Source organism: Bactrocera oleae, chromosome 6 (genome assembly GCF_042242935.1).
Source record: "Bactrocera oleae isolate idBacOlea1 chromosome 6, idBacOlea1, whole genome shotgun sequence".
In the NCBI taxonomy this organism is placed as follows: Eukaryota; Metazoa; Arthropoda; class Insecta; order Diptera; family Tephritidae; genus Bactrocera; species Bactrocera oleae.
The window spans coordinates 34,968,986-35,041,074 of record NC_091540.1 but is presented as its reverse complement, the minus strand read 5'-3'; the positions used below and the strand labels follow the sequence as shown (position 1 = coordinate 35,041,074).

Sequence of the window (72,089 nt, the reverse complement as noted above, 5' to 3'; positions counted from 1 at the left end):
AATCTCGATAAAAGTGTGTTCACGTGCCGCTAAGAATCCTAAGGTTGTTGAAAAACAGAGTCAAACCACTGTCACGCCCACAAAAAGTGATACTCAACTAACTAATTAAAATTCAGAAGCTCACGTCTCATCACCAGTAATGGTGCATTCGACGAATGTATGGTCTTGCGTTGTCAAGCATCTCTTTTGCGACCTCTACTCGAAGTCACTTTTGCAGACTCAGATCTTTTGATCCGGGCCTAGAATTGGCAGGCTTCATAAACAAAACTTAAAAAAAATTTTTGTCGATCCGTAAGAAATGTAAGAGATTATCTGATATCTCTCTGATGCCCCCACGACGATTTTCCAGCACTGTTTCTTTAACTTTTTCGATGCTATCGTCATGTTCGTGATAAAGTAGACTTCTTAAATCACTTCCTCAACATTTTCAACGAATTAAAAAGGTTGTACCAAACTATAAAAAGTTTTCGATTGGTTCAATTTGAGAACACAGTTTTAATGGTTTGGTCTGTGTCAAGTTTGATCTTCATTGTATTTGCTCCAAAATAGGTCTCAGTCTCGGCAATTGCCCATTTAACGTCGCTAAACTCTATCCGAATATTCTTTTTAGGTCTGGGAACTTGTGAGTCACGGCCAGAGATTGCACTGCATCCGGAAGTAATTCGAAACCCAATTCGGGAAATTTTAAAAACGTTTTCATTGAATGACATCTATTTTGTACAGTATAAGTATGTATATGAGTAATATATAAATATATATATATGTATAAGTCAAATAATACATATAAAAATAATAAAAAATTAATTAAATATATAATTTTCTTTTGCCACTTTCCTTTATAATCCCTTGCCAATCGCTTATCAAACCTTAACAAATTTACTTACATACACACTCATAAATTAAACGGAAAGAAGGTTCGAACATAAATTTCAAATTTCAATTTCCCGCTAAAACTTTTTTTCCTTTCACATTACAAAATGTTTCCCCTGCCAACGTCATTACCTCAATTATTGTCATACCTTGACAGGGAGATATTTAATTTTCGTGAAAAGCGATTTTCCACCATACCGTTGTAAAGGCAGGTGTAACAAAATTTATGACATTGCACGGGTCCAACTATCAATGGCGTTGTTCATACCATAAATGTGGCATTGGCGCTGGCGCTAGCAATGTTGGAAATCGTACTGGTCACCAATGACACTCGACATGACCGTTACAATGAGTTTCTTTATTGCGTTCTCCTGCTTGTCGGTGTTGTAGTTGTGACCGTTATACTTATACACTATCCTGGCGTGGTGTCTTCGATGGCAGTCTGCTAAGCAGCGAGAAGCTAACAGCGATAACAGCCATGAAACGACGTGCAACGGACAGCAAGTCCAGTTGACGGGAAGTACTCGTACATACACCAAGCAGCAAAGAACTTGACTTCAGACTGACTTCGACCATGAACTCAAATATCGATTAACAATTTAAAAGTGACACCAACAATATGTATTGACAATGGTAAACACAAAATATTATGCATTCATGTTGGTATGTATGTATGTGGAAATCATATGTACATTTGGTCGAATTGATCAAATCGAATTTCTTTAATATCAAACCAAAAAGTACACAATTATAAACAACAATTACTACAATACTTTATGTCACTGTTTTGTTTGATTATCTATCTTAAACTCATTAGCCAATTCCAAGAAAAATCATAACATTTTTACAGCTTATGAACATTAATTTATCTACACTTTTAAAGAGTTCCATGCATCTTCCTAACTTCAAAGGGTAATACCTTAATGGCTATTATATTGAAATACATTTATTAAGGGCGGTTTTCAAAAAGTCAAATTCAATGACTGTGATGGTCAAACGAAAAATAATATTTTTATAGCATTTTATGACGACATCCTTCTACCCGGATTGAGAACCTTACAGCCTCTAACATCACAGTTGCAAAATGACTGTAACTTAGTGTAATTGTAATTTAAATATTTATTTTCGATGTACCGGAGAGCCATGCAGTTGAAATTATACAGTTGATGATTTAGCGCATGGCTTATTCGTTATTTTATATACATATGTACATTAGAGCGGGCCTAAAATAACTTTTAATTTTTGTCCTTAGATACCGTGAAAAACTCTGGTTTGAGATCTTAATATTACTATGAAAAGGTGGCGCATTTTGATTTTTGATTTTCATATAAATAACGCTAGAATATTTTCCTATTTTGTCCGGATGTTGAATACATTTGGACAATTTAAAAATATTCTTGTAGGGTATTCCGTGACCTTCAACGTGACGTTCAAAAATTAATCGAGGTCAAAGTCCAACCTTAAATCGTAAAAGATAATTTTTAAAAAGTTTTACGTTGCTTCAGAGTATAATAGTTTTGTTTACCTAACGGTTGTTTGTATCACCTAACACTAATCGAGTTAGATATAGGATTATGTATATATAAATGATCAGGATGAAGAGTCGAGTTGAAATCCGGGTGACTATCTGACCGTCCGTCTGTGCAAGCTGTAACTTGAGTAAAAATTGAGATATATTTATGAAACTTGGTACACATGTTTCTTGGTACCGTAAGACGGTTGGTATAGCAGATAGGCGTAATCGGATCACTGCCACGCCCACAAAACGCCATTAATCAAAAACACATAAATTGCCATAACTAAGCTACACAATAAGATACAAGAGTGTTATTTAGATACAGGATCACATTAGGGAGGGGCCTCTGCAGTTTAAACTTTTTTTTTTAAAGTGGGCGTGGTCCCGCTCCCTAATAAGTTTAATGTGCATATCTCCTACTCCGCTAAAGCTATAATAACGAAATTCACTGGGAACAAATGCTTTTAGCTCCCCCATCGAAAGTGTGTAATCGGGTGACAACTTCGCCCACTCCCCATATAACGGTACTGTTAAAAACTGTTAAAAGCGCGATAAATCAAGCACTAAACACGCCAGAGACATTAAATTTTATCTCTGGGATGGTATGAGATGACTTTATAGGAACCGAATTCAAAATTAGACAGTGGGAGTGGCACCGCCCACTTTTAGGTGAAAACCCATATGTTGTGATCTGCTTAACCGATTTCAACCAACTTCAGTACAGAACATTCTTCTCATATTTTTATGTTATAGTGCGAAAATGGGCGAAATCGGATTACAACCGCGCCTATTTCTTATATAACACCATTTTAAATGCCGTCTGATTCTTTCACTTCCTACTATGCAAATCGAGCAAAATACAAGTATATAAAGAAATCTCAAACGGGTATACCGTTTGACTTTGCGAGAGTATAAAATTTACGGTTACATCCGAACTTAGCCCTTCCATACTTGTTATTCCATAAATTCACAGAAATGTTGTTTTTCATACACGTAAGTCTGAGAATTTTATACCCTGGACGGGGAATATTAAATTTGGCACGAAGTTTGCAAAACGCATAAGGAAACGTCGGAGACCATATAAAATATTTATATTAATGATTAGCAAGATGAGCCGTTTCAACCATGTCCGCTTGTTCTTCCGTCAGTCTGTATATACGCGAACTAGTCCCTCATTTTTTTAGATATCGATCTAAAATTTTGTACACATCTTTTTTTCCTCAAGAAGCTGCTCATTTGTTTGAACCGCCGATATCGGATCACTATAGCATATAGCTGCTATAGCATTATTTTATGAAAAACGTAACTTTCGCAATAATTATTTCGAAAAACCCACTGACCTTCCCGTATAGTCTTCATTCTTACGTTTATTTTAAACAGTTCCTCAGATGTTGTATAGTTCAAGCATAATAATACAAAGTGAGAGTTTTTAGATGATTATACAGAACTACTGCGAGTGCGATGGTTTCTTATTAAGTTGTATTATAGGATTTATCCTCATACCAGGAAAGATATCAGAGATCAATTGAGTATTGCTAGTAATGAGGAAAGAAAGCTATAGAATATAAGATATCTGGTTTTGGATATGGACAATAAAATTTCACAACAATCGTTTAATGGAAGTTTTTGTATATTAATTTCCTCCTCGCTTTCATTACGAGTTTATATCTTGCTTTCATTGTTCTTTCCTATGCTAGTTTTAGCTAATTTATGTTCCGAAAGCATTTTCAGTCACTGAGCCTTCTGGCTTGTGATAATCTCATTTTCTACGTACCTTTTTGTTAGTTCTTGCAGAAAGGTTTTGTAAATGAAAGCTTAAAGAGAAGATGGTATTATCGTATGCAATTTCGCAGAAAATGCCCATTACAGGAGATTGATTTTCGTGTTCTAAAAAATTGTTTAATAAAATTATAGGATATATAGGCTGTTATAGGTACATAGAGTGCTGTAATGGTATTAAGAGTGGTGTAGGAGTTTTAACTTTAGAAAGACGGTCAATGAAAAGTATTATTTGAGCGTTTTGAGGCGTTTACGCGAAAACATCCGTCGTAAACGGCCGGAATCGTGGTCCAACAATTCATGGATTTGTCATAACGATAATGCGCCACCGCACCGAGCTGTAGTTGTGAATGATTTTAAGACCAAAAACTTGTTTAATACCATCGATCAACCAACGTATTCACTAGATTTGTCCCCATGCGACGTTTCTGGTCTTAATGTATGTTATAGAGACATTATCTTCCCCTTAAATTTACCTTTGGCGTTAGTTTTTTAGGAAATCATCGCATTTTTATTATTATAATTTATAGAACTACTGATTTTATTTAGACAGAACCAAATCCTAATAGTTCTTAGGCCGCCTATACTCTTTGCTGGTTATGGCACATTCTATTAAACCAATCTTGAAAATTTTAGCTTTCATGCTTTAATAGTTACACCATTGTATGTATTCATGTGGGCGTGGCAAAAATCGTCGTCGCCACAAATCTGATTCAGGGGTAAAGGAAAATATATTTCAAATGTCAAGAATATATCAAACATTTTACTGAAGATATTACAGACTGACTGGAATCCTAAAACTAATTATTTTATGGATTTGAATCTCTTAAATACTGGTGTGTATGTTATTCTCAATATATCTCAATTATTTTAAACTTTTTCAAACAAGCGTTGGATGAATAAAATTTGCGAGAATTAATGAAAAAAACGAAAACTTGCAAAGTACCCTAACATAATAGTTCAGTCCTAGCGGAAAAACCCGCCACAGCCCGTTGTAGGTGGCACTGTGAGGGCATAACAAAAACTGCGGAAATGCATGACATTGTTTTGATATCCTGTCAGCACAGCAAAATTTATTGGACTAGAATTTCGTTTCCTTTCGCGTACGCTTTTTTCAAGATAAAGTGTAAGCCATGGAACAAAACAATTTAAAAAAATTTTCGTAAGCAAGAAGTTGACAGATAAACGGTCAACTGCGCTGATTTGGCATTAGCTGCGGCGATAAAATAACGACAACACCTTTTGTAAGCTGAAATGTTGCGCTCAAACACGAATTTGGAGAATTCAAGGTCGCCCCGTCGGCAAATGTGTATATATGTATATGTTTACAATGTGTATATGAATTTATATATTATATATATTTCAATGTTTCATAAATACATATTCATATATAAACACATATGTGGGATATATAATATACTCGTATTATATAAACTAACAGCTCTACAGCGTCTACTTCAAGTAAATGAATGCCCAAAGCGCTGCCACAAACATTTGGTTCCTAAAGGTATACATATGTATGTTCATTTGTGCTTTACTAAATGCTAAACATATCTACATATGTATGTATTTACGTACACACTGATCACTTTCTGTGGCTTGTACCGTTGTTATACTACCTACCACGCAAATCTAAAAATCGTCAACATTCAATGTCAACCTTATGTCGCTGCCACATTACAACGTGGCCAGGTGGTCGAAGCTACTTAACGTACGCACACCCTCACAAAATACACATGTACATATGTAGGTATGTAATTCAAATGCGGAATATCAAAAAGTGTCGCCGCCGTCGCTTACTTTGTTCGGGCGGAAGAATGAACAGAGCTAGACGAAGGACAATGGCAACCTGTTACAAGGCGAAACAGTAAAAAGGTAGGGAAAGCAGACAAAAATAAAAATTTTATATGCATATACAAACATACATACATATGTAGCTCATTTGTCACTGTAACAGGTAGTTTGGCACGATGCGACTCAGCTTGAGTGCTGCTTGGTTGCTTGCCAGCACATTATACACCTATTGAGTTCGTTGTTGTTTCTCCAGTTTTTTGTGCGGAAGAATCGCCGACTGTTGCTGGTCGCGTGCAATGAATCATATGTTACCGAGCTTTTAAAAGCTTGAAAAATACAAAATGAGCACGAGAGTAAGGTGGTGATGAAGCTTTAAAATTTTCATCACAGAGCGAGAGAGCGCACGAGGGACAAACATACAAGTTGGTTGAAAAGTTTCTGCGCTGAAAAAATAATGTTTCTGGTACGAAATATATTTTTTTCAATATAAGCTCCCTTAACTTCAATGCATTTATTCCAATGATCCTCCAATAATTTTAACTAGCTTTAGTCCACTGAAAACGTTCTTGTTTCAATTTAGGACAGTTTTTGTTGAGTTGTTAACGTGTTCGGCACTAACTTTCCATATGTAATTCCCCACATAAAATTTGAAGTACTCGTTCATCGGAGATGACTATGGCATAAGATATTTTACGCTTAGTCAACCGTGGATCTTCACTAAGAATATTATGAACTTGCTCAATCATTCCTGGTGTGGTTGCGTTTTTGGGTCGTCCCTCGCGTGATCGAGCCTAATACGACCACGTTTAAATTCACCAGCCCAAAATTCAACGTCCTTATGCACTTCTAACAATTGTTCATAAATTTTCTTTGCTTTTAAACCTTTCAAAACAAATAATCTAATCACAGCACGATATTAAATTTTTTCCATATTAAAAAAATACTCTAACGCGCCAACTTCAAAAGGCTCGTAAACATAGAATTAATCTTGTAACTTTACATGTGTTCTCATGACAAATATACCAACTTGAGAAAAGATCTTGATGAGAGCAGAAACTTTTCAACCAACCTGTAGCATAACAGTGAATCTAACTTCCTCTACCTTTGAAATTATGAAATTTCATTTCAAATATAATACCTTATAATTATGCACCATAATGACTTGAGATGGCGACATCTTCCGCTGCTAAGTGTGGCGTTGTTGCTCACAGCTCTTTTAGAAATTGTTAAAACAGATATAAAATAATCGAATAAATAAGTGTTTTACAAAAAAATTATTATTATATTATAAAAAGTAAGAATGTTGCCACCTGTTTGAGAACATTAACCCATAAATGTACGTAATAAAGAGACAATAAATATGGTTGTGAAACTGAAGAGATTTAACAAAGCGTTCGGGGTGTCCACCTATTCATATGTTTACTTAAGTTTTACTTAATTTAAATCTTTTTAGAAAACAACACATCTGGTAATGACTACATAAATTAATGCAGGATAATTGGATCCAGAGGCAGCTGATAATGTACTTGAGCTTTAATGCATTTTACGGGTGAAATTCTTGGCATAAAAGTGTATCAAAAAATCTTAACTTAATTTTGATTAATCATTCAATTCATATAATATTACAGCTATATTTTATAGTGGTTCGATCTGAACATATTCGGATATTATAGCAGGGAAATAATCCTGGCCAAATCTTGTGAATATAATTTGTCAATTAGAAAAGTTGATTTTCATCAATTAGTATGTATGGCTAAATCGACTCAGGCATCATCACGCTGATTATATAGGGTCTCCGACAATTCCTTTTGGGTGTTACAATGGATATTTTGTAATTTGAACTCTATCTATATCTATAAATTATAGTATAACATATATATATCCGTAGTCGGTATGTGAGCTGCAAACAAGTCGCCGCGAGTAGACTTTGCGACGCAGTGATCCAAGTTTTCAGGAATGCAGTTTAAGGAGGAGAGAATTTTGTCGTGTCCTTGTTCGGACCCCTTCATATACCCTTCCCTGAGCCTAAGAGTGCACTTCGTAGTAATACACCTGCTGGATATGTCCACGAGAAAGAAATTTTTTTTCCAAATGTGAGGTGAAATAAAACCAATGTTTTGATGATAAGAAAATTTGGTAATTTTGCAATAGTTTTGGTAAGCATTTTGATACAAAAAGATTATCTGAAGTGGCAACACTGCATGTCACCCGGCATCGTATGCTAAAGGGGTATGCGCAAGCGCAATTAGACAGATTAATATGTTAGTGTGAATGTACATTAAGGTGTGCCATTGTTTTTATAGCTTGCACTATTAGTATGAAATACTTTACTTTCCCAAGCACTCAGCAAAGATCAAGCGTTGTTTTTCTATCACACAGCTGTTTGTAAAGAAAACCTGGAAATCATAATAAATTTTTCCATAAAAGAACATGATTTTGATTTGTTTGTATGGCAGCTATATGCTATAGTGATCCGATATTGGCGGTTTCGACAAATGATAAGATTCATGGAGAAGCCAGAGTACATTAAGTTTGTCAGGAAGTTTGTAACAACCCAAAAAAAACTTCGAAAACCCTATAAAATATATATAAATGTCCGTTTGTCTGTATGGAAAATATTTTATTTGACTAGACATCCTCACGAAATTTAAAACAATTATTTTACATGACAATACTAAAATCTCCGAATATATTGTTTACATCAGACTACGATATCATACTGATTTATTGAAAAGTAATTCTTTGGAACACTTTTAACACTTTTGCAACATGTTGCTACAGAGTATCATAATTTTGTTCACGGTTGTAACGATTTTAAAAATAATCAAGTTAGATATAGGGTTTCATATATATCATGAGTTTAATTCCGAGAGACTGCCTGTCTGTCCGTCTGTCCGCCTGTGCAAGCGATAACTTGAGTAAAAATGGAGATATCTTAAAGAAACTTGGTATACGTATTTCTTTGAGAAAAACCAAGCACGAGTTTGTAGATAATCGGACGACTGCCAGGCCCACAAAACGCCCTTAATCGAAAACATATTAAATGCCAAATACTAAGCACTAAATTAAGGTATAAACCTATAATTTGGTACGGAGGATTGCAGTAGCAAGGAGCACCCGTGGGCGAAAATTTTTGCAGAAATGAGCGCGATTGATTTTTAAACTTTCAGCTGATTTTATACCGCATATATCGACAAATATGTTAGTTTACTTAATTAAATTGAATAAGCGTGTTTTTCTCCAAAAGGTGCATCTCTGTGTCTAAAATGGATAAAATCGGGTGTTAACTTCCTTTAGCCCCATATAACTGATATTCAGGATTTAAACTTTACTCCATATATCATATATGTTTATATATTCTTATTAGATGAAACCTTTCATTTTCATTTCATATTATTTAATATTGCCAACACCCGAAAGTATTTAGTCGGCCTTGTTCCTTGCAAAGTAGCAAGAGTATAAAATGTTCAGTTAGCATTAGTTCTAGCTTACTTGTTTATATTGGATGGATTATTTCCAAAGACAATACCAAGACCAATCAAAATTAAGATTAAAATATTATTAAAAGATCGTTTTACTTTAATTAGTAACCTTAATTGGACTTGAGATTGGATATATCAAACAACGTGAAATCTGGCAAAACGTTTGCCATTGGATTGAACCGTTGGCCCGTTACTTTTTCAGATTTAGTTATACATATAGTTAATATAAGAAATGTACCTGTGAACCTCGTTTCAGCGATTCGAACTGAAATCTATTACACGTTCCTTTCCCCTCAAAAAGATGCTCATTTGTCGCAAACGCGGATATGGGACCACTATAGCATATAGAAGCCCTACAAACTGAATGATAGGAATCAAGTGCCTGTATGAAAAGCTTTTCCCATTGACAAGATATTTTCACCAAATTTGGCATGGGTTATTGTCCAAGGCAACGGAGTAATCTCCGAAGAAATTGTTCAGATCGTATCACTATGGCGTATAGCTCCCATACAAACTGACCGATCAAAGTCGAGTTCTTGTAAGTAATATTTTGTACTTGTGAAGGGTATTAAAGCGTTGGTACAACCGGAGTTAAAATTTTTTCTTGTTATGTTGTATCTTAATGGAATTGCTTTCATTCTAAAAACACTTGTAATAGTGTTGAAAAATCTTTTGTAAGTCCATATGAGCATGTGTACAAACCTATTAAGATCACCAACAAAACAATTAAAAAATGCTGATAACAGCTCAAATGAAAGGTGAACATATTGTTCAAAACGTCTTAAAACTCTAATTCATATATGGTAAATGAGCCACCCTAATAAATAAAAAATAATATATCACACATATTTATATTTTACAATACGTTAACCGATAGAAGTTAAGTAACAAATTAGCAAGAAAAAAGAATAATAAAAAGATCTGGACATTTTTCACAGCATCAAGGCACAGCAACAAAGCTTGGCTTTCTTTTTAATTTATTCATTATCACCTAATAAAACAATTAAATACCTATGAATATCCAAGCTGGCTTTTAGTTGCATGCAAAACACTTTGTGTGACACAAAAAATAACTATTTTAATTAACAATTTTTATTAATGATAAATTACACATTAGGTAGGTTTATAGATCGATGCTTAGAACACTATAATAGCTAAATATTGTACAACGAAAAAGGAAATAAATATGACAACTTCCTGGCTCATCAATCATAAATTTGATAGTTTCCGAGCAAAACTGTTTCGACTACAAAGTTTACACTGTGAATTATTTTTGAATTTGTTTAACCGAACAGAACTTGGTTTATTCATATCTAAAAATATTTGGAATATTTTTTGGAAATAATATCCACCATGTCATTTGGGAATAGTCAGGAAATAGTTCCATTAAAATTTCAGATACCAACATAAAATAGATTTACATTTATATTCAAATGTGAGATGAGCAGACAGGTTTGACTCAGATAGGACATAATAAGGACAAACTAGCTACCATAGAGTTACAAAAAATTTAAGTATAACACTAATAATGCTTAATCTACCCATTTTCCATGCCAGTAACCATCATACAAGGGACACTTGCACACTAATAAGTGACAAAGTGGGTAGCCAAAATAGATCCGAAGGTAAATCATGGGCACCACACACAAAATTAAGAATAACAAGTAAGGAAAATCTAAGATCAGGTGTAACCGAACATTTTATATTATTGCAACTTACAATGATCAAAGTAGGGGAATTACCTTTAGGTGCTAATAAAACTTTATTTTAAAAAGGTTGCAAAGGAATTCAACACCCATGTTCGGCAATATCGTGAATGGATTACAATCAAATTTTTACCTTTTTAACGTATATTATAGGTCATCAGCTAAATTATATTTGACTTCCCGTCAGCGAAAGTTATATTAAAATCATCCTCAAATAAGACATATCTGAAATAAACTCAATCGAAGAGGCTAAATTTAATATATTGAGATGATGTGCAAAACGTCAACCAGAGGATCGGGGTTCATTACATTGGGGATGTTAGATTTGGTCTAAGATCTAAGCAAATTACCTCACATACCAATGCCAATATATAAGGAGTAAAATCAAACGGTTATTTGAAAATCATGTTATTAGTTATATGGGGCAAGGGCAAGTTTTAACCCGATTTTATCTATTTTATGCTTTACACTGTTATTAGAAATACACGCTCACTCACTTTTACTGAGATAACTCACATATTTGCCAATATATGCGGTATAAAGCCAGCCGGATGTAGGGTATATTAGGTATATGAGTGCTAAGGGAAGTATTGACCCGACTGGGGATTTTTACAATATTTAGAATTGAGATGGCATACCACAATATTTTTGCAAGACTTTATCCCGATTGTATACTGGAAAGTGAAAGAATCAGATGGAATTTAAAGTTTATATGAGAAGTATTCGTGGTTTTAGTCCGATTATCACTCCGCAACATAAACATATCTTATTAATATCATGTACAGAATTTGGTTGAAATTAGTGAAACAGATCCGAAATTATGTTATTTCACCTAAAGGGCTGTGCCACGCCCACTGTCTAATTTTATATAAAGAAATAGTTACAGCTTGCACGGACGGACAGACGGACGGACGGACAGACAGTCACCCGGATTTTAACTCGTCTCTTCATTCTGATCATTTATATATATATAACTCTATATCTAACTCGATTAGTTTTAGGTGATACAAACAACCGTTAGGTGAACAAAGCTATTATACTCTGTAGCAACAGGTTGCGAGAGTATAAAAATAATTTAATAGTAAAATAGTCCTTATAAATTAAAATTTTACAGTCTACATAATCTGAAATTAGTGGAGCTTTTCCTGATAATTCAAGAAAGCCAACAAGGCGTAAAATCTAAGACTTGAAGTGAAACAGAAAGAAACTTAACACACAAAAGGTTAGGTTTTTTAAGCGGTAAACCACAGCTAAACAATATAGGTAAAACAGATACATAACAGCTATGGGTAATCCAGAGGTCACAAAAACACCCAGCCGCACGGCGGGAAACTCAAACCAAAACGCCACAGGCATTAAACAAACAACGAAAATCGACATGTACACAATAAACACTAGAAGTACGCGTCAGGCTGGAACTAACAAAAATGATGCCACAGGTATTGAAAAATCGCTCAATGTAATCATGGGAGAACTACAGAAAATAAATGACAACATGGCGAAAAATAAAGAAGAAATTCAAATGGAGTTTAAAAAAGAAATTGATGAGCTGAAGAAAAACGTTGAGGACAAAGATAAAAAGTTGGAGGCAGAAAAAAACCTTTTGTGGGAACACATTGACCAGATGGAAGATAAAATTAAAAAATTGACAGAAGGTGTACCGGAAAAACTATCGTAAGAAGAAAACAATCAATTGAAAGAGGAAAAAGAGAAAATTCAACAGCAGCAGGCAAGAATTATCGCCGAAATTGAGAAAATGGAGCAGCTAAAGCAAAAACAGCTGAAGATTGAGAAGAAAAACAACATTCTCATTAAAGGTCTAATAGACACAGATGATGATCCGAAGCAAACGACTGTAAGGTTTATAGAAGAAAAGTTTAGAGTGAAGGTAGATGCTGCGGACATGTGGCTACAAGGTAAAGATAAAAAGGTGGTGATTGTGAAACTGAAAAAATGGGAAACCAAAGAGGAAATCATGAAGAATAAAAAAGTGCTAGTAAATACGAAGATCTTCATAGAAAACGATCTCACGCGTGAAGAAAGAGAAGTGCAGAGGAGAATAACTCAAGAAGCGAAAAAAATAAGAAAAAGCAATCATACTGTTAAAGTAGGATATAGAAAAATGTGTGTCGACGGAAAATGGCTCTCGTGGCAACAAATAAAAAGTAATATAGAAAAGGGGGATTCTTAATAGACTGGGCCAATGAAACAGGAGGCGATGAGTTCAAAGTGGTGTTTTGGAATGTTGCAGGCTTAGGTAAAAAAAATGCGGCTTTTTGGAGTTTTTTAGACAATATGATGTAATCGGTTTAACTGAAACATGGGTAGAAAGTAAAGGATGGTAAAAATTAGCTAAAACACTCCCGAAAGAGTAGGAGTGGAAGTGTAAAGCAGCGAAAAGAGAAAAAAAGAAAGGGGGAGCTAGTGGTGGTATAATAACTGGGGAAAGAAAAGACATTGTACTTAAAGATAATAATTTTGAGTTTGATGGGGCGGTGAAAAATGTTGTCAAAATAGGGGATGATAAGTGGGTAATATGGACAGTCTACAATCAAGGTAAAATTAAAAAAGTGCTAAAAAACATATGTGAGGAATCAGAACAGGGGAAAATAATAGTAGGTGGTGATCTCAATGCAAGAACAGGTCACAAAGGTAGCTTATACGCAGGACCCGAAGAAGAGGATATACAAAGACAATCAAAAGACAACAAGTGCAACGCAGAAGGTGAGCTACTAATTAGTATTATAGAAGAAGACGGGTGGTGTGTGCTGAATGGAAACACAAATGATGATGAAGACGGAAGTTTCACATTTCTTGCCGAATCAGGACAGTCTGTGATTGACTACGTAATAATAGGTGTTGAAGACTTAGTACAGGTAGAGTGTTGGATAGAGTTGAATCAGACCACATGCACATAATGTGTAAATTGAAGAGTAAACTAGCCCACAAAAGCAAAAAAGAATCAACAGAATCTGGAAAAAAAATAGTGTGGGATGATGACAGTAAAACGAAATTCCAATTTTCTACTATGAATAATGTATTCAGTGAAGATGCTACCATCCATAGAAACTGGGAAGAATTGAGAGAAGTCATCACCAAAAATATGTGTAAGAAAAAATGGAAAAGAAAGATAGGTGTAATTCAGCTGAAAAAATGGTGGGATAAAGAATACAAAAGTAAGAAAAGAAAGGTCAAAACTAAGTAAATAAAATGGAGCCATGGCCAAGCAACAAAAGAAGGTTACTTGAAAGAAAGAAAGGAGTTCCGAAAACTATTCTTTGAAAAAGAAAGTAAAATGAAAGAAAAAGAGATTGCAGAAATAAAAAAACGCAAATACTGAAAAGAAGGTGTGGCAGTACATCAATAAATATAGGAAGTCTAGGTCAGAAATTAGCAAAGGCATACCCATGGAAAAATGGTGTAAACATTTTATACTCGTGCTGAATGGAGAACAAGCAAATACGGTAGGCGACTGGAATAGAGAAGAAGACAAAGATGAAGAAAAGGAAGAAGATTTAACAGATGAGGAAATAACAAAGCAAATAAGAAAACTAAAGAGGAAAAAAGCTACTGGTAAAGATGGTATCCCAAATGAAGCATGGGTCTTTGCACAAGGTAATACCCAACAAGAGATATTCAACCTAATGAAAAGGATATGGCATGGAGAAGGAATACCTAAAGACTGGAAAATTTGGCTAGTTGCGCCACTGCACAAAAAAGGCGATAAAGAAACCGTGGAAAACTACAGAGGCATTGCACTTTTGAACAAGGCGTATAAGATCTATGCAATGATTCTGAATGATAGATTACTAAACGACATCGACGGGAAAAGAATCCTTCCAGAATCTCAAGCTGGCTTTCGAAAGGGCAGAGGAACCATCGACAACATCTACATATTAAGACACGCAGTTGAGAAAGAACTTGCTAAGGAAAAGGGGAAACTCTTTGCTTTTTTCGTAGACTTAAAAGCTGCTTTTGACTGTGTTGACAGGAAAGTGCTCTGGAGCGCAATGGAGAAAAGTGGAGTAAGGCATGGTCTAATCCAAAGAATCAAAGAGCTGTACAAAGAAACCAAATGCAAAATAAGAGTAGATGGTAGGCGATCGGAGGAATTCTGGACAATGGAGTAAGACAAGTAAGACAAGGATGCCCCTTAAGTTCTACACTCTTCATAATTTTAATAGCTGATCTGGGAATAGAACTAAGTAAAGGACAAACCGGCGGGGTTGTCATAAGAAAAGATAAAATTTGGAGCCTGGAATATGCTGACGACGTAGTGAAGGAGAGTTAAAAGCTCGCGACCAGTGAAGGAGAGTTAAAAGATATGATCAAGAGACTAGAGAAATATTTAGATAAGAAAAAACTGATACTGAATGAGAATAAGTCCAAGATAATAGTTTTTAAAAACGGAGGCGGCAAGAGAAAAAAACTGACTGGTTCTGGAAAGAAAAACAGCTGGAAGAAGTAAATGAATTCATCTATTTGGGGTATCTCTTCAAGAGTAGCGGAAAAAATAGAGCTCATATGAAAGAAAGAGTCAAAGAGGCAGTTATAGTGATGAAACATACTTGGAGTATAGGTGAGCGTGTTTCCAAGAAAGACTATCTAAGGACAATAAAAATATTCGACAGCCTTGTAGTCAGTATAATGGCTTATAATGGCATATGGAGCCGAAATATGGGGGTGGGAAGATGTTGAAGAGATGGAAAAAATTCAGAAGAAGTACCTCAAGTGGACACTGGGATTAGAAAAATGTACACCGGACTGCATTTTGCTGGAAGAGACTAAACGAGAAAAGCTAAGACTAAGGTTCGCAAAACTGACTGTTAATTACGAAATCAAAATTATGGAAAAAGAAAGCCTGGTCAAAGAGTGCCTGGTGGAAAGATGCAGAGGAAGAGGAGGTAAGGAAAGCCTCAACTACAGAACGAAGTTTTTAAATGAATCTGGGCTCAGTCAAGAAGAAGTTGATGCAATACGAGACGCTGGTAGGTCAGTTGGAGATGAAGTCAAAACGCGAGGAATGGCTGTACAAAGGCAGCTTCAGTGGAACAAAATCGAAAAGCTGAGGTACAGCCAAAGATACTCATCTATATACTCAGGCAAAGTCCCAGAATACTTAAAAATTAGCGAAGATTACGCGTTAATTGCAAAAGCAAGATGTAGAACGTTAGAAGGCGCAAATAAAAAATAGGCTGACGACAAAGTAAAAGTATGTTGGTGGTGTGGTACAGCGAAGATTCAATAGATCACTGGAGACAAGAATGCACAGAAACTCAAAGAAGCGTATTATCAACGGAGGAAATCCCGAGCGTTGAAGGTGAGAAGGCAGCAGTAACCTGGTTGAAAGAAATTGCAAAAAAAAAGAAGGCTTGAAGTGTCATAGATACGGCCAAAGCAATTTAAAAATTTAAAGATTAAAATTAAAGTTTTAAAGACTTTCCAAAAAATATTATTTAAAGATTATTTAGTGATTCAAAATGTTATTTATAGACTTAAAGATTTAAAGATTTTTAAAATAATAGTTCTAACCTATAACTATATCTATCTCGTTTAGTTTTCGATGATACAAACAACCGCTAGGTGATCAAAACTATTGTAGCAACATGTTGCAGGAGTATAAGAAAATAAATAATATATCTTAAAAATTATTCCGAGAATGTTCTTAAATATATGTACATTCGATAGACGTGGTAGTAACTGGTAGTACATATATATTCTAATAAAAATTTACTCTAATAAAAATGAAATATCGTATAACCTACTTACAAAGGGTACTAACTGAATGTATCCTTATTATATATTCCGAACTTCACTAATTCAATATAATCTGGATTCCATTTCAACTTACAACCAAACGTTGGTGAAAAATGTGCTCACAAAGGTTTCATGTGATAACACCCTCCTTTTGTCGGATAACATCAATTCGCAATCGTATATGGAAAGCGTGATTAAATTTCGCATTTAGCTGCTCACAAGGGACCCAACAGTTAAACGCCATCAGGGTTATTAGCATGAATATTTTTCATCTTCACCTTTGCTAGCAATCTCACTAGAAAGCAACTTTTTGCGGATGCATCACCAACTGTACACAAACTATAACTACACAGTTGCTTATCATGACATCGAAGCAACCAGCAAATAATTGGGTCACTAAAATATCAAAGATACTAAAACAAGAGGTTTAATCAAAAAACAAGAAACGCTTGATCAGCCAACTAATTATATTGTATATGGTAAACAACTAATAAAGTATTCGGCATATAACGAAAAAACAGCTATCATCCACACCTTCGAAATACTTGCGGTAAACGCATTTCAGCGTGGTTTACAAAACCGACAAGCAACCAAAATGAATGATTAACAAGCAACCAAAATGAATGATTAAAAATGCAAGCTTATTAAATGGCAAAAGACAAAGAAATTAACGAGCTAACACAGTTAAAAAGTAACAAAACTTGACAAAAAGAAAATAACTACTATTGTGACGTTGCTACTGGTGGTGTGGTGTTGGAGTTGTTGGTATTTGTGATGTGCAGAGCGCGGCAGACGCTACTGCTTTGAATTCATCGACTACGGGCTCTAATGATGTTGAAGCTGGTGATGTTATAATAATATTAGGTAAAGTAAAAAGTTCGTTCGGTTTTTTATTGATTTTTCAAAAGATGATAACTTTGTGTACATTTGTCCGATTAAAATCAAATATGCGCCGTTTTGTTCGTAAACTTGTTGCCAACGAGATGCCAACTTCATTATACCCCTCTCGTAGAAGACTGCGTCCCTATTGTCAAAAAACTCGGAGAGCCAATTTTCACAGGCCTCTCTTGAGGCCAACTTCTCACCATTAAGAGCGTTCGCCATGGACAGGAAAAGATGGTAATCACTTGGTGCCAGGTCCGGACTATAAGGTGGGCGCATTAGAACCTCCCATCCTAGCTCCAGGAGCTTCTGGCGAATCACCAAAGACGTGTGTGGCCTGGCGTTGTCCTGATGGAACACAATTCGGCCTCTGTTGATCAAAGATGGCCTCTTCTGGATGAGTGCTGCCTTCAAGCGGTCCAGTTGTTAGCAGTAGAAGGCCGAATTGAGCGTTTGGTCATAGGGGAGCAGCTCGTAGTGGATGATTCCTTGCCAATTCCACCACACACATAGCAAAACCTTCTTGGCCGTCAATCCGGTCTTGGCCACTAACTGGGCCGTTTGCGCTCGATGTTGTCATAAGTGACCCATTTTTCATCGCCATGACATGATGCGACACGTAACACTAATACTATGGACAATAACGCCATCTCTTAGATAAAAACCGAACTAACTTTTAACTTTACCTAAATTTTCTTTTTATACCCCGAACAGGGTATATTACGTTTGCCACGAAGTTTGTAACACCCAGAAATAAACGTCGTAGACCCTGTAAAATATATATATAAATGAGCAGCATGATGAGCTGAATTGATTTAATCATGTCAGTCTGTCTTTCCGTCCGTCCGTCTGTATATACGCCTACTAGTCCCTCAGTCTTTAAGCTATCGAACTGAAACAACCGATCGGAGTAAAGTGCTTGCATGGAAAACTTTTCCGTTTAATGAGATATCTTAACGAAAGTTGACATGGGCTATTGTCTAAGACAATAATTCAGTCTCCGAATCGACGAAATTGTATAGATCGGATGACTATATCATATAGCTTCCATATTAACTGAACGATCGGAATAAAATGCTTGCATGGAAAACTTTTTTATTTGACGAGGTATATTCACGAAATCAAATCGGAATCAAGTTCTTGTAATGAACCTTTGTATTTGTGAAGGGTATTATAGCTTCTGTGGAACCGAAGTTAACGTTTTCTATTGTTTTTTGTATTTTTGCATTTATTTTTTCGTATTTTGTTGTCGTTGTTGTTGTGTTTGTTATTTTACTATTATTTTCTTGTTGCTGGCGTTGGCAGATTGATTTGTCAAGGTTGACTACACTTGTTTCAACAAAGCTACGTCTGAAGCACAACAACAAAAACATTTAAATGACGCCCAGCTACAACAAGAAAACAACAATGGTAACACTTTAAAATCGAGCTTATTCATAGTGAATCGCAGCGTTTTTTCCATGCTTATTATTTATTTTTAGTCTGATTAGCTTTGCCAATTGAATGGCTACACCTGAATCGTGCTTTAGACCAACAAAAATAAAACAAAAACAAGTAAGGAAGGACTAAGTTCGGATGTAACATATTATACTCTTGCAAAGTCAAATAGTATACTCGTTTGAGATTTCTTTGTGGATTGACTGATATTTTCGGTAGAAGGTCAACTATAGGCACTGGGGTCCACATATTTAGTACTTAGGGGCTTAAACAGTTTTGGTTCGATTTAGACAATTTTTGGCCACAAGGTGGCATACTTTAATCGCATTATTCACGCAAAGTTTTATCCCGATACAGTAATTGTTGCCTGATTTGCATAGTAGAAAGTGAAAGAATCAAATGGAATTTAAAATGGTGTTATATGGGAAGTAGGCGTGGTTGTAGTCCGATTTCGCCCATTTTTGCACTATGACATAGAAACACGAAAAGAACGTTATACACTGAATTTGGTTGAAATCAGTTAAGCAGATCTCAAGATATGGGTTTTCATCTTAAAGTGGGCTGTGCCACGCCCACTGTCTAATTTTGAACGCGTTTCCTATAAAGTCATCTCATACCATCCCAGAGATAAAATTTAATGTCTCTGGCGTGTTTAGTGCTTGAGTAGTGCGCTTTTAGTAGTTTTTAACAGTACCGTTATATGGGGAGTGGGCGGAGTTGCCACCCGATTTCAACTATTTGCACACCGTCAATAGAAGTGCTAAAAACATTTGCTTCCAGTAATATAATATGCACATTAAAACTTTTAGAGGCGGGACCACGCCCACTTTAAAAAAAAATTTAACTACAGATGCCCCTCCCTAATGTGATTCTGTGTACCAAATAACAGTCTTGTATCTTATTGCGGAGCTTAGTTATGGCAATTTATTTGTTTTTGATTAATGGCGTTTTGTGGGCGTGGTAGTGATCCGATTACGCCCATCTGCAATACCAACCTCACGGTACCAAGAAACATGTCTACCAAGTTTCATAAAGATATCTCAATTTTTACTCAAGTTAGAGCTTGCACGGACGGACGGACGGACAGACAGTCACCCGGATTTCAACTCATCTCTTCATCCTGATCATTTATATATATATAACCCTATATCTAACTCGATTAGTTTTAGGTGATACAAACAACCGTTAGGTGAACAAAACTATTATACTCTGTAGCAACAGGTTGCGAGAGTATAACTACAAAAATAGCGTGAAATTGGCACAGCCACAAATTAATGATCTGCGCAAAACCAACAAAAATTTTCAATGATCAATTTAAACCTGTAGGAATGACAACTAATTTTGGTAAACAAAAACAAAAAAATAAAAATAAAGTTAGCAAAATCAATACAAACTGGAAATCTCTTCTGCCGAACTTCAATGCGTTTTGTGTAGTGTTTTATAATTTAACACCCATAAAAATGCAAATTCACTCGCTGCCAAAGCGTAAAAATAAAATTTCGATAAAAAAAATAATCAATAAATTTCCAGCGGCAACGTAGCCATCGATAGCAACAAGCAAAAATAATAATACCACGAAACGCATAATGACTATGATTAGCAACGGTCGCTTTTTATAACTCACGCGTATCTTTTACTCTATGCAGCGCTGCCGCTTACTTTTTAGGCTTATTGTTGCTCTGTTTATTGGATGGCTGGGTGGCAGTTCGATACGTTTTCAATTATATTGATTAGCTGGCTGGCCGAAGTCATCGACGTCAAAAAGTGTCAAAAGTGTAGTGGCACGGCGTTGCGGAGCGACACTGGCTTGTGCCTATTCAGCGTCCAAGGCCGGTGGTGACGACAAAGGCAAAGAAAAGCAACATAAAAATTAAAATAACGAGAGCAATACATAGAGACAGCAGCAAGTGAGCGCATATGAGCAACAATATTGCAGCGTATTGTTGCGCCAATAACAGCATCTGCAGCAATACACCAAGGTAACCACCACTGCAACCAATGCAGGCGCAGTGAAGCGGATCGTGAGTGACACAGCGGCGAACGATTGAAATCTCACAGAAAAAAGCGAACGCAATGTTGTCTGCGTATGTGCTCACTTTTCAAAAGCTGAATTTAAGTTGGCTTCACTTGCGTTTGGTCGCATATGCCAATTCATGACGGTATATACATATGTAAATGTTGCGCTTTCGATGGTGGAGGAAAAGAGTTCCAAATTGGATTCACGACAATTAACAGCGAATATCAATAATACTTTTTTTGTGGTTACAGTAACACTAAACCGGTTGCAAAATTTCATCTTAAAAATTTCTGGTTTACATCTGCTTTATTTCTTAGAACTTCCGCGGCCAGTTGAATGAGTTATAGAATAAGTCACCTTTATAGAGCGTTGGCGGTATCGCTTCTAATTCTTCAAAACAAAGTAAAGTGAAAACAAGTAGGGAAAGCCTAAGTTCGGATGTAACCGAACATTTTATACTCTCGCAAAGTTAAATGGTATAGTCGTTTGTGATTTCTTTATATATTTTAATAATTAGAAGTAGGAACTGTTGTCTCAGTTTATTTCATTCACAGTGAAATTAATTAGAGCAATTTGTTAACTAAATTTACACAAATTATGAGAAATCGTTGTATACGCTTATAATTGATTTTATATAGAATGCATTACAACTGTATTGAGGAGTATGAAAAAAAATCGTTTTTGGACAATGAATAACATTTTTTATTTATTATATAGACATTATTATACATGTTTAGTTTAAAAATAACAAATATTAACAACTTTATAAATTATATTATTATATTAATTTGTATATAATATTTACAATATTAAACATGCATTTTTGTAGAGATTCTTATACACATGTCCAAAATATATTTCTTTTCTTCTTTTACTATTTAATTTCTATCATATATTTATACAATAACGTCTTATATAATATAAAATTATACATATAATTTAAATTTTCTTAATTAGATTAGTTACATATTTTTCTTAAAATAAAAAACTACTGTCAAAATTGTTATACCATTCTAATTCGATTATATTTGAAAAAAAAATTAAGAACTATTGCACTAAGTCTGAAAACTTTAGTTTGAAATAGAGACACAAATACTGTCAAGATAGATGTGTACTGTCTCAAAAGTAATTGCATTAACATAGGAAGGATCAATATTTGAAAATGCCCAATCAATTTGTATACCGGCAGGTGTAGTTGAATATTCTACACCAAGCAGGGAACTAAAGTTTTTTCTTGGAGCAAATTTCCTATTGTAGTCCCTGTAGACATTAAGCAAATGTCAAAATCTCCAACAATTTGCATATTTTTATTGCATAACTCAGAAGTAATGACTTCCTGAAGTTCTACAATTAAATGTCTGGCAGAGAAAGCTGAGTTTCTGTATAGAACCAGAATATTAATATTGAAACATTTAAACCAAACCGCTTCTAAAACTTTGCGGCCTGAATAAATTTTCTTTGCAGTCTTTGGTTCTATAGAGCTAGCAATTCCATGCTTTGCATATATTTAATGCCCCGTTTATTTCTGTTGCTTGTTTCCGTGCTATCTATCCTCAGCTCGTTAATTGGAGTAAATTCTGGAATATCAAAATTTTCGCAAGGACAACTCCAAGTTTGTACAAAACATAAAATATCTGAAGATAGCATCAAACAGTCGCTTTTTATTGTATATCATTAATGTGAGCGTGAAGATTCTGAACATTATGGAATAAAATTTGATATCCTGATGTTCGGGAAATCATAAAATTGAAACTTGTTGTCAGAGCTTTATTTGTGTTCAATTTTTCCAGTTCCCTAAATACGGGATCCGATTCAGAAAATTTGTTAGGAGGAATAAAATTTCCTATGATGAATAAACCATTTGCAGTAGTAGATCGACTGCAAGCGACATATCTTGAAGCTCTAGGCATTCTGGGTCGAGTATGAACTACAACTTTATTATATATGAATAGTTATTTCCTCAGATGGAACAACTGGAAACTGATTTCTTTCAATTGAAATTTGTTCATTTCTTTTATATTGAAAAGATTTTAGAACTTTTTCAGAACTTCTATAGGATGAGGCTTTTTTGATCGTGCTATCAAATCAACAAAGGTTCCAAAAACTTAATCCACAGAGTTGTTGGAAAAGAACAATGGAAATCAATTTGCATAAATTGTCCAGCTGCCCCATTAACCAAGCCATCACACGTGTTTATATTCACTGTAATCATATATTATATTTGGCGGAGGTTTTTAGTGTCAATTCATAGGGCAGTCCGTGCGTTTCAGAAGTTTTGAAAAGTTTAACTCTTTCCAAAATATTCTCATTTTCACTTATACCAATTCCTTTAACTAAGTCTTTTGTAGTTGAAAGGATAGCTTCAGTTGGGATTCGACTGAGCTTAAGGGCACTGAAATTATTTGTCTCTTCATTGGAGCAAAATAAATGTATGCCATCATCAGGAACTTTGTCGAAATTAACTATTCGAGTTTCAATGAGTGATATTTCCTCATTTGTCATAATACCAGATGCCATATGGTTTAATGCAATTGCAAAGGCCTGATCCTCCCGTTGTCTCATTATTTCTTTTAATTCGAAGTATTTAAATAACTCCAACAAAGGGGAACCAACTAAAGTGCTGTATGCTTCATTGGAATTAATAGAGAATATCCACCTATCTCCAACAGGTGAGAGTTGCTTCAAATCACCAAACACTATGATCGGTTTACCACCGAAGGGGTGGTCTGTTTTGAAAATTTGTTTTAATCTCGCATCAACATAGCTAAATATACGAGCACCCACAATCGATATTTCATTAATTATAAATTATTTTAAATCGATAAGACTGGAATACAATGAGTTAACTGTGTCATTGGTAAGTGGTCTCAACTCTCTATTCAACTGATTAATAGGTAAAGAGAATATTGAATGAAGGGTCATTTCACCTATTCCGAATGCTGCTTTACCCATATGTGCGGAAAGAAGAACTTTTAAGGAACTTGAATTGGATCCAGGTGTATAATTGTGACGATGGTTAAGAGCTTGATATATTGCAGATATCAAACGACTCTTTCCTACAATTGTACCGCCGCCAATGAACTCATAAAATGGGCGACTTGTATTAAGCTGGTGCATCAAATGTGTCAAATAGGTTCTTTTCTTAGTATTTAGACTTTGAACTAAAGAAAATAGTTCCTCAACTGGAATTAACAGAGATAGTTTAATAATTCTAGTATTGCAGTCAGATTCAGTGTCATTATCTGTTGAGTCTTCACCAGACCTAATATTTCTGTCGAACCTGAACGAAGGTTCTGAAATTCCGCTCTAGGTTTTACCATTCGAACACGTTCCTCAAGTCGAGAGGTATTTATAAATATTTCTGCATTACTTGCTTCCAAAATATGGAGCCCAATGCAGCAGTATACTGCTTCTTGTGCAGATATTTCTGTGCCAGATCTGAATTTGTGACCTATATGTTTAAGTTTTTGCTTCATAGTATAATTTCCAGCATTTACCTCTGATATAGCTTAATTTAAGAGCCTAGAAGTTCCCCTGTTAGGCTTGTTTTCTCGACGAGGTCTATGACCTCGAGTATTTCTTATTTGCTCTTCAGAGCGAATTTGGGGATCTTGTCGACTTGTTCTATGTTGAACAGTTCTGACTGCTCACTAGTTTTCACGAAGAACTCTTATACTTCTTCTATTCTGAAGACGACTTAGTAATACAGATTTTCTACTTAATCTAGGCAGATTTATTAATAATAAATGGATTAATATATAAAATGTTAAAAGTTGGATCCTAGGTGTTGCTCTCTTTCACTGTAATTTCTTGTAAGTCCTATCCTAGCTATGACTCCTTTCCTGTTCGGTGTATAGGTAATATGGTATACTGGTGCACATATGTATGTATATGGGTTTGCTCGACGCTGTATATAATAATACTTTAAACACTATATAACTAATACACTAAAATTAGTTTGAATAAAGCACTTTGCTGGTAAAGAAATCTAGTGTAACTGAAACTACATATACAGTGTACTGATATTTATTATACTCTTGCAACATGTTGCTACAGAGTATAATAGTTTTGTGATGGTATATTTTTGTACACACAGCTTACGTACTTTTGCATACCTATATACAATATTACTTCGGTATTCACTAATATAATAATACATAATATTTAGTTATATTTATATTTGAGAAATTAGTAGTTTATTTCATTGTATTGAAATTAAGTGCTCGGAAAACCCCTCCGTAAATTGCTTTCGTCTAACGCTTTTTAAAACAGGGGGATCTATGGTACCTATATTGAAGGGTCTGCCCATGAAGCCTAAATTAACAATAACTTACATATAATTAAGTATGGTATACACATATGTAGAGCAGGTATGTAGATTTACTTCTTTCTGTCTTAATATCTGAACCTTTAATAAGCTGCCAACGGCGCTATCTAAAAATGTAATTTTGTAATGTAATGACCTTCATATTAAAATGTGTCGCAAAACTGCAATAATAGACAGTAGCATTTAAACCGATAGGGCCGCAGTTTATCTATAACCAATAAAAAGGGTCTTTAGCCCTTTTGATACTACATTACTAATATTTATTTCATGCGATTTTTTCTAGAAAGATTTTTTTGCTCTATACAAAGACCAGCACTCTAAGCAACTTTTTTACATTTTTGTCTGGTATATTTTGTAATAAGTTCACTGATTATCACCAAATATTAGAAGAAATATTTGTATATAGAAATCTATATCTATCTCGATTAGTTTTAGGTGATGCAAACAATCGTTTGGTGAACAAAACTATACTCTGTTGCAACATGTTGCGAAAGTATAAAAATGTTGCGGAAGAATTCAACATTCATTATTCGATTAATATTTGGTATCTTATTAACTTATGTTATTTATCATAGATTTATTTAGTGTTAGATTTAATATGTGGGGTGTATGAGGTTGCTGTTGTATCCGAAAAGCGGAAATCAGTATATTAGGGTTATAAGGTTTAAACAAAGGTCTAGACCAATTTCATTCATATGCAGCGTTTAACATTATTTTTAAGAAAAACTGTCCATTTAATTTCATTAAATTATCAAATAAACGAAAAAAAGTATACCATAAGTAGAACATGTGAGCTAGGAAAATTCGTGAACCGCCAAACAGAAATTTTAATGTTGGAGCTAGGGTCAATATATCCCCGATAATGGGTATTATTGCAATTCACAAGAAGGCCAGGAAATTCCTTCAAACCTTATATTACAAAAGTGTTGAGAAAGAAATGCACATCCATTATTAATTGATATCGTGATTAAATTACAATCAAATTTGGTATTTTCTTGACTTATATTAAAGGCCATAAACTTAGTCTCAGTTTTATTGCTTGAAGTGAGATATACATAATTATGAATATGATATTAACTCTAACAAAGTGGCTAAATTTTATATTATAAGCTTATGTGGCAAACGTCAACCAGAGAATCGGAATTCATTATATGAAGGTGTGAGGTTTAGACCAATGTACAAGTATATACTAATTTCATCTTATTCAGCGTCAAACCATATAATTTTTAAGAAATCTTATCCACTTAATTCCGTTAAAATATCACATTTTGATCAACCGGAACGGTTTAAAGTCAGGTGGAAAGACGAAAATCATTAGGGACAGAGAAAGATATTAATTTTGACATTGCTCAGCTATACTCGAGAACAAATTTTGAAGCAATTTTATTTATAAAAAAAAATATTAATACTCACTGACCGACATATTCGGCATAAAACTAGTTAGAATAACGAAAAGCATTATAAATAGTATATAGAATTTGATAGTATTAACCCGATTATATCAATTTTTGCCAATACCACATACTACTAACATACCACAGACTAATAAAATGCTCCCACTGTTTCATTAAGGTACCTCACATACCATCACCAATCAAATGGAGTAAAGTCAGACGAATGTTCGAAAATCCTGATATTAGTTACATGTGGGCTAAGTAAAATGTTCACCCAATTTGATCCATTTTAGGCACAAAGATACCTTGTTATGAGTAAAACACGCTCTCTTATTTTCATTGAGATAACTCACATATGCGGTATAAAGTCACGCCAAAGTTCAAAAATATTTATATGTATTAGGTATATGAGTATTGATCCGATTCAACCCATTTTTGACACAAAGACATACTATTATCGATAGTTTCATTTATTTATTCTATTATATGAATTTCAATTATATATCTTACACATTGACCGATATTTACGGCAAAAAGTAAACTATAGGTACTGGGGTCCACATATTCAGTACATAGGGACTTGAACAGTTTTGCTTCGATTTAGACAATTTTTTGTCACAAGGTTTAACTTTAAACGCATTATTCACGCAAAGTTTTACCCCGATACCCGATACCCCGATCATTGTTGCTTGATTTGCATACTGGAAAGTGAAAGAATCAAGTGGAATTTACAATGGTGTCATATGGGAAATAGGCGTGGTTGTAATCCGATTAGCCCATTTTCGCACCATAACATAGAAATATAAGAGGAAAATTATGTGCCGAATTTGGTTGAAATCGGTTAAGCAGCCCAAGATATGGGTTTTCATCTTAAAGTGGGCGATGCCACGCCTACTGTTTTATCGCACTTTTAGTAGTTTTTAACAGTTCCGTTATATGGGGAGTGGGCGGGGTTTTCACCCATTTTCACACTGTCGATAGAGGTGCTGAAAACATTTGCTCTCAGTGAATTTTGTTATTATAGCTTTAGTGGTTAAGAAGTTATGCACTTTAAAGCTATTAGGGGGGGGCGGACCACGCCCACTAAAAAACTGTAAACTGCAGATGCTTCTTCTTAATGTGATCCGGTATACCAAATAACAGTCTTGGATCTTATTGTAGAGCTTAGTTATGACAATTTATTTGTTTTTGATTAATGCCGTCGTAAACTCGATTAGTTTTAGGTGATATAAACAACCGTTAGGTGAACAAAACTATTATACTCTGTAGCAACATGTTGCGAGAGTATAAAAATTCGGATTATATTCCCAAACTACCATATATTGCGGTTTGCTAAGGGATGGCGTAACTTGATTATTATTCCAATTATTCTGATGTGTTACTGTCCTGTGCGTCTTTTTCAGTATATTTCATTAATTTCAAGCGTAAAGAAGAACAATTTTTTTCACTCAAATATTTCGAAGTTTGTGCTGAAAAAATGTTTTTGCGGCGAATTCTTTTTTATTACTTTAATATGAAGAAAATTTCAGTTGAAAGTTATCGTGTTTTGATGAAAGTTTATGGGGCTTGCTATAATTTAAAAGTGATGATTTCCTTTCACAAGAAGTGTACTGTTAGAACCCATGATGGGCAGGTTTCCAAGCATTGTTCAGGCTGAAGTCTACGTCATTAGCAAATGCGCTGAGATAGCCCTAGATATGAACTATTATGGGGAACGAATAGTAACTCTTAGTGATAGTCAAGCGGTACTTTAGACAATCTCGGCTGTTAAAACTAGATCAGCAATGATACTAGAGTGTATAAAGGTAAACAGGATTGCCACTGTAAATATCATCCTACTAGCATGTATCCTTGGGCACAGAGGAGTCAATGTAAATGAGCTACCCGATCTCCTGGCGAAACAAGGTGTGGGAACCAATCCGAAAGGCCCGGAACCTTTCTTCACTGTGGGTCCCCACACTCTACGAGAGGAGCTACGTAAAGAGGAAAGAGCCAGTAGAAAACGTCACTGACAACAAGTACCTGGACTTCGACATGCAAGGATGTTTCTGGGAGAGTATGATACAAAACGGTTCAAGAAACTAAACGCTCTTCCCAGAGACAAATTAAGGCAGCTTGTGGGATTTTATACAGGTCACTGCGGACTGCGGTGTCGTCTGCATAGATTAGGATACAGTTCCAATCAATCAATGTCGCTTTTGCGACCATAGAGCAGAGATATCAGAGCACATACTCCTGGATTGAACCGCAATCACAAAAAGAAGGATTCAGGCAATCGGGTAATTAAATCCGGTGAGAGACCATACAATATTACAACCATTAACCCAGGAGCTTCACTAAACCTGGTTGAGATAACTCGGTTAAGCGAAGTGTTGTAATAACAGGAGAGGGCAGAATAGACCACAGTGCCGTACTCAAATTTTAATCTAATCTAATCCAAGTGATGATTTTGGCTTGAAAGACGAAAAGTTTTCTGGGTGGCCAGTTTGAGAGGAGGAACTGGAGACATTGCTGAATCTTTGGGAGTTATTCAACCAGCCATTTTCGGTTCGCCCGCTGTATCCAATATTCGGTCGACATAATCGCCCAGCAGAGTCAAAAATTCAAGCAACCATGGATCGGTTTCGCACCACGTTTCCTTTAGTGGATAATGCGAATCCTCAGAGATGCATTCACACCGAAGACGCTAATTGCTGCTGTTGAGCAGAGTATCGAAGAATACCCGAATGAGTCCATCCGCCATCGCGCGCAACAATTGGAGCTGCTCCAGCTCGTGCTAATATTGAACCCGATTTTCAGAAGAAAATTTTTATGTTCACTTTTGGTTGAATAGGTACTTTAATAAACAAAATTGTCGTATTGAAGGGAATGATAATTGCCAAGCCAAAATAAGGCCGGCTATAATGTTACAATATGGTAATGACTTTTTCGTCTCTGAATTTAAGCATCTTGATGTGGACGACTTTTGGTTCCAACATGGCGGCACTACATGCCATACAGCCAAAGAAACGATCAATAAATTGAAGAAAACTTTTGGTCAGCGTATTATCTCGTGTCGTGGGCCTGTACCGTGGCTTCCAAAATCATGCAATTTAACACCGCTGGACTATTTTTTGTGAGATGCGAAGTCGCTTGTCTACGCAGATAAGTCTGAGGCGATTGACGCCTTGGAAAAAAATATTCAGCGTATTATTGCTGACAAACGGCCCATATTCCTTCCAAATGTGGTCGAAAATTGGGCCCCTCGGGTGGAATTTATTGGAGCCAGCCATGACGGTCACTTTCCCGAAATCATTTTTAATATTGGCAAACCCTGTTTAAATAAATTAGCTAAATTTTTAGCCATAAAATAAAAAAATATATGTGTTTTACTCTTCTTGAAAACCATATGTCTAAAAAATACCATTTATATATTATATATCGTATGTTGTTGTAACATCGGTTAAAAAAATTAAATTATTACACATACATTCGTCTTTTAGCAAATACGATGTTATTCAAGTTGCTAACCACAGTAGCACATCCTGTAACCCCATCACTGTTGATGGATCACGCGCTTCAAGAAATAGCCAGACACAGGATCGTCGAACATAATTATCAAATCTTCGGTTAAGGTCTGAGATATGTGATCTGGCGTCCTATTTCAAAATAAACAGGAACTACATTTTTGGTAGTATACATAGACGTGGTTTCGATCTGAGAATAACAAATTTATCAGCTCTTTACAATAAACGAAATAATAATTCAGTAACGAATTTCTTGGCCTTTTTAAGTCGATGACTCAACAGAACAAAACAATTATGGAAATAACATCTTATATATATGTATAATACACTAGAGCTGGAGAAGGTACCAATATTATTTAAACTGTTTTCATTAAATTTTTTAAAGAATTCTTCCTTACTCCGAAAAGGGAAGTACAAAATCGGTGATTGTGATATAAAAAAACCCGAGCGATGGAAATATCTACATATCTTGTACTAATATATGTATATTAGATATGCAAATTTACGTTTTTGGTATTAAATAGTTTAATGAACAAAGGAATTAACCCAAATATTTTAATAACGATATATTTTTATTGGCCGATATATAGTCAACCTGAAGGACGAAATTTGTTTATTCCGTTTGAATTTTATAGCTCAATGACGATGAATATCTCCTAAGCGCTTAACTTAATTTAAACATTACAAAGACCATTTTTGTAGAGCAGTAAATTTCCTGCAAGACTATGAGCTTGGCAATTTAAAATGATTTTTTTTACTCAGAAAAAGTCGAAATAGACCTTACAAACATCAAGGCAAACTTAATATACCCTGTTCAGAGTATAAAACATGGCGCTAGAGTATTTAAAGTGAGTGAGTTATTTTCTGAAACTATTTACCATATATTCCGAATAATTGGAAACTATTACACACCAATTTCGGCTAGCAGATACATTATTTATTATTTTACTTGTATTAATGGTAAACATTTGTATACTTGATATAAAAATGACGGAATTTTGTAATTTCTGTTATTAAATTGCTTTATATAATAAATACCTATATGATGTTTGTATAATTAAGGTATCTCGATGGCCAGATTTCTTTCATCATTAAAGGAGAACCTTAAAGGGCTGCCGCAGTCAGTCGGGTTAAGATCGTGTTGCTTTCTTAATTTGTGAACCATGTATCGGTGGTATTGAGGAAGGAAAAGCGTGTACACAGTACAATTCTAATGTAAAAACTTGATCTTCTTGGTTTTTAACCAATATTTCTTTTTATTTCAATAATAGAACCAACGTGTGATATTTAATGACACACCTTAGGTAATGTCTAGAGAACTCATAATTTTTATTATATGTCGATTGCATACTAAAGCCTTTTAAATCATATACCTTAATTGATGAAAGGTAAACAGATTTAAATAATCTTTAAAACTATAATGAAATGTATAACTTTGGTCTACACTCTAGAGTAAGTATTTAATGTGTTGGTTTGGAAGTTACTATGGACCCTTAACTTAGGTTTAGTCTTCATGTTCAATCGATGTTTTTGAAAGCTAAAGATGTTAAAGTCATAAAATATTATAACTTAAAATATTATAACCTAAGCTTAAGTCGACGCTTAAAACTCTTTTGTTTTTCACGATTGTGCCTCTTGTATCGCCTGGATGGTTGGTGGGAAATTATGGGATTTATTATTATTACGAGGGTTGTCCTTAATATTTAGGCATTAAAAACCATTATCGAAATCGCTTTATTGTTTTTCAAAATATTCTATATTAAGATATACCATATACACTTTTGGATGCGTTTGAACCATATATTGAAGCACTTTTGCCACTCTGATTGAGGTATCTGCAAAACATGCGTTCTGAACGCATACACCGCCTCTTCAGGTGTCGAAAATCGAGGACTAAACGCCGGATGACTCATCAAATCGATGTTGTGAGCAGTGTTGCCAGAAAATTTTTCGAGAGACCACCAGTGTCGACTCTGAAACCACTAAAAGACCACTAGCGATCTCTCCAAGCTAAGCTAACTAATTCAAATATATAATATAAAATAAGAAGGAAAGGAAAGTAATAATATTAAAACTATTTTAAAGAAATAATTTTGTTTTAATTAGAAACCTTTTTAAAATTTTAAATGTTAAAAAAATGTCAATATTAAAATATTAAATATTATTTCAAGCTATTAAACTAATAACAGAGATTAAAATTTTTTTTAATTATCACTTTTTTAATTAGTGGCTAAAAATATTTTATATTCATCTGAAGAATCATTAACAGTATCTTTCAATTTGCCGAACGATATGATCTGGTATATCATATTTACGACAGCATTTTTCAGCTAACAATAAGCCAACTCTCACCATTAAAAGTGATCTCAACAAGGGTAGATCCATCTTATTACGCTTTTTACTTTTTATTATGTTCATACTACTTAAAAGTCTCTCAACGTCAGCATTAGAGAAAGACAATATCAAAAGTAACATAGCAAAAGAAGCCAACTTTTTAAATCTTGTTTGTCCTTGTGCGTCCTTAAAAGCCAAAATTTCATACCAAAACTTCTTAGTATCCTTAGATTCTTTCCATGTTAAAGTGTGAATCTTATAATGCTTATATTACTTGGTAAACGTATTTTTATTTCATTAATTAAGTTCACGATGAATATTAGGCATCTTTGACTAATAGCTTTCTCGTCATTTTGATTTAGACCTTGTTCTCTCAATTTCGTCATGGCGGTATTAAACCTTTATCTTAAATTGCACACAGGATCAATAAAATCATGTATATTTTGAATAAATATATTTACTCTTTCAGTAGGTAATTTAATCTTATTCACAAGAATGTCGATTAAATCGAATAACTCATCCCTCAATTTAGTCGGGTCTGCATCTTTCGACTCAAACAATTTATTAACTCTATTCAGCTCCGACAGTATTGGATATAAAAAAGCTAAAAACACATAGTTAACGTCATCGCAATACATATTATGTAAGACTTCAGCCGTATAGCATCTTTCTTCTAACTTAACTACAGAAAAATGAAGTTTTAACTCCAGCCACTGGTTATAAATCCGTGAGACAGCAGATTCGATTGATAGACATCCAGTCTGAGAAGATTGGACAATCTTGAGAGAATATTTACCATCATTTATTGCGTTGTACAAATTTCTATATTTTGCTTGTCTTGAAGCAGATCAATTTTGCGTAAACTCCTTAATTAATAGCTGTCATAACTGATGCATTGTCCGTTCCAATTCCCATCATGTTTGTTATTGATAGTCCAAACCGATGGAGTACGTCTTCGTAGACACCACTTTTCTAAAGCGGATACTGTAATAAATAATTACAATTCCTAAATTCTTTATAACAGCAAAATCTGTTGATTCGTCAATCAAAATACTGTATGGTTGATCTTTCATATTGTCTTTTAATTGCTCAGTAAAATAAGGTGCCCAAACGTTGATTATAATATTTGAACACTTTTTGCGGTGTAACTTTATTTCGCCTTCTTCTTTACTAGTAGAGTGATTAATGGCTTCTCCTAAATGATCAATCACAGATATACTTGTATACATGGCTGCAAACAACGAAAGCCGAGCTTATTTTTCTTTTGATACTTTTGTATATACTGGCTTAAATGAAAGCTTAGGATGAACCATACCAACCTGTAAAAGATGCAGACAACGTAATATGTAAGTCAATAATTTAGAATATAATATTAACAGTATTAAAATGGTGGTTTAACCATAAAAAAAGTTATAAAATAATGTCTTATTGTCGTTTACCTTGGCATTTTCTTGATGTTTGTATGTCGACGTGTCACTTTTTAAATCGACATAATGCTTCCGAATGATTTTACCGCAAAATTTACAACAGCTTCTAACCAATCTTTCAAAATCGCGTCTTTAAGCCAACAATCTCTGAATTTTTGTGAATACTTTTAAATGAATATTACAGTATTCATATTTGTACAATGTAATTTTTCACTGAATATTATTTTAACAAGTAAGGAAGGGCTAAGTTCGGATGTAACCGAACATTTTATACTCTCGCAAAGTCAAATGGTATACTCGTTTGAAATTTCTTTGTGGATTGACTGATATTTTCGGTAGAAGGTCAACTATAGGCACTGGGGTCCACATATTTAGTACTTACGGGTTTGAACAGTTTTGGTTCGATTTAGACAATTTTTGGTCACAAGGTGGCATACTTTAATTGCATTATTCACGCAAAGTTTTACCCCGATATAATCATTGTTACCTGATTTGCATAGTGGAAAGTGAAAGAATCAGATGGAATTGAAAAAGGTGTTATATGGGAAATAGGCGTGGTTGTAGTCCGATTTCGCCCATTTTCGCACTATGACATAGAAACATGAAAAGAACGTTACGCACCGAATTTGGTTGAAATCGGTTAAGCAGATCTCAAGGTATGGGTTTTCACCTAAAAGTGGGCTGTGCCACGCCTACTGTCTAATTTTGAACGCGGTTCCTATAAAGTCATCTTATACCATCTCAGAGATAAAATTTAATGTCTCTGGCGTGTTTAGTGCTTGATTTATCGCGCTTTTAGTAGTTTTTAACAGTACCGTTATATGGGGAGTAGGCGGAGTTGCCACCCGATTTCAACTATTTTCACACCGTCAATAGAAGTGCTAAAAACATTTGCTTCTAGTGAATTTTGTTATTATAGCATTAGCGGTTTAGGAGATATGCACATTAAACCTATTAGAGGCAGGACCACGCCCACTTTTAAAAAAAAAGTTTTAACTGCAGATGCCCCTCCCTAATGTGATCCTTTGTACCAAATAACAGTCTTGTATCTTATTGCGGAGCTTAGTTATGGCAAGTTATTTGTTTTTGATTAATGGCGTTTTGTGGGCGTGGCAGTGGTCCGATTACGCCCATCTGCAATACCAACCGTCTCACGGTACCAAGAAACATGTCTACCAAGTTTCATAAAGATATCTCAATTTTTACTCAAGTTAGAGCTTGCACGGACGGACGGACGGACAGACAGTCACCCGGATTTCAACTCGTCTCTTCATCCTGATCATTTATATATATATAACCCTATATCAAACTCGATTAAATTTAGGTGATACAAACAACCGTTAGGTGAACAAAACTATTATACTCTGTAGCAACAGGTTGCGAGAGTATAAAAACGATTATTTATTTTCTTATGAAGAAAGAACCAGCAAAACAAGATGAAAGAGAATCAGTCATCTGTTATATATAATAAACAACTGAGTATAGACTATATATACTGTATAGTAGAGAAAGCTTGAAAAAAAGCTAGAATATCTTAGAGAGGGAGAAAACACTATATGTACAAGTATATTATATTTACCATTATATATTTAATTTTCTGTATTGGCCGTTGGCGGGTATTATTTATCACTAAAAAAAACCACTAACCACTAAAAATTTTTTTTGCCCACTAGGGGAAGAGTAAAACCACTAGTTTTAGTGGTAAAACCTCCAAGTTGGCAGCAATGGTTGTGAGTGCTCAAAAATGCAGTTTGTGTAAAAGATCGTACTGTCGCAGTGAAGAGTAATTCGTCTTTGGTGGTTGGTTTTCTTGATTTCTTGAAAGACAACTGGCAAAATAGAATGGAATTTACTGTTCTGCGTTGTTCTAGTAGGATGGTTGCGACAAGTCTTGTTTTTCCAAAAAACAAACAGGTAACCATTTGCTTGGAAGTGCTTCGTGCGCGAGCAGTTTTTTTTGGGTCCGGCTCATTTTTGAACACCCATATGGTCGACTGTAGTTGCTCATACGTATAAATCCACGATTAATCATCTGTCACGTTGTCATACAGACATTAGACGTATTTCGAAGCACAGCTATCGTATTTTTTAACCTTTCTCTCGACCAACCGACACGAGCCTTTTTTTTCAGCGATTAACAAATTATGTGGGATCCAACGTGAAAAAAATGTTCTACAATCAAATGTTCATGGAATGTTAAGTGTATGCTGATCCCACTAATGCCTATAGTTGTCTTAATCTCCCGATAGGTCACATGACTATATTTCAATATACCTATAATCAAGTTTGCGCACATCATCAATAGTTTCTGGAACAACAACTGATTTTAGACGACCTTCACGAAATTCGTCGAAGTGATCTACGACCTCGATTGGATTCACCATACCATCGATAAATACTGGTCTTTTATGGGGCTTCATTGACAAAAATTTAATAGTTCATCAATGCTGTGTTGCTGAGTTAATCCACATCGAAAGTCATTATTATTAATTCCATTTTTTGGGCGAGATGAGTAATTTAAGTTACTGTAAACAACACAACTATCTATTTCTGCTTGAGATGACAACACAAATAAAGGTCGACTAGTCAATCAATGAATTTTATTCATACATTTCTCTAAAATTTTCGTTTCTCTTTTTTGAAGATTGCCCAAAAGAGTTTTGCTCGAAGCCAAGTAACTAAACTAAAAAAAGTTGTTTACTGTGAAGTAATTTTGTTCAGTTATTCATATATGCAAAAGCCACTTGGATCAGTGAGAACATTATACCTACTCATTAATGCAGGAGTATCAAGTTGCTATGTATCTTAATCGTTTTGCTAGCTGGTTTTTCTTTTTACTTTTATTACTCGATAACACTGGAACTTAGCACTCGCTTGCTTGTTTTTATACTCTTGCAACATGTTACCACAGAGTATAATAGTTTTGTACACCTAACGGTTGTTTGTATCATTATCAGGACGTGTTGAAATAAGGGTGACTGTCTATCCGTCCGTCCGATGAAAATTGGTTCACATGTTTCTTGTCATCGTAAGGCGGTTGATATTGCAGATGGACGTAATCGGACCACTGCCACGGTTGACTCGAAAACCAATAAATTGGCATAACTAAGAATGCAGTTTTTGAAAAAGTTGGCATGGTTCCGCCTTCTAACAGGTTTAATGTTCATATCTCTTAAGACGCTAAATCTATAATAACCAAATTCACTCAGGACAAATTTAGTTTATCACCCCTATTGACTGTGTGAAAATGGGTGAAATCGGATGATAACCCTGCTCACTCTCCATATACTAAAAGTGGGATAGCTCATTGAATAAACCATTTAGAGACGTTGACTTTTACACATAGGATGTTAAAATTAAGCGTTATAGGAGCCAAGACAAAAATTGAACAAGGGGTGTGGCACCACCCACCTTTAGGGGAAAACACATATCTCGGAAACTGCTCATCGGATTTCAACCAAGTTCGCTATGTAACATTATTCTGACATTCCTATGTTGCACTGCGAAAATTGAGGAAATCGGATTACAGCCACGTCTACGTCCCATATAACTCAATGTTAAATTCCATCTGATTCTTTCACTTTCCGGTATACAAATATACGACCAATTAATATAAAGGGACAAAATTGCATGAGTAGTCCCTTTGAAGTGTGCCACCTTATGACCAAAAATTGTCAAAATCGAACCAAAACTTTTCAAGTCTCTACTTACCGAATATTTGGACCACAGTGCCTATAGTTGACTTTTTACCGAAAATATCGGTAAAAGTGTGAGATATATAATTGAAATTCAGGGAGGGTCCTTTCCTGATAAACCTCTGTATGTATCTCAAAAATGGGTTGAATCGGGTTACTACTTCTTTACCCTTTATAAAGATTTTCAAACTTCCGGGTGACTTTACATCGCATATATGGCCGAATATGTGAATTATATCTACCATATGACTGGTGATAGTATGTGAGGAACCTTAATGAAATCTGGGGGGCATTATATAGTATTAGTCTGCGGCATGTTAGTAGTATGTGGTATTGGCAAAAACTTATTAAATCGGGTCAATACTACTCCCAACTCCCATATGTTACTTATATAAATTTTCGTTATTCTAACAAGTTTTATGGCGAATATGTCGTTCAGTGAGTATTATTTATATATAAAATTGCTTCAAAATTTGTTCTCGAGTATACCTGAGCAGTGTCAAAGGTGATGCAACCCGTCCCTTATCCATCCCTAATATACCCCTTAAAATTATTTCCATTTTTCCACTTTTTTAACCGTTAAGGTTGGTCAAAGAGTGTGAAATTAAAATGAAATAAATGGAAAAGTTTCCTTAAAAATTATGTGGTTTAGCGCTGAATTACTTGTAGAATGATATCGCTCTAGATGGTCTAAGCCTCATATGCTTAATCTAATTATTTTAGGCTATTCGAACGAGTTATTATCACTACATATGTATATCTCAGTTGAGCATGCTTTTAATATAATTATGGCTAGGTAGGGTAGGTAGGTAGAGTGGCTGTCCAATGACGCACCTAGGCATATAGGAGGCCCATTGTGATACCACCGGGACTATTTTGGCTAAGACGAACTTAAATATAGCGATAAAAATGAGTATAAGATAATTGCATTCAATATAAGTCAAGAAGATACCAAATTTGATTGTAATTTATTCACGATTTCATAATAATGGATGTTTAATTCTTAGCAACATTTTTATACTCTCGCAACCTATTGCTACAGAGTATAATAGTTTTGTTCATCTAACGGTTGTTTGTATCCCTAAAACTAATCGAGTTAGATATAGGGTTATATATATATAAATGATCAGGATGAAGAAACGAATTGAAATCCGGGCGACTGTCTGTCCGTCCGTCCGCCCGTGCAAGCTGTAACTTGAGTAAAAATTAAGATACCTTTATGAAACTTGGTACACATGTTTCTGGGTACCGTAAGACGGTTGGTATTGCAGATGGGTAATCGAATCACTGATGGATAATCGAAACACTGCCACGCCCACAAAACGGCTTTAACCAAAAACACATAGATTACCATACCTAAGCTACACAATAAGATACAAGACTTTTATTTGGTATACAGAATCACATTAGGGAGGGTCATCTGCAGAGCAAACAAATTTTTTAAGTGTTAAAGTAAGGTAAAATAACAAAATTCACTGAGAGCAAGCGCTTTTAGCTGCTCTATCGACAGTGTGAAAATGGGTTAAACCAGGTGACAAGCCCGCCCTCTCCTAATATAACGGTACTGTTAAAAACTACTAAAAGCGCGATAAATCAAGCACCAAACGCGCCAGAGACAGTAAATTTTATCTCTGGGATGGTATGAGATGACTTTATAGGAACCGCGTTCAAAATTAGTTAGTGGGAGTGGCACAGCCCACTTTTAGGTGAAAACCCATATCTTGGGATCTGCTCAACCGATTTAAACCAAATTCGGTGCCTAACGTTCTTTTAATATTTCTATAATATAGTGCGAAAATGGGCGAAATCGGACTACAACCACGCCTATTTCCCATATAACACCATTTTCAATTCCATTCTTTCACTTTCCAGTATGCATATCAAGCAACAATGATTATATCGGGGTAAACCTTTGCGTGAATAATACGTTTAAAGTATGCACCCTTGTGAATAAAAATTGTCTAAATCGAACCAAAACTGTTCAAGCCCCTAAGTACTAAATATGTGGACCCCAGTGCCTATAGTTGACCTTCTACCGAAAATATCAGTCAATCCACAAAGAAATCTCAAACGAGTATACCATTTGACTTTATGAGAGTATAAAATGTTCGGTTACATCCGAACTTAGCCCTTCCTTACTTGTTTTACCTTAAATTTTTGAATAACATAAAAACATTTTACCGATTTTTTTAAGTTTAAGTCAGTCTTTTGAAGGCACAAGTTCATCTATTTTATTTATGAGTTAGATGAAAGATTTAATCAGTAATCACAAAGAAAAGTTACATGGAAAAGAATTGGAATATTCTTGTTGTCTTCTAAAGACGACTTAACATGAGCATTCTTGTTGAATTATAACCCAGTTTTGGAAAAACCATATTGAGTAACAATATTTACTTCCTCTTAATAGCTTAAACACAATACGGGCGACGACGAATATTAGTCGTACTCGGCGACGCCTTCGGACGGATTTTCGCCGAGTGTGTAAAACGCAATACGGACGATTTTCGTCGCAGCTAGTGTATATTCAGCGCTCAAAAATATCACAATAAATGACGAAACCTTCTTAAATTTTTTTTGAAAAATCTTAATATTTTTACTGAAAATAATCTTTCTTTCTTTTCTTGATATGGGGATGCCGTTTTTGCCGCCGTCGTGTGTTCGAATCACCGACGGCATCGCCGAGTACGACGAATATTCGCCGTCGCCCGTATTGTGTTTATGCTATAATGTCGAAATCTTATTCGCACCTCAATTCATGAAATCACAGTTGTTGTCGTCGCTCATGACATGTGTGGTATAACATAATACTCATTGCCAATACCGAATCTACATACATTAAAATCACTTCGCACCTGAATAGTTGGCGTGCTTATGCGCATGTATGCGTTTGCATTGAAGACTCACCACATTTGCCAAACCTTCAGCAACACCAACGCTTCACATTTCCCCAACCACTTTAAATGAGTAATACCAGCATTACCCCGCCCAAGCAACAACTACCAAACGCAGAAGAAACTCAACACGGCAACTCACAGTCTCCCAGTCGTATTTCGGAGCCAAAAGCATGTCAATATAAAAGCGTGTTGTTGTGTCAGACGCTCTCTTAGGCTGGCACGGCGCGACATGTAAAGATTTTCGTAGAAAATTCGACACGAACGCGTTGAATATATTTACTGCTATAAGGCGCTTTAAAATTCTACATAATTTTTTTTTAACGTAATAAAAAAATCCACATACGAAATATCCTCGCACACCCACGTAAGCGTTGCATACACGACAACTTTCCGAAAGTGCATAACGATTTGTGGAATGCAACTGCAGTACTCGCACTTCTCCTGCCGAGTGTGGTGAAGAGCCGAAAAAAGCCAACAAACGAATTCAACATATTCAACACTGCTGACACGCTGCGCAGTGCTCAAATCTAAAACTGGATATGTGCCGTTAGTGTTGTTTTTGTAATTGTGTTGGCATTTGCAATTAATTTGCTGTAATAAAAGTAGAAGAAGTCAAGCGATTTCGAAGGCTGACATCAATATATATTGGCCGTACGTTAGTGGTCTGTACGTACATACGTCGTTACGCGGTTGATTTGTGTGTGTGTATGTGTGTGTTTGCGTTGTGGACGGGCTCGATTCAGGCGCTCGTTGCTTTATTTACTTGTTCGCGACAGTTGCTGCGATCTTTGTACTGTTGCGCTGGCGCAGTGTAAGTGGAACTCTGCTAGTGATCGGTAGGACAAATTTGCTATAGTGCGCTTTGTACTGAAACGATCTCTCCTCTTCTACTTATAAAGAAAAAAGCATAAACATATTTATTTTTAGTGAGGTTCGCTACGTCGTCGTGAGCCCCACTTAAACATTTAACACTGAAAGTTTGTGTGTGCTTCGAGTTATTGCAATTTCTTACGTTGAAACGTGAATACCGTTCGTAGATAGTTGCTGCGGTGATTGCTGGTGGTGTTTCAGACTCCATCGTTAGTAAATAAAAATAAAATCGAATAAACAAAGACACACAATGGAAAAACTCTTTGTGGTTTTTGCCATTATAGCTGTAGCTGCTGCGACAGGTGAGTGATTTACGAAACATATTTGAAGTGTTTTAGTTATATTTTAGCAGTATTTACGAAAATAAGTGTTTAAGTTATATTTTAAAAATGTTTAAAGAGTTAAGTAAATTTTTTTTAAATTTTTTTTTTATTTTAAAATTTTATTTGTTATTATTATTTTATTTAAGTTTAGTAAGTTTCATAATTATTGTTTGGTTTGGTTTATGCTTAAAATATATTATGAAAAAATTATACTTTTTTCCCCTGAATAATTTCTAATGGTAACTGTTTTGTTATATCCTGGTATTCCAAGTTCTTTGTAAATTTATTATAATCCCAAAAGCTTTGACGGTTCTATCTTAAACATAAAGTTTAACGAGTAGCAGAAGCGTTTTCTTTTTGAAGCTAACCTCAAAAATTCCCTTAAATAAATTTAATTAAAACATGTAAAAAATCCAGGAAGGCGAAAAAGTGAGGTTAAATTAACTGTTTACTGTGGTGTGAGGTTATATTCGTTATGATTGAAGTTTCTTTCAATTAAATTAGGACCAAAGCAGGCTATCCAATTTACAGCCACTAGAACTGTTCGCGCTTACTAAAGACAAGAACACCGAAATTAACGAGTAGCAAGCTTTGATTTCTGTTAATACGTTTCAAATAAGGTTAAAAATGATCAAATTTAGATAAGCAATGTTGAAAATAAACAAAGTTAGTTTAAAAATTCTCTTCGAGTTCATTTTCAGTTTAGAAAGAATTCTTAAGCTGTCTATCTATCCACTATGATACTAATTTCTAGTTAGGTACTTAAAAAAAAACGTGGGTATCCAGTCAGGAATACTGATTTCGACGAATGATTTGAAATAAAGATTATTGATAGTGCTTGTATCTGAGAATTTATAAACTCCAGTTGTATTTGACCTACAGAAATCAAATTAAATAATAAAATGGTTTCAAAAAAAATTAATTTGCTGATGTTTTTGAGCCCTTCAATTGCGTTCTGAAGACAAGTTGAAAGACAGTTTGATAGAAAACTTTGAAAGCAACGGATTCTTAAACATTAAAAAGTAATTTTTGTTTGCAGTTTCAAATTTCGCTTTTTTCACTGCTTTTGAGCTCTTCGAAATTTTTCGTTTTCGATATCTAGCAAGTAAATCAACCGATTTCGACCCGGTTTGCGGCAAACGATGTGTTTCTTCAAGGTTTAGAACTGATTAGTTTTTGGTGTCGATCGGTCAAGTCGTTTGGAAAAAATTTTTATTTTTGAGATTTCTCGAAATCTACTGGTCCGATTGGGTCCAAACTTACACGAAATTCAAGTGCAATGAAACCCTTTGGAATGCCGTTTAGTTTATTCAAATCGGTTGAGCAGTTTAATAGTTATAAGAGGGTCACATACATCCACACACACACACATACATCCACACATACATACAGACATACGGACATCATCGTAGAAATGTTCGGGGAATGTTCCTCGACCCTCAGAACGTCGAGATCTGTTGAGAACTCGATTTTTGCAAAATGGGGTGAAACCAATATCTTCCCGATTTTTAGAAAAATTTCCATTTTCTTAGCGGGAAGTTAAAAAAACAATATTTGCTGTGCATTAAAAAACTATTGAGGAAGCACTTTTTTTCGGCGCACATTACAAGTCGCAACGCGAACAAATCGTCTTGCATAATTTATGTAAGCCAACTTTCACTGCTGGAGATCTGCGCATGGCATAATTATACAATATATGTATAATTCGAATGTGTATGACATTTGAACAACAACATTAATAAAGTTACAATATACCGTTATGCTGCACAATTCCTTTGAATGCATTGCAGTTAGCTACACAACCAAAAATTATGGTGCCGTCATTTGTCATACTTCACCCACTTGTTTACAAGCAACAAGAAAAAATCGGATTTAGGTTGTGGAATAGCTATGTACTCATGTTATATTATATATGTAAGTACATTTGTATATAAGTACAGCCGGTAGAGGTGCAAAATACCGGAAACACTTGGTTGCACTTAACGGAGTGCACGTGAATTCAACCACACATACGCATACATACATATATACAACAGTTGCCAGATCTCAGCTGGGTTAGCGGGTTCAGTAAGAAACTAGTTATGACAACAAAAAATCTTAACTATTTTTTATTGCATATTTCTACAGTGTTATGGAAAATTTTAGAATTACTGCAGGATATGTGTTTTGAAATAGGTTCTAAAACAGTTTATAAGTTATTGGGAGCAGGCTAAAAATGTTTAACGCCAAGCGAAAAAGGGGAATACAAACAATTTCATCATAGACATAGCAAATGTCTCAAAGCGCCAAAAATCAGTCGATTTTTTTAAATTAAAACTTATTTTCAAACATTTACAAGCAAGACTTAAGATTAGAAACTTCACACACACGAATATAAGTAGCTTACATAATCTTAAGTGCCTTAAAGCTCCTAAAATAAAGACTAATTAAAAAATTATCACTTATACCATTATTTAATTTTCATTTTAAATTTCTAATAGCAAAATAAATCATAATGTTGCATACAAACTACATTATCCCGGTAATCAATAGTTAACATTATCAAAAAGTAACCTTGCAACCAACCGATTATGTAAAAGGTTGCATGTTTATAAACTGCAACACAGACAATTCATAATTGTTGCATCTGCTCGTTTTACAATGTACTTACCATAAACATTCACCACACACAAACCAACATGTTTATGCACATATTTGGCTTTCCACTCTCCTTCTTCATTTACTGCATTCCCTTTTTAATAAGCCTGACACATAGCATCGCTTATATATATTTAGTTGCTCTAGTCAACCTTGACAACTCCGCTGATTAAAATTATTGAGCTTTGTTTTTGTGTGTTTTCTTTGCATTTGTGAAAGGTCGTTTTGGTGTTGCAGTGAAACAACTTTTATTTTTATGTGACAACGAGAGTGTATATGTGTTTTTCTATAAATTGCAATAAACAAATTTCCAATAGTGCAGCTGACATTTAGTTGCGGCTTGTATTAAACCAGTTTTCAAATAGAAATTCCTCTCGAAGAACCGGTGGAATGACTTGTGAACGAAGTCGATAATTTTCATGAAAAGAATTTAATTAAATATTTAAATGTTGTTTATGGTGAAGTTGCTTAAAGTAAATTGTGCGGTTCTAATACTAGATTGGCTTAATGAAGACAGTTCAAAAATTTATGAAGACGGAACTGACTTGATTTAAAATACAGCTACTCATTCTTTTTCGTTCTAAGTACTGTAAATGTCTATACTTATCAATTTGTAAAACTTATTATTCTGAATATATTTCCTCGATAATTCAACAACATAACAAAATAATAAGTGAAAATTTTAAGCGCCTGCAGAATAAAGCTGACAGATTAAGAAGACTGCAGGAAGTATCAAGAGCAAGGCACCAGAGAAACAATGGATCATTTCTTGTGCACTTGTCCCGCATTAGCAAGGTAACGCTTCAAGCATTTGGGAGCCCCACGGTATAAGACACTGGAAGAGGTATCGTTATTGAAGTCGCAGACAACTTATCATGAACTAAGTATCGATCCTGGCATTGCTAAGGACCAAAACTGATTTATGCGTGGCTCTTCAGCCGACCAGACTAATCTTACCTAACCTTTAAGCGTTTCCAAAACCATTTTCCAAATTGCAACTCAAAAATTTTTCCTAAAAGGATTTACTTTCGTAATCATAGAATTACCTAGTTCTTTTCACTTCTGCCTTATTATCTCCCGGTAGTCTACAAAAAACATTCATAATTTGTCGAAACGAAGAAGCAACTGGGGTAAACCTCAAATGGATAACATTTTTGTAGCTTACGCATTTAAAATGTTTGGCAAACAAGAGGGGGAGAGAATAATATTTTAAGATCTACTGTCTTTCTTCAAAGATTCCTACAAACTTATTGTGCCAGTTAAAGCTCAAAACTGTATTCTGCTAGAGACTTTTAACCATATTTGAAGGGTTTCAAACAATTATATTGATAGCTTCCATGACGGTGGTTTTCAAACTAATTAATTTATTCGGTTGCACCGAAGATAGAATACCTTACTCTTGGCCAAATTTGGTAAAGGTATCTCGTCAAATGAAAAAGTTCTCCATACAAGCACTTGATTGCGATCGTTCAATTTGTATGGCAGTTATATGCTATAGAGAAACAAAATCGGCGGTTAGGACAAATGAGCAGCTTCTTGGGAGAAAAGGACGTGTGAAAAATTTCTGATCGATATCTCAAAAACTGAGGTTCTAGTTCGCGTATATATAGACAGACAGGCAGATAAATAGACGGGCATGGCTAAATCGACTCATCTCGTCATGCCGATCATATACAAGTATACATATATGCATATATATATTTCATAGGGTATCCGACATTTCCTTCTGGGTGTTACAAACTTCGTGGCAAACTTAACGTACCCTGTTCAGGTATAAAAATTAATAAAATTCTCTGACCGCATGTAAGGAAATATGTTTAAAAGCACCAAAAAGGGAATAGATCAGCTCTTTAAAGTATTAGTTGTTGTTATAGAATCATGAAACGTTATCGTAATATTTTTGTGACAAGCTGAATAGGTAACAGTGATTCTGCATTTAAAAAACACAGTCCTTTCCCATTACACTGGCTTTAAACTGTCTTGAGATTTAAGAATATCGCATTCTTACAAAATTTTCTCGCTAATAAAACCAACAATGTTTACATCTCTTTCTAGTGAACTTTCGCTTTTAAGTCACTGCTTTGGCTTACATCTCACTACTTTTTATTGTTGATCAAACTAGTGAACCACTGTTTACAAACTGTTGCTACTATAAAAAACAAAAACTTGTTTCACTCCGCCACTTTTTGTCCATTGCCGTGGTCCATTCATTTTGTTGTTGTTTTTAACACTTTTATATTTGTGACTTAAAGCGGTGCCAAGTCGTACCATGTTCTTTGTAAGTTAAGTCACAACAGCAGCTAACCATCCACAAACAGTCCAACGATCAACAGTGATCAACACAACCGGCTATACCAGTTAGCATTTTGGTCGCCCACCGAGCGCCTAGCCCAGCGGCTGGCATTAATGGCCGCGGCTAGCTCTAAAAACGGTGTTGCCGAACTCACACGTGTTGTCAAAAGCAAATCCGTAGCATTTGTTTATACATATGTATATACTTTTATTTTGCGCAGGCATTTGACATATGTCAAGCAGGAAGTTTTAATCATGGTGTTCACTTGAAACCTACTTTTCGTGCGCGCGCAGAAGCACTTAATGGCTGAATGGTTACTTGTATATACCTGGCGGTGTACCACAGATTCGACTCGTTGGCACGAGTGCTTTATGGCCTAAACTCCTTCCGGTTTGTTGTTCCTATTTACGCCAATCTGCCAAAAATTGCGACATTTAACATAAATGTCAAGTGTTTGTTGATTTTTTTATTCATATTTTGAAAATTAATATTTATGAAAATATGCCTAAACAAGCTGATGAAACATTATTGCTGCTGAAATTAGCTCTTTTTAGCATAAATGCAACTAAGTAATTTATAAGGATGAATAATTATTTGAATAACTTGACTCATAGTTTACGAATATATTAAAATATTTTTATAAATTTTCGGTTCTTCGTTTCAGCTTCTGCCGATCGTGTGAGACGTCAAGCCGCTACAGAGGAGCCCAAAAAAGAGGAGTCCTTCGAAAAGGAACTCTGTAAAGATAAAGACGCTGGCGAATGGTTCCGTTTAGTAGCTGGTGAAGGCGATAACTGTCGTGATGTTATTCAGTGCACATCGTCGGTAAGTTATAATTCTCTTATATCGGAAAGTAAATAAAAAAAACGAGAAACAAAACAAGAAAAAGGTTAACTTCGGTTGCGCCGAAGCTGCACAAATAAGAAAGTTTCCATAGACGGACTTGGTTTTGATCGGCCAGTTTGAACGGCAGCTATATGCTATAGTGGTCTGATCTGAACCCTTCGCTCGGAGAACATACCAATACTTTGAACAATTATCCATGCTGAATTTCGTCAAGATATCTTGTCAAATAAAAAAGGTTTCTAAACAAAAACTCGATTTTGATCGCTCTGCTTGTATGGCATATGCTATAGTGATCGAATCAGAAAACTTTCTTCGAAGATTATAGCGTTGTCTTGGGGGAATACATGCCGATGTTTGTGAAGATATCTTGTCAAATAAAAAAGTGTTCTATACAAGAACTTGATTTTGATTGTTCAGTCTGTATGGTCGCTATATGCTAATGTGATCCGATATCGGTGGTTCCGCCAAATAAGCAGGTTCTTAAGGACGTGTGCATCGATATCTCAAAAACACAGGACATGTCTAAATTGTCTTAGCTCGTCACGCTGATCATTTATATTTACAATTCATATAGTCTCCAACGTGTAGTTCTTGATGTTACAAACTATGTGTCAAACTTAATATACACTGTTCAGAGTATATTATAGGTATATGTAAGTGTCAAGGTTAGTCGATTTTGTCAAGTAACGCTGAGGACGCTACAAAGTGGTAGTAGAAACTAGTCATTGGATCACATAAAAACTAATTATTTTCTATCCAGTTAGTGGTACAGTTATTTAGAAATTGAACTTAAAGCCACATACTTGTTTTAATTATTATAAGTTGAGGAGCAACGTAGAGTTTTAAAAATAGTTTATGAGTCAACTTGGACCTTTCTTTCTTTACTTGGATTTCTAAACGTTTATTGAATATTTATTTAAGCATACACTGAATACCTAAAATATAAATTCTAAGAATATGAAATAATTTATTAATTAACCTAACTTTTAACAAACCTCATCTATAAATCTTTTCCTGCAATAATTTGGTCGACCGAGAAAATTTTCTTCAGTTTTTATTCTTTAGGCAACTTATTTTAAAACTCTTTTCAACATGACTTCTTTAAGATAATTGACACTCCTAACCTTTTAAAAGTCATTTATGATCAGATTAGTTGTATAGAAGAGCCCTTGAATACATTTTGGAAAATCGCAGCTAACTTCACGTAATTTCAATACTACCTGATTTCCAATAAAGTCTAATCAAAGTAAGGTGGAACAGTTGTAAGAAAAAATATTTGCTGTTTTATCCAGTGTTTCATATATGCTTTCCTTGAATTGTCGAGTGTCGTTCTGGCTTCTGATTAACAAAATTGTATCTAGAAATAATTGGGAACTCAATTAATCATATTTACCTTAAATAATCTTTTATCGTTTATTTGCTCTTTGTTTTGTTTCGCTTGGCAGATAATGTGATTATAAAGAACTTAAACGAAATTTTAACCGAGCGTTCTTTTGCAACTAGCTTACAGACCAAGGCTGTTATTCTTATTTAAATAGATGGATAAACCTAATAGTATACAAATAATCATACATATTTTTATACTCTCGCAACCTGTTGCAACAGAGTATAATAGTTTTGTTCACCTAACGGTTGTTTGTATCACCTAAAACTAATCGAGTTAGATATAGGGTTATATATATATAAATGATCAGGATGAAGAGACGAGTTGAAATCCGGGTGACTGTCTGTCCGTCCGTGCAAGCTGTAACTTGAATAAAAATTGAGATATCTTTATGAAACTTGGTAGACATGTATCTTGGTACCGTGAGACGGTCGGTATTGCAGATGGGCGTTATCGGACCACTGCCACGCCCACAAAACGCCATTAATCAAAACAAATAAATTGCCATAACTAAGCTCCGCAATAAGATACACGACCGTTATTTGGTACACAGGATCACATTAGGGATCGGCATCTGCAATTAGGGTATATTAATTTTGCCACGAAGTTTGTAACACCCAGAATATAAAGTATATATATAAATGATCACCGTGACGAGTTGATCTAGCCATGTCCGTCCGTCCGTCTGTATATACGCGAACTAGTCCCTCAGTTTTTGAGATATCGATCTGAAATTTTGAACACTTATTTTTCTCCCCAAGAAGCTGCTCATTTGTCGGAAGGGCCGATATCGGACCACTATAGCATATAGCTGCCATACAAACTGAACAATCGGAATCAAGTGTTTGTGTGGGAAACTCTTTCATTTGACGAGGTATCTTCACGAATTTTGGCACGGATTATAAGTTAAGGCAACAATGTAGTCCCCAAAGAAATTATTGAGATCGGATGACTATAGCATATAGCTGCCATACAAACTGAACAATCGGAATGAAGTGCTTGTATGGAAAACTCTTTCATTTGACGAGGTATCTTCACGAAATTTGGCATGTATTATTATTTAAAGCATTACTCTAATCTCCGAAGAAATTGTATGGATCGGATGACTATAGCATATAGCTGCCATATTAACTGAACGATCGGAGTAAAGTGCTTGCATGGAACATTTTTTTATTTGACGAGGTATCTTCACGAAATTAGGCACGAGTTATTGCTTAAGGCAACAAATTATTCTCCACAGAAATTGGTCAGATCAGATCACTATATCAGATAGCTGCCATACAAATTGAACGTTCGGAATCAAGTTCTTGAAAAGGGCCTTTGTTTTTGTGAAGGGTATTATAGCTTCGGCGCAACCGAAGTTAACGTTTTTTCTTGTTTTTTTTTAAAGTGGGCGTGGTCCCGCCTCTAATAGGTTTAATGTGCATATCTCCTAAACCGCTAATGCTATAATAACATAATTCACTGGGAGCAAATGTTTTTAGCACTTCTATTGACTGTGTGAAAATAGTTGAAATCGGGTGGCAACTCCGCCCACTCCCCATATAACGGTACTGTTAAAAACTACTAAAAGCGCGATAAATCAAGCACTAAACACACCAGAGACATTAAATTTTATCTATCAAAATTCGGTACATAACGTTATTTTCATATTTCTATGTTATAGTGCGAAAATGGGCGAAATCGGACTACAACCACGCCTATTTCCCATATATCACCATTTTCAATTCCATCTGATTCTTTCACTTTCCACTATGCATATCAAGCAACAATGATTATATCGGGGTAAAACTTTGCGTGAATAATACGTTTAAAGTATGCCACCTTGTGACCAAAAATTGCCTATAGTTGACCTTCTACCGAAAATATCAGCCAATCCACAAAGAAATCTCAAACGAGTATACCATTTAACTTTGCGAGAGTATAAAATGTTCGGTTACATCCGAACTTAGTCTTCCTTACTTAGCCCTTCCTTATAGTTTTCATAAAATGTTTCTCTCTCTCAATCTCTTTTATGCACACAGGGTCTGCAAGCCATCCGATGCCCGGCTGGTCTGTACTTCGACATTGAGAAGCAGACTTGCGACTGGAAAGAGTCCGTAAAGAATTGCAAATCGAAAAACAAGGAAAGACGTGTCAAGCCTCTGCTGCACACAGACGAGCCACTCTGTCAGGATGGTTTCTTGGCTTGTGGTGATGGCAACTGCATAGAGCGTGGTCTCTTCTGTAATGGCGAGAAAGATTGCTCGGACGGTTCCGATGAGAACACTTGTGGTAAGTACTACTTAAATTATACATTCTTTGGTTATTACTAAAATGGCAAAATCTCGATTAAAATTAAAAACATGTAACTGTAGTATCATAAAATCAGTGACCTCAACACACTTTATAGCTTCAAGTGTTTAATTTTCGATATGCAGAAGCTTATGTGTGACGGTGCAAGAATGCGCGAATAAATCTTCGGCTCACCTAAAAATTTCAAAAGCCACTAAAAGTGACAAATAGGCAGTAGATATTGTAGTGCGCACATATTTTATTCATAAAATACTTGTAAAATGTATTCAAATTAGAAACCGGAATTACTCAATGCGTATTAGTGCACTTCTAACAGTACTTTGGTAGCACTCGAAATATAATGCATATAAGCTGGTGTTTACGGATAGTTACGTTCCTTGCTCTTTTAGTAATACCCACAAATGTATTAATATTAAAATATATACTATATATATTTACATCTATAATTATATTTACATATATCTTTTTATTTCTGTAAACTGCGATTAGTTGCGCTTGTTATTTTTTAAGCAGTTGTAGAGCTTAAGAGATTAAAGTTTTTGGGTTGCCTATAAAAGAAAACTTACACGGTTTTAAATTTAGAATTGTTGTTGTTGTTGTTATGTTAAATGTCGTTCTTGTTTCGTTTAAAACCGCTTTGTTGGTGAGCTACAAATTTCAGTCGAGCATGTGTTTAACTTGAGCAGTATGTGCTTATTGCCACAGCCATAACAACAACATCAAAAACCTACAACATTTCTTACACAAATATGTATATAAAAAATACTATGAATACCGGTTTCATGATTGTTGCACAAATTCGGCATTTACCTTCCTGCCGCGAGTTTTAGTATTCAGCTGCTGCGTCTTCTTCTACTACTGATGCATATTTCACCACTTTTATGTTGTTGTGTTAAAAATAAACACGAATTCAACTTGCAACCTCAATACCGTTGCACTTTGCTCGACTGAGTTAACCTACTGTTGACTATACAAAGTTTCGGCAGACAGACGATAACAATCAATATTCAGTGCCGACACACAAATTTACCGCAAACAGACTGGCAACTATTTAAAGCGTGACAAAACCAAAAAAATCAAAACAAAAAACAGCAGAAAAATCTTTCAACGAGCTGATGAAAGCATAATTTGAATGCGGTTGAATTCGCAACATTCGAGCATAAAGGGAAACCGTGGAAAATTAGACACGCTGTAGCAAATTGTCTGTATAAAAATTTTGGTAATTATCAAAAAACAATAAAAAAAAAAGCAAAAACGATTAAAAATTTAGCATTTAGTGGCAAGTTGACGATCCGAAAATGTGGGAACCGCCAATTTGGTGCCTAAGTACTGATTAGTCACGAAATCGGGGTACGATTTGAATGAGTTTACCATGGACACATGATGAAAATAACACTGCAATAATAAAGCAATGATGTAAAATGGAAAACAAATACAATGTTGTAGAAATGTTTAATAATAGAATAATGTTGCTTAAGTCTTGTTAAATATTTATTGCAATGGCATATTAAATATTGTCTAAAAATATTTGTTGTTGCTTATTCACCAATAAGCATGTAATTTTTAGATTTCTACCGACTTTTTTTCATATTTCAATTATTCAAAGTTGTAACTCTTCATAAGATTCGACTATTGCTTTCTCTCGATAGTGATTTTCTATATTTAAAGACAATACAGCACTTCAATTCAAACTCTGAAGATAAATGCAAGACGAATTGCATATACTAACCTAACGACGCAAAAATAAAGCATACTTTTCGACTAAAATGAACGGAAAATGGGAAAAATCATATAACGGGTAATTCTTATCACATGCTCTCTTTACCAGTGATTATTCACTCAAAGATGAGGAAATCAGAAAACAATAAAGTAACAGCACGTTTTTAATCAAAACATCAGAAGCTGTTATATTAGGCTAGAGAAGGTGTGCTAACCTGATGACACGCAGTGTATACCATATACGTGTACGTATGCGATAAGTAGCTGAAACCACAACGAATTGAAATTCGTAGGGCTGAACTACATATGCACATTAATACATAAGTATATACTATATATATAAGTTCACTCACACAATCAGCCTTTAATATATTTACATTCCAAAAACACAATGTTAAATGTGGTAAACAAATAGCAACACAATCGCCTACAGCTGCGGTAACCTGCGGGAACCGGTTCGATGACATAACCGAAATGTAAGCAAAATCAGCTTTCAGCATTTTCGGCACAAATCAAAGTTGAATTAAAACAAAATACAAAAATTTTAAAACAAAGGAACCTTATTTAATGACTGCGATTTTTTTTCAAGAGAGTTAAAGATAAGCAACTGTGCAAAAAAGTTAAAAAATAAAAAAAATGCACAAAAACGAAAAATTGCCAGAAACCAACATATTTGGTTATTAAAAGTCTTTAATACCCTTCGGCAGTAAGCAAATAATACATTCGCTTATATAACAAATAGGTACTCTCCACATACAATGTGCACAAGAGCAAAAGAGATATGCTGTCGAAATTGTATTGAAAAATTAAAAAATAAAAAACAATAATTGTAAAAAGTTCAGCAAAATAAGGAATACCCATACCTGCAGCTATGTATTTAATAACAGTGTGATCCAGTGAAAAGCTTGCAGCGAATATTTCATGAAAAATTACATACAAAAAGTATTGTAAGTTTTTTGCAATCTAATGTAATGCACGCCTATGTGAATGAGGCCGATATTTAAAAATATATAAGTATGTAGTTGCACAAAATTATTTCAATCGCATCATCCCTATGTAGCTATATGCTTGTATATATCAACTTGCAGAAGTTCTATCTTCGAACACTTTGCTTCATATCACCCTCCGAGATAAACCAAAATAAATCAGTATGGCTATTAAAGAATCTCTCTTATATAAGTACTTCTTCCTGGGGTCGTACACCTTTATAAACTGTCTTTTGGAATCATTGGAGAACCGAAGCGCTAGCCTTATTAGGAAGCAAGCCTCCACATTCACAAATTCACTATGACAAGTGTGTTCCCAAGTTATTAAGAATGTAGAGTAACTGCAATCAGCGATTTATCATAAATTTGCACACCTTCGTTTACAGTTCAGTAATGTATAAGTGCCATACGAGTGATCACCCATGTATCAAAATTTAACTGTGACAATATACATATTTCACTGCAGTCACATGTAAACAGTTATTTTTTAGAAATAGTACAACAAATAGTCTATCATCGAAAATTTGAGCCACGAGCAAATAAAACATAAACTTAACGTACATATGTGAATTGCCAAGTAAAAGTTGCCATTAAGCGCGTCCGACGAATATTTAAAAATGCGCAACAATTTAGAAACACACATCAGCAATGCACAAGGTGAAGACTGCGTGGACTGAAGGCGTATGAGAGCTTTAGACGTAGGTTTCGTGCTGAAAGTTCACATATTTATGTAAATATTTAGTGGTTGAGCGATTTTTTACATTTTTACTCTACACTCCCGCTTAGCTGCCGCTTTCCCAAGCGATTGATGTTCAAATTTCCACGCACGTAGCATTCATTATCACTACCAATACACATATGTATGTATATGTATGTGCTTTTCTATGGGGATAGTGTGTCACCTAGTGCATTGTCCACACAAAGCTTCAACTATTTGACGCACAGCTCTTTCTTTATTTGAGAAATGTGTTACACACACGCGCATATGAACATACTTTTACACATCAACACATGCATATACATACATACATGTGTAATATAAACAATCAGTGATTTGCATGCGGGCACATAACATATTTGTATGCTTTATCGGCGTAGATGTCGACGCGCCGCTCATAATAGATAATCCAGCGGCATAGTCGCCAACATTTGTCAATAATTCACAGGCCAAAGCTACGCTTAAGCCTGGGACCCAGCCGCACTTTGGCCACTGACCGCGTGTAATGGTTGCCTACAAATCATTGGCGTAGTAAACACAATAGCGGTACTTATTTTCAATTGTTTTCGACACTTTTCTGTGTATGTATATATGGGTGTGTGTGTCCGCATATATAATAAATAATTAATTATTTATATCGCTTTCATGCTGTGTGTCTAAATTATGTTTGTGGTGCTGTTTGAATAACTAATATGCGTTAACGAATTTCCACTTTCAAACCGTTAAGTTCATTGACATACAAGTAGATCTATATAGATGCCGCTATTTCTCCAACTGTTAATATTACACAAATAAAATACACAACAAAACAATAATAAATAATAAATTCAATTGCATTGGTAAAAGCGGCTGCAAAATGATTAGTTGGACGTTGAACTCCTGCTATCAACCGCAGCGATTGTTTGGTGTTATAAGTGAATGCATTAGCAGTGGCTGTGCATTGTGAAATTGACTGGTCAAAGCAATTAGCGCAGCTAACAAACGAACAGTAAATCACCGGAAATTACCAAAAACGGTATTGAGACATGAAGAAATATTCAGGTATATTCAATATCGTTATAATATACCGTTAAGAGTAAAAAATACGCTAATGAATTTCGTTGCACACGGTACTTAAGGGGTCAAGTGATAATTTCTTGGAGGGATAACGTATCCCTCAGGTAATTAACGTACATAAGTACATAAATATTTGGTAGAGCAGCAGTTTTTAGTTCTTTACGATTTTAATTCTTCCAAATCTAATTAAGCACATGTTCTTCATCACAACAAATGTCACAAATCCAGTTGGAGACAGAAGTCAGTTAGAAAAAAAGTTTGACGAAAGAACAGAAAGACGATATGAAAGCACTGAAAATTTTCGCACAACCGTTATGAACACCTGTTACTAATGAAAAAAAATTATATGTACACAAAATATATCTCAAAACCCTTCTTTTAAATAATTTTGAATCCATTTTAAAAATTTTCTATGTTACATATTTAACAAACATCTTAAAAATTGTTTTAAATGAAAATGTTTAAACAGTTGACATCACTCTAATTTTATATTCACTGTATACTTATATAATTTGCTATAATTTCTTCTTCCTATTACAACATATTTTATGTTATCAAAACTGCAATTGACTCCCATCAGCTGTTGTTTCAGCTCCTCATAATTGAAATTACAGCTTTTTCATTACTCTCACCATAAAATATTTTTGTAAACTTACCGAAATTTCTAAACTTCAGAAATTTTTTTACCTTCTACCTTATTATATTACAGATATCGATAACGATCCAAATCGCGCTCCCCCCTGCGACCCCTCTGTCTGTGTGTTGCCCGATTGTTTCTGCTCTGAGGATGGTACCTCAATTCCCGGCGATCTTCCAGCCAAGGATGTGCCTATGATGATCACCATCACCTTCGATGATGCCATTAACAACAACAATATTGATTTGTACAAGGAAATCTTCAAGGGACGCAGGAATCCTAACGGTTGTGACATCAAGGCTACCTACTTTATTTCGCACAAATACACCAACTACTCAGCGGTACAGGAAACCGCACGTAAGGGGCACGAGATTGCTGTCCACTCTATTACGTGAGTGAAGACATTAAGTTTTAAACCTCGTATTATCTTACAATTCAAAACAGATTCATTTTTATCAATATTTAAACATTTAAGTCGGCATATTTAAAGTACTCGTATATGTCTAATACAATTGTCTTCCCTTACATCTTCTCTTCCCACCCTCTTTACGTACACAGTCACAACGATGAGGAGCGTTTCTGGTCGAACGCTACCGTCGACGATTGGGCCAAGGAAATGGCTGGCATGCGCATCATTATCGAGAAATACGCCAACCTCACAGATAACTCAGTGGTTGGTGTACGCGCCCCTTACTTACGTGTCGGTGGTAACAATCAATTCACCATGATGGAAGAGCAAGCTTTCCTCTATGACTCCACAATCACTGCGCCCTTGTCGAATCCACCCCTATGGCCATACACCATGTACTTCCGCATGCCACACCGTTGTCACGGCAATCTGCAAAGCTGCCCAACACGTTCGCATGCCGTGTGGGAAATGGTCATGAATGAATTGGATCGTCGTGAGGATCCGGCCAATGATGAATATCTGCCCGGTTGCGCTATGGTTGATTCATGCTCGAACATTTTGACCGGTGATCAATTCTACAACTTCCTCAATCACAATTTCGATCGTCATTACGATCAGAATCGTGCACCATTGGGTCTGTACTTCCATGCGGCTTGGTTGAAGAACAATCCCGAATTCTTGGATGCCTTCCTCTACTGGATCGATGAGATCTTGGCCAATCACAAAGATGTCTACTTCGTCACAATGACACAGGTCATTCAATGGATGCAGACTCCATTTACTATCACCGAGGCCAAGAACTTCGAACCATGGCGGGAGAAATGTGTGGTCGAAGGCAAGCCAGCCTGCTGGGTGCCCAACACCTGCAAATTGACCTCCAAGGAAATTCCCGGCGAAACCATCAACTTGCAGACTTGCGTACGCTGCCCGAACAACTACCCATGGGTGAACGACCCGACCGGTGATGGTTTCTTCTAAGTCAAACGCGCTCACCTGTAATTGCACAGCCAGAACATTATTTTTGTTTTTACCTCATTTTAAGTCCTCTGACTTTTCGTAAGGTTTGTGCGCTAGCTCTCTGTTTATATTTTTAAGTTTTCTTATTGGTCTTATTATACACTTCTTCTTCTTCTTGTTTTTTAAAATTAGCTATGTTATAATTTTCTTTTCCCTACTCGTATTTAATATATAAATTTGCTCCTTACCATTTGTAAATATTTTTACTGTTAATGGCCACACGCAGACAACTAAGCTAAACATTAAAAAATAAAATCAAGATTTATTTTATTTATTAAGTTTAAAAATGCCACTTTCTGTTTTGTATTTTTGGTTTTGTTTTCGTTTTAAGTTTTCTTTCTTTATTTTCACTGCCTTCTTAATGATATGTTTGCTCTAATTATGCAAGACTTTTATTATTTGACTGACCTTCGAGCTGTCAAATGACTATTGGCAACCATTTACACATCTATACGGGCCGCACATAAGTATTTGGCACTCAAGGTCGTTGCTGTGTTAATTTTAAAGTTACGTAAACGCCGAACAAGATATGTACACACAAAGAAATACACGAAGAGATACAAGAAAAAGCCGGAACAAATCAATTCCACACATTATATCAAATATTTTCGACAAATACTCACTCACACAGACACACGCATACACACAAAGTGTTAGGGAGAAATGAATTGAAACGCAAAATCGATATTGCGAAAGTGTTTAATTTGTAGTATGTTTTATTGTACGTATATTTAAATATTTTTTATTACATAATTTTTAATGTATGTGAAACTTTCTGTCTATTATCCATTAATTTAATATGTTAATCGATCGATTGATATAAAGATCTGTGGAAAACAAATAAAACAACCAATTAAAAATATAAAATTAAAATGAATGCCTTTATTTTATGTGCTTTGATATAAGTGAGGGGAATGCGATCGAGTTCGATTATATCTATAGCGACTTTCCTGAAGCGGACCATTGCACAAAAAAAGGTTTGAAATCGTTTAAATAGGGATGGATACAAACAAAAGATCGATGTATAGGTGGCACATGGGTTAACGCAAAAAAAAAAACTAATGAGACTTGTTTCCATTTTAAATGCTGCTCAATCACAACAAAATCGATGTATTTCTGAAGTGGACTGTTACTGCTGATGAAGAGTGGGTCAGTTTAAACAACGTCAAGCGAAAATGGTCGATTTGTTATGTGCCTGGTGGAGTTGGTGTGATCTGGTCCTCTACGGCCAAACTTTTAATTCCGTCCTGTACTGTCACAAATTGGACTGTTTAAAGGAAGCCATCGCCCAGAAGCAGCCAGCTTTGTCCATTAGGAAAGGAATTGTTTTCCGTCAGTACAACACGCCAGGACAAACACATCGATAATGACTCACCAGAAGCTCAAGCAGTTTGGTTGGGAGATTCTTATACTTCCACCTTATCGAAAAACCGGGTATTTAAAGTTAACCGGTTAATTCCAACTATTAACAACAAAACCTTTAATTTAATACAAAAACACTCAATTTTGTTGACGTGTTTTTAGGGTGCTTATACCGGACAGCAACCATTCAGCGGAGCCCGGAAACTCGTTCTTACTTTATGTGATCAGTGCCAGATTGTATCTTGGAAGTCGAACACGTTTATCTTTTTGAGCGATGTTAGAAACCCGGGCGCAAAGTTGTATAATTTCTAAAACTCATGAAAGTGTGATTTCCGGATTCTTTTGAATTGCCAATAACGTTAACTAACCCACTCAATTTCATATTACGGCCACCCACCCTAAACATTTCACGTATTTCCGTGATGATTTTGATGTTACTACCTCTTAAGGCCTTTGAGAAGTCAGTTCATTATTTATGCTGATACAGATGTGATGAAATTTGGCATGCGTTGCATCAACGGGTTTTTTCTCATCAGAAAATAAATTTTTGTCAAAACACCAAATTCCCCATTTCCCTTTATAAACAAAACGCACAGATAGCGTCACATTGAGGCCAATAACTTAAGAGCGACTGGATGCTAGTATTCTAACAAAAGGATCGGAATTTGATATTTGCTTTTATCCTATGTGGTATAGACGCTATAACTTTGTCAACTGTCTGTTACATCTCTCCCTCTCCTCTCTGTTTTAATTCAGTTAATAGCGAGGATGACTGTCGGTTGGACTCCGGATTAAAATGATGGAACTATGTTTCATCCATTGAAATTAGCGCATGGACAAAATAAATAATGTTTATTATATGTAATTAAACAGCTTTTAACATTGTTTAGAAATTCTTCTGCTGACTTTGATTGAGCTGGAGCAGCGCAGACCTCTCGCATATCAAATATTCATCTCTGTCAAAATATTAAATATGTTCGAAACACTTGCCTTAGAATCAACTCTCTCTACTATAATATTTCGATCTTCTTTTGATTAACAACATGTGGCTCTGAAGAGTAAGAAGACCTTTGTTATAATTATCTTGGGTATTGGGTATACGAATTATATTTGACTTTATTTCGCTTTATCCACGAATCATTTTTCCAAATTACTGAATTCAATTTTGTTTTAGTTGCTTATACATCGACTTTTGAGTTGTACGACATTTTAAGAAATAAAACAAGAAATGATAAGCTATAATTCCCTTCACAAATACAAAAGATTCCTTACACGAACTTGATTTTGATCGGTCAGTTTGTGTAGCAGCTTTATGCTGTAGTGATTCAATCCGAACAATTTCTTTGGAGATTGCACCATTGACTGAGACAATAACCCATGCCAAGGGAAAAGGGCGTAAGTCTGCTTAAGTTTGTCGCCGCGGTCGGCGTTAAAATTAGAAATAGCTCTATCTCAAAAATCGTCATGGTGGGCGAAGTTCGCCGTCGCCCGTATTGTGTTTATGCTATAATGTACCCTGTTCAGCGTATAAAAACATAGTTAAAGTGGAGCGAGCGCTGTCTACACAACCTACATTGAAGTGATAACGTCTCGATTTCCAGTAATCTGATTCCGTTGCTTTTAATATGGTAAAGTTCCAGTGATAGCTGATCAAGCATTGATCTTTAGACAGAACAAAACATGCAATGTGTCAATCCCGGCGGTAACAAATTATCCTCAAAATCTATCTGTATTTATTCAATTTCTTGAAATGAGCTACTTTTATAAAAAGTTTACAGCTTTTCAACATATTTAGAGATTTGAACTAGATATAATTTACGAGAGAGTTTAGTCCTATAATTAACTCCAAGAACTCATTTAGTCTTCAGTCATCAGATGCCAGTAAAGATATAGAAGAACAGGCAGAGAAGAAATAGTCGACCCTAGAACGAAAAAAGGTAAATTTAGTGAGAAACATTCAGCAAAAGGAAACATACCTATTTGTCGCAGACCAGCATTTTGTATACTATATAATCACTAAATTATTGTAAGTGGGATATTATACTCGTACAGCGTTGATATTCGAGTAAAAATGGCGAGGATAATGAATAAATAATCAGGAAATTGGAATGTCAGTCTTAATTATTTCGGTGTAACGTATAGAAACCACTTCTTATAGTCGAATAAAAAATTATCAACAAGAAACTTTCGATTGGTAAATTTAAAATATTTATATAAATACAATTCAAACCGAAGCATATGGCGTGTGTAAACAAATTTTATTTAGAACTCAAAGACGTCAGAAATTAAAATTAAATACGTCACAGTACCTTATACTAACTTCAAATAAAAACTTGATCAACATTCCGAATAACGAAATGACTATTAAACAGATATCATTCCATAAAAGAATAACTTTATTTAAACTACATTAGAATGAAATTGAAACCACAACTAATTTACATACATATAATATATAAAATAAATCAGCATGTTTAATTTGATTCTAAAGAAATCCGTTATATGTATAGAAAACTTGGCACATACTACATATAGTTGGCATCTTCGGACAAATCCTCATTTGGGCACATATTATATGTATACAAATTGTATCCCCGAAATTAAATTAATTAATTTTTTTAGCATTGAACGTCTGTTTTGTAGTGGAATTTATTTGTTAAATTGGATTCGATATATTTATTTTACAACAAGTAAGGAAGAGCCAAGTTCGGGTGTAACCGAACATGTCATACTCTTGCAACTTGTAAGAAACAAAAGCGGAGGAACGCTTTCATGTTTTGGTAAAACTTTATATCAGGCTAAGGAAAGTATCGCCGTGATTTCATTCATTCAAGGAAAGAAGATACACTGTTATTAGAAAAAGATTATTTCTAAATTTTATTAAGATTTCTTACATATTGATAGATACGGTGTAAAGTGAAAATATTTATATTAATTATAGAGGAGCTAAGGAAAGTGTTGACCTACTTTTATTCATTTTTGACACAAGTTATAGTCGATTTCGACAATTTTTGCAATTTGATTTGAATTGAAGTCGGTTGCGTAGTTCCTGAGATATAGGATTTCACCTAAAAGTGGGCGGTGGCACGCCCTTTGTCCAATTTTCATACAAGAATATTTTGTTCTTACAAAAATAAACTGCAATCCAAAAAGCTCTACAAGAACATAAACAAACCCAAATATACTCAGTATTTCACGAGTCAAAACATAGTGTACAAGTACGGTAATAGGCCTCGCATTTCCATTTACGCAAATACCAAATGTAGCGTTATCAATAGTTTTCTCATTGTTACTGCTTCGTATAGTAGTACATTGTCAATTTGACAATAGACAAGTAAATTTCACCTGATGTAAGAAAATTAATGATCAATTTTAAGAAGGATGGAAAATAGTTACTTGAAATTGCTTTAATATTTGGAAAAAGCCAAAATACAGTGAAAAACATGAAAAAGTGTTAACTACAGTTTTACAGATTACAAGAACTTGATTTTGATCGGTCTGTTTGAATGGCAGCTATATGCTAAAGTAATCGATCTCAATATTTTTGTCGGAGATTGCAACGTTGCCATAGAAAAGAACTTCATGATCGAGTCAATCTCGTCGCAATTGTAATTGCTCTGACACACGGTGCGATTAAATATTTTGACGCTCTTTGCCAAAGCTGTATGGAGAAAAGCAAGGTCACATTATGTTGTCGATTTCTCCTATATTGTTCGGCTTTTGTCAGACTGAAATTGAAATCTCTCGGTAGACAAACCTTGGGAGAATCTAGCGAAGTGGCTTGAATTGGTATTGACCGCCTTAATAAGTTTGTGGTGAGCTCCAAACGCTTCGTCGATCTATGAGGTGATGCACTTGAAGGAGTTTTTGGGTAACACAAAGGACAAATAGCTGATCCATCGATTTTGTTTGTTTTGGTCAACCCTACTACCTAACCTAACCTTACACTGCAGGTGATGAAATACATTGCTCCGACGGTTCAATTAGTTTATTAAACCTATTCCAGGAAGATGCCACTATTAGGATCCACTCTTATAACAATAATACACATAACTTTTTTGATATAAAACCCCCATTTTGATAACTGTATTCTCATTATTTATTTCATACATACTCGTGTAATGCTCGATTATCATGTGAACATGCAATAAATACGTTGGACGGTTATAAAAGATTAATAAAAAAAGCAAATTAAATATCGTAAGCTCTACACTAAATTGTAATTTTTCAAGTCAAAGTCTTCGGGGATCGATTTATTGTATATATGTAGCTTGAGTAAATGTTCTTATCAAGTTTAGGAAAAAAAATATTGATCATAAGAAAGAATTTATGACATTAGACCTTAGGGACACTAATACAAACTTCCGCCCCTTTAAAAGTTTCGAAAAGTTTTTATATAACTAGATTTATCCGAGAACTGAAATAAGGTGGAATATTAAGTAGTTTCGGATTATCCAAACAATTTTCGAATTATAAGAGAGTTTTTGAATTGAAGAATTGGGGAACACAAACCATACTTCCACATTCAATAAACAGTAAAAGCGAAAACATGTTAAATACACCTTTCACATTTGAACCTTTTGTTTTAAATTAAGAACTCATGATAACATTACAGGGATCCGCAAAGCACATGACTTTGCAGAATCCCGTCGTAGGTCAAGCACACAAGCTTCAAAAACAAGCTGATATCTTCCAAAATTACTTATAAATAGCTCAAATTCTACTATGTGCAGTTATAAGCTACGAATCCCTAAGCAATAACTAGTTCCTGTTCCAGATAACTTCATCTTAATTCAATACCCCGAAGCGCCTAACAACAGCAACGGAACACAAAGATAGGCACATAAACAAAATTAGCAGCATTTCCACACGTTAACCGTTTCAGGCATAACTGCTTATTTCCATAAAAACCTACTAACTTACTAACCAGTTTCGTTCTTTTGTATATTTTTATAAAAACCAATCATTTTTCCAGTCTTCAAATCCTCTTTTAATTTATTTCGCTAAATTAAAATAATGCATGTATGTATATACAGGTGTTTGTATGTTTATATGTACATGTGTGTGTATGCATGTTTGGTTGTGCACTTATATATCTAACGTGCTTTTTAGGTTTGTGTAATCTCTGAGCTGACATGCGGCAAAACCTGTACCACCGGCCATCGGTTGCGGCTCCTACAAACTATAGGCACACACAAACAAACACGCATGCGCGCTTGTGGTGTTGCCGCATAGCAGCTAAATCGACTTTGGGCTCAAATGAAATCGAATCCGAAATGTTATTTTCGTTAAATAAAAAGTGAAAATTTAAACAAAATGGCTAACATTAGCATACTAAACTATTGAAATGTTGTTGTTGTTGTTGGCGCACTGGTCCATTGTGCACACACAAGCCATAATCAAGGGGCGATTGCTTTCAGGTGGTAGCACCACCACTATTAGCATGAACTGTAGTTGAATACCAAATTAAAGCCGTCTAGCCGCATGCCACGTTGGATAGTAAACTGCGGACTGCGAGCCGCGGATCTCGGACGACGTGTGGTAATTAATAAATGTACTCGCGCGTGGCCGCAGACTTCTGCGCCCTGAAGGCAACCAGTCAAACGCCTTACCGCCTACCCTCCCACATACTCGTATGTCGCCGTTCCTGAATCGCCAGTCTCGCCGGATCGCGCAATTTCAATTCATCCACAATATGTAAACGACGTAAAAGACATTAAGATGATATTTCTACAATGCTCCGCGCAGCATTAGGAGGTAATTCCACTATAAGTTCACTTATTTTGTATTCAGTCAACGCGAATGAATTCGTTTTTGCTAATTTGTAATCCAAAATTAATTTTACTTTTTGTTATCTTTCATTTCTTATTGTATTATTTGTTTAATAGTCACACCAACAAACCTACTACAAGTGTTTTTAAGCGCCGAATCAGCATCAAAATCTTAATAAAAAAACGTCCCATATTTAGCGTCATCATTTAGTTTTTATCTTCATTTTATGCAATTTTATTTTTAATTTTTCATTTGCGTACGAACTTATTCACCAATATATGTATGTTGCTGCTATTTTCTTGGTTACTGTACAACATGCCAGCGATAACTGGGCGCGTTAACGAGTTAACGGTTTGCTTGATTGCCCGGTTGGCGTGCTTATGTTGAAATCAGTTTTAATATGATTGAAGAGTACAAACTCAGTTGCGTTCCAGGTCGCGTCAACGATTTCTACACATTTGCATAAGACAATGTTCGAAAACAAGTTGCGAAGTTCGCTAATTGGTTGCCAAAATAGATTTTCAAATGATGTAGCTACTTAAGTGTCAGAACTTCATACACAATATTTCAACGATAAATATTCAAACTATATTATGGTATACATATATGGACATAGGTGTGAATTCCATAAGTCTGCTAAGAGACTAGCGTGGATTTAGTAGCCGGTGAAACCAATTGCGAAAAGTTCTTGTTTTTTATTTACGAGTTATTAATTAACTTGTCAGCACAGTATTAAACAGCCCGAAAATTTTATTAATTTCTAATAACCTAAAAGGCGTTACTTGTATCACCATTTGCGTGTCAAAGATCTTGATTAGTTTAAAGCTTAAATAAGTGTAATACTTTGTATACATATGTAATTGTAGTGAGTTGGCTTGATGTATAGTTAGTCACTGTGAACTGAATTAGCAAAATAATCCTTTTAAAAATCGTCCGTAAAACATTTAACAAGAAACAGATGAATTCTTTAGCCATAATCTGCCCAGAAACAACTGACATTACTTGAAACTGTGAACTCCACATAAGAAAATGTTTTACGTGTAACAATAGAAAAGAATAATAGAAACCAGCATAGATTCGTAACATCTCTGATCCAGATCAGATGTCAAAAAACAAGAAAAAAAGTTAAATTCGGCTGTACAGTACCTATACTACTCTTTATAAATGCCGAAGATTCCTTACAAACACCTGATTGTGATCGGTCAGTTTGTATGGCAGATATATGGCAGCTACATAGTGACAACACAACAATTTTTTCGGAGATTGCCGTACATCTGCGGTTCCAACAAATGAGCAGTTTCCTAAGAAGAAAAGAACTTCTGCCAAATTTTAGATAGTTCGCGTATATACAGAAATACAGACAGACAGACGGACATGGCTAAATTGACTGAGCTCGTCATGCTGATCATTTAACTATATATAACATATAACATATTTTATAGGGTCTACGACGTTTTCTTTTGGGTATTAAGACTTCGTAGCAATCTTAACATACCCAACTCTGGGTATATTTACATGGGACAACAGAGGTATACAGAAGAAAGTATATATATCTCCTTAAACTGTTATATTTAGGTGCATAATGAACTGAATTATCGCAAAAACGCGACCGATGGTGGACTTCACATCCTCTTTCAAAACAACCAACCAGTCGATTTTTTATATCTGTCCGATCATACAAGTCTTACAAAAAAGTTGTCAAGTTGTTTGTTCGCTTCGTCACACTACAAGGCTTGGACTGCTATAAGTTCCCACTACCGCTTGTTAAACGAAATGAAATTCTGTATATGAGAACTGTGAACATCATCTTAAATAAAAATCATTCCAGGCCAAATAGACAACAGCTGCTATTTTAAATATTCATACAGTTTTATCACAATATACCACCTTCCAGAGTTGTATGAGATAAGGCGAACCAAAGCGTACGGTCTTTTAGACTCAATTATCAATCTACGGCTAATCAGAATAATATAATCGCTATTGGAACTGCATAATCTTGAATAAATTGGTTCTATTTAACGACAATTTAAACATCTAACTGTTAATGTTAGTTCTGTTTGTTTTCAAATAAATAATGAAGAGAAGCAAATTTGCCTATGAGGAATGAGGACAAGATGAAATGAAATAAAATTACTGACGTTGTTATATCCTCAAAACAGAATGTTTTAGTTTCAGTTTAGTTTTAGTATATGGTTTCGGCACGAGTAACATTTAAATTTAAAATATTCTGAATAGGCTTAGCATTAAAAAGGTCATGTTTTTTGAAGACAATATTAAATTTGACATATTAACATTAGAATTGTCACTCCTATTGAACGCCCTTGTATTGGCCTATGTCGGGCGAATTCCTACATGAGTTTATGGATACTCCAAATCCCATTCAAAGTATTTCAAAAGCCTGCTTCAATCTTCACACCGCAATTTTGCAAACCTATTAACTCACCTACATATCTATGTATATTATATAATAGATAGCTGTACCATATAACGGATTTGTTCTGTTGCCAGACGAGAAACAGAAATGAAGATATACTTGTATGTATGATCATCGAAATTTTAATCAATGATTAAATAACAAATTCCACAGAAATTTATTTTGAGATACTCTTTTATTCGAAAACACGTTTTCACATATTTGAATTGACGTCAAAGAATTATCTTTGCGATTTTAATCTTCTATTCGCTTATAAATTAGTTTAATACTTCTATATATCTATGGGACAACTGTAGTTAGGAAGATACAACAAATTATTAAATTGTGTGGAATCTGTGTTTAATCAGGCCTTTCAGGCATATCCTTTCGTACTTTTTAAGTCTATGGTACCATTTACGCTTTATATTGAAGTCGTTCAGTTAAATTTAGGGGTTGGAGATATTAATTAATTATAAGAAAAGCTACCATATTTGAAGGAAATAAATCCTTTTGAGTTTGCGTTATATTTGTATGACCAAAACTGAAGCCTGCGGGCCGTTGTTTGTGCCAAAACCATTATCAAGCCATATATTTCTCAACAAACGAGTCACGTGAAACCGAAAATGATTAATATTGGCTCTCAATGCCTGCCTGCAATAGGGTGAAGCAATACTTGGATAGAAATTATGTAGATTACAGTTTGGTTGAAAAGTTTCAGCGCTCAAAATGAAAAAATACTTTTTTTGGTACGAAATATATTTTTTTATTCAATTTAATCTAACTTTAATACACTTATTTCAATGATCCTCCAATAATACTCGTATTCGCTTGTAATATCTTCTTCGACGAAAAACGCTTTCCACAAAGAAATTGTTTCAGGTTTCAAAAGAAGTAGTAGTCGCAGGTGCCAAACCTTGTAAATACGATGTATGCTCAAGCAGTTCGTACTTTAATTCGTTCAACTTTGCCGTTGTTAAAACACCTTTGTGACCAGGTGCATTGTCTTGATGAAAAATTATTTTTTTGTGCTGCAAACCAGCTCTTTTCTCACGAATTTTTCATCCAGCTGATCCAAAAGGCTGCAATAATATTCACAGTTGACCTTACCTTTCTGCAGATATTAAATTAACAAAACTCCTTTTGAAACCAAAAAACTGATGCGATAACCGCCTTTGCTGATCATTGTGACTTCACCTGCTTTGGTGCTGAACAACCAGCTTCAGTCCATTGTAAACTTTCTTGTTTCAATTTAGGATCATGGTGGTAGATCCAAGTCTCATCCATAGTTATAAAACGACGCCAGAAATGGGTTTTATTTTACCTTAAACGCTTCAAATTATGCTGAAAAATTTTTTTTCGATACAAAATTTTGTTGAATTGTTAACGTGTTCGGCACTAACTTTACAAACAGCTTTTCCATATGTAATGCTCTATATAAATTATGAAGTACTCGTTCATCTGAGATGCCTATGGCATTAGAAATTTCACGCTTAGTCAACCGTGGATCTTCACTAAGAATATTATGACCTTGCTCAATCATTTCTGGTGTGGTTGCGGTTTTGCGGATCGAGCCTAATACGACCACGTTTAAATTCCCCAGCACAAAATTCAAAGGGGGTTTTAACGGTGAGGACTCCTTATATTCTTCTAACAAAAAGTTCATAAATTTTCTTTACTTTTAAACCCTTCAAAACAAATAATCTAATCAATGCTCGATATTCAATTCTTTCCATATTAAAAAAGTAGTCTAACACGTCAACTTCAAATGGCTTGCAAACAAATAATTCATTGACAGAATGACTTCTAACTTTGCATGTGTTCTCACGACAGATGTACCAACCTGGGAAAAAAATATTTTGGAGCTAGTAGTGCCATTTCTTGGTGAAAATTGAAACTTTGCAACCAACCTGTATTCTTGATTCGAATGATGCTTCAATTAAGTTTGAGAACTGTAATAATACGATCGAACAACGCCAAAATTTTGCAATCAAGGTGATCTACCCAGACTTTTAATTTAAAATCTTGAATTAAGGTCTATTGTCGTTTGAAAGAAAAATATAATGAACAAGATGTCTTAAGTAAAAGAAAGGAAGACTATGAAAGTTTAAGAGTTCATTTTGTTAACAACGTAGCTCGTTGAAATCTTTTTCTCTATCATGATTGATGTACCTCACGTTCCAAGTTGTACCAAGTTTAAATTATATATACACATATATTTATTTTCGTAAGTCTATTTGCAATTTCAATATTTAATCTTGTATTTTAAACTTTTTGGGGGACTTATTTTTGTTATTATTGTACATATATGAACATGTATATGGTACATATATATGTTCAAAAATGGCATAAAAGTGCGATGAGCAACTGCGAAGATGCCGATGCCGTAATTAATTATGGTCTTTGGATTAATCTAACAAACCAGCAAGTTAAGTTGTTTTGTGGCTCTTGTAGGCCTTGATTTTTTATTAACAGCTTTAGTAGCTTACACAATATAAATTAATTTGGTATAAAATTAATTTTACGATTATTGAATTTTAAGTTGCTCTCAACGAGGAGTGTTTTAGGCATAGATGTTATTTATTTGCATATACTCGTAAATGAGCATTGAACATACACATAAAATAGTACAAAACTTATACACATGGCTAGATGTGAATCAATAATTAGATTGTGTTTCTTATTAACAAATTGATAAAGGAAATTTTGAAAATTGTGATATCATGAATTTCCAGTTTTCAAAGAAATTGTTTAAGGATTTTTAGGATTATTTCTGTCTTCACAAATCACGAACTCAACACTATTAAAAATATATTTCCAGCTGTTAATGGGCATGTGTACCTTCTCTTTCCTTTCCACTTCTCTTAAATTTCTTTACCAAAACGCCAACCACAATAAGCAAAATCAAACCAAAGGAGATGTTGTTAAAAGCAACGGAGATCAGATTCTATGTAGTTAATTGATTAATTTCGAGTACTCCTCCCTTTCCTCAGATCTTCAACTGCTACGTTACTGCATTCTAGTTACAAGACGGGCATGACTAAATCAACTCAGCTCATCATGCTGATCATTTATATATACATTTCATAGGATCTACGGCGTTTCATTCTGGGTGTTACAAAATTCGTGGCAAACTTAATATACTCTATTCAGGATATAAATATACAACAATGCCTTTGGAATGGTATGCAATCATTTCTCTATCACCAAAGTATCGTATTGATGGGATTTTTGCGAACAGTACTGGTTGGATACCCAATGATTTACTTTTGTTCCGTAGAATATTGAGTAAACTACGAAGAACCAGAATGCATGATTCGAAGATGTTGGATGGTTTTTTGTTTCAATTTTTTTTGTATAGAAATATGTCCCATTTAACGGAAGTTGTTATTTACATATATAATATACAGCATTGAACTGCCACCGCAGTAATAAATAAGCAAAACAACTCGAAGTATGAAGACAATTTATGAAAGGTTTAACAAGACACTGATAGCTATAGCACGCTGATCCTCAGCTTGAAGGTGCAGTTATTTTGAAGAGGTGTGCTAAAACACATTCAACCTATACATATACATTTATTTATTTAATTAATTCCATTATGGCTTCAAATGCGAATGGAAACTCATATCAATATCAATGACAAATAAATACAATAAAATATACAAACTGATCAGCTAGTAGATTTGCTTTAATCGCACGATTAACGCTTCAAATATATTTTTTTTCTCACTAATTCTCTTTTGTATCTGCAGGCTGCTTAATTATTTGCGGGAGTGACAGTCACTGATGAAAGCTACAAACTATTACACAAACCAACCATCAATATGAACGAAATACCAAACCCATCAAAGCAGATAAAAGAAAAAACATAAGAAATAAAACAAAAACATCAAAACAAGAAAAAACTTTAACTTCGGTTGCACCAAAGCTATAATACCCCAAATACAAAGGTTTCTTACAAGAACTAGATTCCGATTGTTCAATTTATATTGCAGCTATATGATAAAGTGTTTTGATCTGTACAATTTCTTCGAAGAATACATTGTTGCTTCAAACAATAACTCGTGGCTATTTTCGTGAAGATAGCTCGTCAAATAAAAAAGTTTTCCATGCAAGCGCTTAATTTCGATCATTCAGTTAATACGGCAGCTATATGCTCTAGTTATCCGATCTAGTATATACGGACGAACGGACAGACGGAGCAACAGACGGACATGGCTAAATCAACTCAGCTCATCATGCAGATCATTTATGTATATACAAGTATTTTATAGGATCTCTGACAAATTTAATATACCCTCCTCACTACATAAAAATACAACCAATTTAAGAAACATAACATTGGAAAAAATGGCAATAAAAATTAATATATATTTTAATTTAAAAAATAAATAAATAAAAGCAAAAGGGGAAAAAGTTTTATAACTAAAAATTAAAATAACAAGCAAGGAAGTTATAAGTTCGGGTGTAACCGAACATTTTATACTCTCGCAACTTGCAAAAATCAAAGCCGGGAAATAACTTCAGGTGTTGGC

General features: G+C 34.9%; 1 protein-coding gene across 1 annotated transcript; it reads left to right on the top strand.

Moving 5' to 3' along the window:
• Nucleotides 1-41,021: 41,021 nt before the first annotated feature.
• serp (chitin deacetylase-like protein serp) lies at nt 41,022-58,880 on the top strand. The gene is made up of 5 exons (XM_014238556.3): nt 41,022-41,989; nt 47,605-47,765; nt 51,195-51,444; nt 56,654-56,972; nt 57,140-58,880. Exons 1-5 carry the CDS (start codon nt 41,938-41,940, stop codon nt 57,966-57,968), a joined length of 1,611 nt encoding a protein of 536 aa, XP_014094031.1. The 5' UTR covers nt 41,022-41,937; the 3' UTR covers nt 57,969-58,880.
• The last annotated feature ends 13,209 nt before the right edge of the window (nt 58,881-72,089 follow it).

Excerpts from the sequence above, each read along its gene's own strand:
- serp (XM_014238556.3), top strand. The coding sequence starts at position 41,938 with ATGGAAAAACTCTTTGTGGTTTTTGCCATTATAGCTGTAGCTGCTGCG. Across the intron at positions 41,990-47,604 it reads AGCTGTAGCTGCTGCGACAG|CTTCTGCCGATCGTGTGAGA; the intron begins GTGAGTGATTTA and ends TCTTCGTTTCAG. Across the intron at positions 51,445-56,653 it reads TTCCGATGAGAACACTTGTG|ATATCGATAACGATCCAAAT; the intron begins GTAAGTACTACT and ends ATTATATTACAG.